Below are 67073 nucleotides of genomic sequence, written 5' to 3' on the forward strand. Positions count from 1 at the left end.
GAGCAGGCTGCTGACTCTTGTCTGTTGACTTTACCGACCATTACTTTTCCCCTGCTGGCAGCAAAATAATTGAATAGCTGTAAAATGCATCTTAGTAATTCAACTGTGAGTTTATTTGAAATATATTTTACAGGAAGTGGCAGTTTCCCAGCAAAGAATTGTTGATGAATAATTGAATTCATTCTTAAAAATGAATACAATAAGATACTCTCTTCTTAGACCAGCAATGCTTCAGTACACCTGACTTGTTGAACCTCATAAATGTTGTCACTTTTAACTTAAATCGACATTCCTACTGGTGCATAGTCCACGGTCTGGTTCACAGCGGCATTTATTATGGCCCTGATGTTCAATATCACATTTCTCATTTAAAACAATACACGTGTTTTTCCAGTTATATTAAATTCAGTCCATTTTAATTATACAAACTCTCCTTCCTTCTTTGTTTCTGAAGCCCTTTTATCTGATATGACTTGATTCAGAAACACTTGCAGTCAAATAATTCAACATAGTACACAACTGTAAAATTTGTCAACCAGCAGTAGAAATGCGAATTATTTATCTTGTACAAAATTTCACAAAGACTCTTGCCTGCCTGAGAATGGTAACCTCAACTGAAAATAGGAGCAAAAGTGATGTTAAGTCCATTCATGTCACTTTACTGTAAACATCCAGCATTTAGTGGGACACCACGGAAATAGAAAAGGCATATTTAGTGCCTGAAAATGAAAAAAAATTGTTGTAAACAGTTATGACTGTTTTCTTGAATCGTGTGGGAGTTTTCCTGGTACTGTACCAGTTATACATCAGTGAGCTACTGAATGATGGAAACAGCCAATCCTCTAATCACTTTCAACTCTCAATCTCCTATAATGACAATGAAAATGTTTTTATCGCTGTTAGTGTGGGTAAATTTATCATCTGAGACAGTCTTTACATTAGTTTTAAGGTTTCTCTTGTGCTTTTAATCCCTGTCATTCCAGCAAGACCAAAGGGCATGTCCCGAATCGGATCTACATGCACATAACAGCACCAGGAATATCCTTTTAAAAATGATGTATGTAGTATTAGTATGCCAATTAAGTTTGCCTTGATGTTATGCTCCCTCCACTTTTTCAGGATATTCCTTTGAAATAATTTGATAACTCAGGAATGAAGTGCTTAGATGCTAGTGGCTAAAGATTAAAGTCAATCTGACCTGATAAAACCCATTTCAACAATCACCAATTCTGTCAAATACATAATTTTTGTTAAGGGGAAAATCTTTTTTAGCTGGTATAATACTCTCCATATTAGTCCACTTTGTTAACATGCTAACGTTTAATTAGTAGTACTAAATACAAACTACAGCTAAGGATGATGAAAACTAGTTTTCTTGGGTATTTGGTCATAAAATATGGGACAAAGTGAAACCTAAAAATAAAGTATGAGAGGTCACCTATACCTCCTTATTATGAAAAATTCTGAGCTTATATACAGTACGTTTAATATGGTACAGGCCAGCATTTAAACTTTCTAAACAACTATACATACATGAAGGATAAATTGTAATTTATATTAAGGAAGCCTAGAAACTCGCTCGCTATACTGTCTGCCTGCAATAACACCTGCTTGCCTTCAGCACTCCGTTACTAAATGACAGTGATCCTATGGGTGCCCTAAAGGTGACACTTCTTTATCAGAAAGATATTCAAGCTTTTCCCGAGAATAAGCCTCGTTGCATGCGTCACTCGCAACACCACGCAATTCATAAGCCCAGAAGAGTTTCCCCTAAATCATTTTCAGAAACCTCACCAGAGAAAACAAGGTGACCACATCAGCTGCTGTGGAAATCCAGGGATCCCTCTGCTGTTATTTCTTCTCTCAAGGTCACATGTGACTCACTGCTATGACTGGCAAGACTTCCAACACTGGGCACATAATCTGCTGGAACCCTCATCCTTTTTTCAAGCCTGTCTGGATGTTTCCCTACTTGCTACTGCTTTTTTTTTCAACCTCTTTATAGACGCTTAGTGTGCTGCTACTAATCAGTCTCTCATTTCTCTTTTTGTTAACTGGCCCATACCCATCTCTGCTGCCCCCCTTTGTTTCCATATATTCTCTATGTATTTGCCCCACACTGATAATTTTAGTATCCCATTGAAGCTTTATCATTAGTTACTAAAATAAAGTCTTGTCCACTTTGATTTCCATCTGAGGGGCCTGGGCAATGAGAGGTATAAAATATCCTGAAACAAAAACTCTGAGGTGGACCGCAGGATGGTGGAAAGTAGAATATGAGAAGGTCAAGATCCTTAACAAGGCAATATGCTTTTTTTGTGTCTGTGCTGCAACAACATAGATTGAAGCAATGTGGCCAGCGTTAGCTGAAAACCTTTAGGATTGGGGTCACCTTATTCTGTTACCTCCCTGCACAATAAAGGTGTCCAAGTATATACAAGTAGTAATAGTACAAGTATATACAATTATAGTAATACAAGAAAAACATTTTTTTTATTCAATTTTACCATATCTTATCATTCCCAAAATGGGAAATTATTTTTGCAACATAAAGAAACTAAAAAGACATTAGTCTATAGTCATTGTGTATGAAAAAAAAAGAAGTAATTATGCAAAGTTATTGCTGTGGGCAGGAATGACCTCCTGTACTGTTTCTTTGTTTCACTGGAGCTGAAGAAGCCTCTGACAGAACATACTTTGCTGTTGATCCCTTTGTAATGGTCTGTTGGTGTCAGCAAGACTGTTACAATCTTTGCATTTCACATGAACTTCAACAAAACTATATTCCACCTCTATTTCATGTAATTCTTTAAATGTCCCAGTATTTAAAAAAGTTAAACACACATGCCCAAGACCAGGAATCAATCGATTATGTGTTGAGACAGTTGCACAATTTGCAATGAGAATACACTGGTGAGTAACAAGCTCAAAATCAGGCTGGTCTTTCAAAAATGGATGTTATGAAAATCACAGTCATCATAAAGTCGAGGTATATAATGTGTAAAAAACTTCTGTGCATACCATGTAAAGCAGCGAGCTTCTTTTCTGTTGATTTTGTTACCAGAGTAACAACCCCACCGCCTTGGCAAGAACATTGGAACAAAACAGCTACTAAAATCAAAAGTAAATGTGCACTGAAACTTTTAACTATGGTTACACCCAGGAACTGAACCAAGAATCCAAGTGTCAACCATAACAAGACAACAAACTCTTGTTTGGCTCTGCCAGGGCTGCCTTTTGTGACCAATTCTGTTTCTAACTTTTATGGGAAAGCATTCTGGAGGGTTTTTGGTTTGGTTGGCTTAGGATTGCATCTTTGCGTTTTACAGATGATGTGGTCCTGTTGGCCTCATCAAGCGGAGACCTCCAACAGGCACTAGAACAGTTTGCAATCAAGTTTGAAGCAGCCGGGATTAGAGGTAGTGCCCCTAAGTATTAGATCATGATCCTGAGTCAGAAAAAGATGGAATGCCATCTCCGATTTTAGTGTGAGTTGCTGCCTCAAGCAGAGGAGTGACAGGCAGTTTGGGCAGCGGCAACAGTTGTACCGGTCTTTGAGTTGAAGAGCATTGAGTCGAAAGGTGAAATGGTCAGTTTACAAGTCGATTTACATTACAACCCTCTTCTATGGTCTTGAGCTGCTGGTAGTGACCAAAAGAATGAGGTTACGAATACAAGTGGCTGAAATACGATTCCTCCAAAGGGTGGATGTGCTCATTCTTAGGGCTAAGATAAGGAGCCCTGTCATACAAAAGGGGCTCAGAGAAGATTTGTTTCTCCTCCCCATAAAAAGAAGCTAGTTGAGTTGGGTTTGGGCCTCTGTTCTGGATGCTTTCCAGACATGTCCCAGGGGAAGTGTTTCAGACATGTTCCACTAGGAGAAAGCCTTGAAGCAGATCCAGGATTTGTTGGAGAGGTTACATCTCTTGGGCTGGGAATGCCTCGGTGTCACTTCCGGAATTGCTGGAGGAGATGGCGGGAAAGGTCTGGGGATCTCTGTTTCGACTGTTCAACCTGCAAACTTGTTTTTTGGTTAAGTGGCAGAAAATGGATTGATGGATGTTATTATGTGGGCTTAAGGCATATGCTACAGAATTCTGACAATAAGCACTTTAAAGGCTTTAAAGATTTCAGCTTGTGTGGACTTCCTAAAATGCCTTTATAATGTTTAATTACTCATCACTATGGTAACCATACATGTACAAGATCGGTGTTCAAATACAATGGCCTAATATGTTGATTATATTTGGCACTTGTCTCTAAGGAAGAAACCTCACTGAAAATGGTTTATAAGAATGCAAATGGATAAAGATAACTGGTTAAGAAATATCATTATATATAAATTTAAATGATCAAACATCCTTGGATTGTAAAATGGAGGAAGAAATCTTCCACCATGTCTGCACTGAAAACACTTACAAGTAGCAGAATCAGTTAGTGCCCTGTAAAAGTGAACAAAAAAGACATGTTAGATTCAATTTAACAAAGAACAAAAATTAAATCAAAGGTTTCATCACATCAGCACTTGGAGATAGTACTCATTTTTGCTCAAGTTTGCTTTGGAGTCATCAACACAGTCATCGAAATGAGGGTTTTCTACTGTCTAATTTTTGCTGTCCATATCATGTCCTCTGTTAATTCCAGATTTGTTTTTATTTGCATGAGTCTGTAAAAGCCTTTGTTGCACAAGCTGAAAGAGAGCTCATTGTGCCTTTTATCTGTTCCCTGCCTCAGGTGGTCAACACAACAACAGTTATCAGTTCCCCTTTCTGTTCATACTTTTATGAGGTCTGTTATGAAAATGAATGGGACATAGTGGGATAAATGTACTGGTTAATCAACGTATTAACGCATGCGTATAGACAGCACTTTGTATTTGTACACCAAAGATACAATAGATCTCAACAGTAATAGGCAGTGAACATCAAAGATCTACTATCTGCTAGTAGTATAGAATATAATAGAACAGAATAGAATAGAATAGAATAGAATAGAATAGAAAATACTTTATTCATCCCCCGTGGGGGAAATTCATGCACACCAGATGCCCAACCGAACCAAAGGGCTAATCTCTACATCTGTACAGCTGAATTTAAATCAGGACTTATCTATCACTCGTCTTTCACTATATTACACTTTTCACGCAGGGGAAACATAGATACTAGGCCTGGGCGAGTTAACTCGTTATTATCGCGTTAACTTGTTAATTATTTAACACCGGCAAATATTTTATTGCGCATTAGCGCAGGTTTTATTATTCATTTTATTATTGTAAAAGTCTGTTGCTCACAGGCTTTTATTTTGGAGAAGTCTGTTGCTGTCTGCTGCGGAACCGGAAAAGAAAGTAATCGGCGGATCCACCAAACATGGAGAAGGGTATGGAACTTTTACTTGGCCACTTCATTTTAAAGTTCTTCCAGACGGCGGAGTTGACAGAACCAAAGTCATCTGTAAACACTGCCAAGTTGAATTGTCTTATCACCGTAGTAGTTCCAGTCTAAAATATCACTTACAGGCAAAACACGCAATTGATACCAGCAAGTCATTCAACAAAACAGACAGTGGAAAGAGGCATCTACATAAAAACTACAAAAAAATGCTGATGTTAAAAGTGTGTTTGCACACCAAATGTTATGGCACTTTCATTCATATGGCAGTACATTTAAAATAAAACTAAATGCTAAAAGCTATACACTACTTTTGAATTCATTTTTTGGATTTTGAGTACAAATGCGATTAATCATGATTAATCAGGGAAATCATGTGATTAATTAGATTAAAAAATTTTAATCGTTGCCCAGCCCTAATAAATACATACGAGATATTTACACAGAAAGACGCACTGGTATGCCTGTTTGCTTCATACCATACTAAATGTGCTCACTCATGGAATCAGAGAAGTATTCATCTTAAACATATTTTGACAGGCTATTCAAAGGGTAACACAGTTGTTGAAAAACAGATAACAACTTATGAACATACAGTAAGGCAAGTAAGAAAACTGAACCTTGTTATCACATATACCCTGCTCCTACACTACAGGCCTCACTACCACTTAACACGTCACAGAGCCCTGTCACGAATTTGTGTTAAAGTCTACGTGTGTAAGTGCGTGTTTGAGAGGTTAGACATCCAATTTTGGTTATACCATTGTTGTGGTGCATTCTGTCCTCTATGCTGAAAGATGTGTGCAGCGTGTCTATTTGTTTTAGTGTTTTGTTGTTATGATTGTGAGGGTGTGTGTGTGTGTGTGTGTGCATTCAGTCATACTGTGGTGAGCTTTGACCTCACCACTAACATTTCCTTTGCCTCAGAGACTTGTAGGTGGGTGAGTGTGTATATTTCTGTGATTACGTCGAGACTTTGTGCCTCTACGTCATTTATGTGACATTTTGTCATCCCTTTGTTGGAATGGACAGCTACAGAAAGGCAAATGGAAAACCTCATTTATTTTGGTGTCCTCTACGTCAGATGCCTTGTGTCCTTACCATAGTATTAAGATCACAGTGTGGGTGTGCCAATTATACATTTTGACTAAAATGTGGATGGTTTTCCTTTTGGTTGAAGCCTTTATTAGCATATTAAATGTGATACAGGGTAAATGCCTTAGTTGTTTGTTTTTTTTATTTTTTGTAATGCTTTCATTTAAAATGTTCACAAAGTGAATAGAAATAATAAAAATAAGATTTTGAAAAATGAGTGGTAGGATTGCATCTTTGCTTTTCCTACTACTTTAATGATATGCATCCCTGTATGTATAAACCAATATGTTTAGGTTTATTTTTTTCATTCAGAAAATAAATAAATGTGTTATATACATTATTTTATGGGTTTTGTCCAAGTAACATGAAAAATTTCCAGCAAAAGTTGCAAGATCTTTGAAATGATGGGGCTATCTGTTTTAAGCATTCAATTATTGATAGGCAACGAAAAATCAGTGTGTGTGAGATTGCTACAATGGCCACCACTAAACGCTGTTTCATACCTTTATATAGGTATATGCCTGTAGTTCTTACACCCTCAGACAGCCATTTTTCAACACAAACAGACGTGAAAGTCCCCCGAAAAGCTAACAACACATCGGCTCTGGAGATGATGCTACGTATGGTGAGCTTGAGCTAGCACATGCCAGAAGGTTTGGATGACAATCATTTTCATAACAAAGAGGACAAAGTGCCAAAAACCAGAAATAGCAAAGAAGCACAGATAAATAGCTCATACAACAGTTGTGCTGGACAGTTTTATATACATGTATCTTAACACTTAGTTTTACTCCATCACAAATCAGATCTTTGTCACTTTGACTTCTGTCTTTTCCACAACAGAGCAAAGCAAAAACCAAGAACAGCGCTAAAATAACTAAGAGTAGCCCACAGAACTGTACTGAATTCTACGTTTGATATCCTGTGCTCTTGTAAGAGAGAAGTATGAAGCACAAACTTGAGTGAGAACAAAGGAAGCTGTCATGGGAAGCATGGAATAATGTTATGTGTTATTACTTTGCAATTAACTGTTTTTTTTCACTGAATATAATTGCAAAGATTTTTGTGCCAAAAGACATTAGGCATAAAGACATTAGGCATTTGTGGTATATTTGCAAGATTATTCAAGAACTTCATCTAAGGCAATGAATAGCAGATAGAATTTGCTCAATTCTCATGAGCTGACCTGGAAATACACACATAAACAAAACAATTTTGAGGAAATCGTGATACTCTATTGTAGATTGATGTTAAGGTCTTTTAGCAAACTATGAATATATCCTCCATCAAGGTAAGAGATGAGGTAGAGTTGTGTGACTATTGATTTTTGTGATCAATCTCTCTCAGCAACAATATGCAAAACCTTCTATTCTGACTCATAAAAACTTGATGGAGAGTCATAAAATGGGTAAAGGAAGAAATCATTACATTTACGACCGCTCCAGATTACTTTCTTAAAACTGCAAGCGTGCCAGACAAGGCATATCTAGTCAAGGCAAGGAGCTTAATGTAGTTTAAATCGATTTTAAAAGAATGAAACTGCTTAGATATTTTATGGAGAAATACCTCCATATCAAGTTTCCCTCTAGACCAGAGAAACAAAAGTTGTATAGTTTATGTATACACATAACAGTAAGAGTAATACATTTCACAATGAAACGGAACAACAAATTGTAGGCTACCGTCATTTATCCAATCAAAGAAAAACAAAGAAAAATTTCTTTCAAGAAAAAAAGTATAGGAAGGGATTTTCAGGGCTCAATTTCAGGTCTTATTGCTGGTGTCTATTCCCAGAGGCAATAGTGCAATAGTGAAAAATATTTATGTATGCTGCTCTCTCTGCGTAGAATAATCATAAGGGGCTGACCACAATAAATTTGTTCGAAGATTTTTTACATAGCTTGACATACACTATTAGATCATTATTTCATCTAATTCTCATAGCCTCCGTACAGCTTGATCATTGACAAAAGTGACTATACAAGAAAAATGTTTTCTTTTTTTAATTTCATTTTGCAATGCACTTTTAAGCTGTGTGTAAATGTTATACATAAGTATTGTAGGTCTGAAACCTGTTAAACTATTTTATTTCCTGTGGGAAAAAAAGTTTTTAATCTACTGATTAAATAAAGGTTAAATTGGGGTTCCCTGCATCTCATTTGGTTGAGCACTCATCCCATGCTACAAAGGCTGAGATCTTACAACAGCCACCTTGGTTCATTGACAGCCTGGGTCTTTGGTTGTATCTCTGCTCTCCCCGTCTACTGACTGTCACAAGCTAATGAATGTCAGATGAGCAGAAGAGGTATATTGGTGGTTAGCATCGTCCCCCTACAGCATGAAGGTTCCCAGCTTAAATCTTGGCTGGGTACTTGTCGTGTGGAGTTCATGTTCTCCCTGTGCCCTGTTCAATCTTCTCTTGATGCTCCATTATAAAGAACTTTCAACCGTTCTTCAAACCTAAAACCTAAATTAATTCGTGATTGTCTCTGTGCTGGGCCTATGATGGAGCTGCAACCTTCCCAAGATGTAACCTGTCTCTAGCTCCATGACAGCTGTGATAGTGTCAAGTGACCCTGCGTCCTCAAACAGGATGAAGCAAGAACAGAAAATGGAGAACAAAGCATGAGCAACTAAAATGAATTTCACAAGTCAAGATCAGTTTTAAAGAAGGGGACTTTTACCTGAAATATTGTGCTTTAATATCACATTGTGAGGCTCAAATTTTAACAGAATTCCAGCTGTGATTCACAAGAAATACTTTAGCTATTGACTAAATAAATGAAAGTGGTGAAACTTGGTTGATTGCTCGATAAAATTTAAATATTTAATACATTTGTTAAATATTAAAAGAAAAAATCTGTTGAGACTGAGAGACATACTATTTATTCATCCCACTGATTTATTCCCACAGAGAGAAAATTCCCAAGTTATTTTTTGGATGTTTAAATAATCATAACCATGTTGACTGAATTATTTTTCTGTTGGTCCAAATAAACAGCTGTCAATCAATGAATTTACATGGTGTCAAAGCAGAACTCAAAATATTTATATTGGAACATTTTTCTTTTTTCACTCTGTTCAAAGCTCTTTTCTTCTGTTTTGACACACGTGATGGGTTACAGATGAATGATTCATCGTGGAATATGGAGTATGGAGCACACATCATATGCACATGACAAAAACTTTACTCTGTAGTTTTACTTCATCGTGATTTCAGCCGTAAATAAGACAGAAGCACACAGGTACCAAAAACACAGTTTTTTGCGAGTATTCAAAATGATCTTACAGTCTTATAGTTTTATTACTTTCTTCTCCGTGGGCAACAGGCAGTCTGATGAGGGAGACTCACGTTACTCTAGTTTGCACAGATTTTTTTCTCATGTGCAATAGACACTTATTCAGGCTGGCGTAAGGATTGCTTAAAAAGTCGCGCCTATTTCCCTGAATTCATGAATGAATCCGTGCTCGATGATCGTTGAATTCGGCGTTTGGGGAGAGTTTGATCTTTTGTTTCCTCAGATGTCGCCCACTTCATTCACTACTTTGCGTAATCGCTACGCAACTCTTGAGGATGCAACATCTTATTTTTAGGACTGAGACTGAGAGAGGGAAGAGAGGTGGGTGGGCACCTTTCTCTCTGCGCCATATAAGAGTGGATCTGTTATGGAGACCCCATCACACCGCAGTTCACTTTTACGCAGAAGAGATGAGCACACGGATAGCGAAATCCAACCCGGCCATGAAACTAATAGTGGTGAGTAAGCAGGTTTTCTGCAGCGCTTCTCTGCCAGCACGATCACACATGGCTTTTTACAGAAGGAATTACATTTAGTTGTTGATGATCAGATTGTTTATTTTAGACGGTTTCTTGCAAGAAACGTATTTTTGTTGCGCTGCAATGGGTGTCCAGCCTACACTGGAATCAGTTCTCGCCGTCGTCCGCATATATGGGACAATCAAACACAAAATAGTGAAAAGGAAAATAATCGCCTCACATTTGCTGTTCTCACTGATGCAGGTAGTTTTGGTGGTCCAGATTATTATGGGGACCAGTGATTTGTCCGTGCGTCGCAGTACGCACCCATCTTCTAAACTCAGTAATTACTTGTGCTTTAAGTAGAGTAATGAAGTTATTATTAGGCTCGCTCGTGTTTAACGGTAATAATAATGTGAGCGTTATCATAGTTTATATTCAGACCTTTTCACTTATTCAGTAGCCGTGCGTATGAGTTACACAGCTCTAAATATAATCTGTGTGGCAATTTTATCAGATTATTTCTGCATTTTGTTTCGAGCTTCTGTAAAATGATGCAGACATGACACATCCTATCCTATATAAAACATATCTTGCAAGAACAAGATCTCTAATCAATTATCACGTCTTTTCAAATACAAAATGGCTTTGTTTGTTTTGAGGTTTGTTTGCTTTTGGTTATGAATGGAAGTCGTGTTTCCCCCACCTGTTTGTTAACTGGTATGAATAGTTAGAACACCCTCAAGCAAGATCTACCATTGTCATCACTGCATGATAGTTTACTTTGGTTCACATTCAATTGCCTTCACTATAGCGTTATTTTACTCTCCCAGTTTGAGTGCCCTACAGATTGTGTTTACAGCAGACTGTCTGAGATGACACTAATTTGTTCTTTTGAAGTGAAAGCCTCCAGGATAAAAGCAGCTATTTTCTTTAGTATGTTTTGCATGGAGTGCTGCATTGGAACCTTTGCAGGTTTTGCATATGTTAATGTGCTGATATGTATCAGGGCAGAAACAAATAATTCTCTGTAACTGCAAAACTTTGCTATCTCTACTTGTCACCCATGTGTGTGTTTGTCTTTGGGTGTGAGAAAAAACAATGAAGACAGAGAACGTGTTTTGCATCATGCAAGCATGGTCATTTATTGAATCTGTTTGTATGATGTCTTGCTTCACTGTGTGCAAGGCACACGGTAGTGACACACAAATACGCATGTATGTGCGTTCATATGTACTTTCTGCCATGGCAATATGGTAATATCCTCATTGCAGATCAGTTCTTCTGACTCAGTGTGTCTCAAAGCAGGCAAATCTTTTGCTCTTACAGTTCCTGACATGTTGTCCTTCACTTAATCAAGCAGTCTTTCAGTCTTTTGAAAAGAAAGATAAACATCCTTTTAACCAACCAATGAGTCAGCTGTCCAAGCACTCAGTCAGTAGGTAATTTAATGTTGCAGTGACACACTGCAATTTTGTGTTCAAAACATTGCTTTGGTTAAAAAGTGCAGCATAAATGCACCTCCTGCACCTGTGTGCTCTCTCTGTTACTGCACATTTTCATTGCTCATGGTCTTCTTAAAAACACATTTAGTTTTTTGCTCTTGCCTTATGTCAGAGGAGTAGTTCATGTTGTCAGTCTGTCTATTTGGATGTGGACACATGATTTTATGTGTGCTATAAACAGCAAAATTGTGCAATAGTATCGTAATGCTTGCTGTAAGTGAGCCAGACGGCTATCCAGACAGTTAGCCGGCATTCATCTAATCTACTTTACTATCCATCCCATAATCCCACCTTAAATCCCTATGCAGAACTAAATGTAACACAACTCTTTTGTTATCTGTTATCTATTATCTGTGTTTTCTTATCTTTACAGCTCCTCTGCTCAACTCTGTTGTGGCCGTTGACAGCAACTTCCCTAAAATATAGCAGCAAGTTCACATGCAGGGTGCAGATGTTACTGGGCGCTCACTCAATCAAAAGGATTCACCTCTTATTTGTGTTTTGTTTTTTTTCCAAGACAAACAATGAAGAGAGGGTGAGGAAGTGAGTGGGACAGGGGTTAGGGAGAAATAAGTGGACGTGTGTATGAAAGTCCAGGATAAACATTTCTTTAAACGGACAAGTACTACTTTATACAGAAAGCAACAATCACTCGGGTAGGTTTTTTTCCACACAGCTAACTTCCCCTTTTCGATCAACAGTAGAGCTGATAGCAGAAGTCCGTACCTCTCTGTATGTGTGTGTGTGTGTTTGTGAACATATATGATTGTGGTACAATTGTAATGAACTAATTGTGTGTGTATGTAATTATGTGTAAGACGGAGTGATTACAAGACCCAAAGATTAAAAAGTGAGGATGCATAGCAATATAAATTAGGCATTAGTGTCAATCTCACACACAAGCCCTCATCTATGTTTTTATCTTACTATTATATGTCATATTGAAAACAGCAAGACTGATCCAATGTAAATTTCTCTGGTGACTATACCTGGCATTAGATGTGGTGGAGCACAAGCAGAGCATGATTTATTTGTCTTGGAATTTGAGCAGGCAACCCGTGAAGCCACCAAAAGTATGAGGAGTTTAGAGAAATACATCTACTGTTTTTTTTTTTTTTTTTTTTTTTATTTATCATTAATCATTTAGCAGAGAGGCAGCAGAAGTGCTTGCATTATGTATCTAAGTAAAAGTAACAGTGCTGTATCATAGAAACACTCAATCTCAAGTTAAATCCTTGCATTTGAAACCTAAAAAGTACTTTGTTAACACTTTGGAAGTTTAGTACAGTGGTTGTCCATCTGGAGGCTGGGTGGCTGTACAATCTCACTGTAAATCTATAGTGTCTATACTTGGACAGTAAAGAATAGTTCTTGAAGTTTTGCTTTAAGAATATGAATAAAATTTGCTGGAGTCTACTCCAGACTTTCATTATTTGGGTCAAATGTTTTGTTTGAAATGACTCATTACTCTGAATTTCTGGACTAAATGATGATACACTCATCCTGCTTTTACAGGCCAATAACAGGATTGCTATTAAGAAAGATTTTCATCATGGTTAATCTGTTGATTGCTTTTGGAGTTGATGAGGCTTATTCAAGTTGTTTGTCTGTTTTTCTAGCTAACACCACAAGTCATTGATATCTTAGAAACTAAATCAAACCCCAAAAAATGTCACAGTTTAATGTTTTGCATAGCTGGAGAAAATCCCAGTTCAGCTCATTGATCATATGATCTTAAACTTGATAAATCTCCACCTTTAAGATGAGGTCGTTTACCTTAACAACTCAATAATTCTCTTCAGTCTTTAAGAGCTTTAGCAACGAAATACGAGCACCCCTGCTTTGAGAAGCAGGAGCGAGTATGTTGTGATGTGGCATGGCTCTGTGACCAGAAGTCCCTCTGTGCTTCTATATGGATGACAAAAGACAGATTCCATATCCACATGAACTAACAGACACACACACATACACACACTAACTTATGAGCTGGAATCCCCCCTCAGACCACCTGCGCTCTACAGTTAACTGAATCCATGTGCCTGCTGGATGAGCTGGTGTAGTGTGATTTGGCCCCTTTGTGCCATGACTCCGATGACTTTTCTCCTCATATCATAGCTTTAAAACTGACCTAAGGCAAACCAAACATGGATTATCATCTTGCTTTGCATACTCCAATTTCAGGGCAACTTTCACTCCCAACTTTTCTCCTAGAGAAACAAGGTAGTGTAACTTTATTGTTTCACAGTGTCATTTTGGATTAATTTAAAAAAAAAGAGAGAAAACAAATGTAAACATATATGCCTGGGATTATACTCCAACTTTCTGCATTATCAAGGTGCCTTTGCCAGTTGCTTTTTAGTGTCATATACACAGAAAGAAAAAAAAAACTTACAATGAGAAGATGTTGAGCTCCCTGCATTCATATTCTTACACAGTTTTTCCCCATGTGTAAAACTGATTAACCCTGCACACACTTACTATCTACGTGTGCAATGTTTTTGTGACAAGCTCAAAGCATGTGTGATACTTTAAAGGCTTTTTCTGTCAGGTGTCTAGACTCTGTTACTATTCCACTAAAATGTGTTTTGCATTGCGTAGAGTATTATTCAGCAAAGAACTCTGTGATCTGATAAGTCACGGAAGAAACAAAGCTTTCATGAGTCTTTTAAGCTCAATCTAACCAACGGACAGATTTATACATTACGTGTGTTCCTGCTCAGCCTATATCAGTACAGTGATGGATAAACATACTGTGAACAACTGAAGCTTTGCTCACTAAACATCATCTCTCAGCCTGTAAACATCTGTCTGGATTTGCGTTGTTGTGGGCAGCGTGGTCCCTTTTCTAGATCCAGCATAACCATGTGTATCACCGTCACTTACAGAGTGAAACACACTAGTGCTGTTGCTTGTCAAATCCGAGAATAAAGCATCTATAAAAAAGAACATTTTCTCTTTTGAATAATTCATTGATATTGTCTTTTCCATTTGAAAATACAGAGCCTTTGCTCAGTTTAGTTCACATGGGATTTCCTGGCATATATTTACAGCAAACTGCCTTTAGACTATATAAATACTGCACAGTAATTACCTGAGGGAGGACAACTTAGAGAGCCTATTTTTATAACAAGCACTGTCACGTGCAGTTGTCACCACTTGCAATTATTGACATAACACCTGCCCAGCTTGCTCAAGAGGTTTTACAAACCTCTGTATCTTCATCCATCTCTCCCTCTCAGCTGGCTTTGCTCCATGTAGGATATGCCTCTCGCTAACCTTTGTTCTGAAGATGCTAACAGTATAATTATGGCTGTCATTTGCCCCAGCTGCTGTGTAATTTGGGTTTCCAGCCGTCGTCCATGATGCCGTCAGATGGCGGTTTCTAAATCAAAAGGAGGGTGAAAAGTTCAGTATCTTTTTTTTTGTTTTTGTTGTTGTGAATGGACCAATTAAAACACACCCCACGGGACATCTTCCAGACTCCTAAAAAGTTGACTTTTTTGTTGTTCTCAGTGGCATATAGCTACTATGTTGGTTGGTTTGGAAAGTGGAAACAGATACTGACAATCTGACAATAAACTTTCTACAGGTTTTGATATGCAATTGGAAACAGCATGTTTCTCAAAAAAAATTTCTCAAGCAAAAAAGCACAAATTGCAGTCCTTAAAAATAATCATTTCAGACTAGATATATGTGACACATCTGTCGGATTTTCTCAAATGTGGTCTCAAACGTGAAGCCAATTGCAGCCAGAATCTGTGTTATCTGTTATCTCACATGCTTGATGTGTGATAGCCTTGAATTTATTCACCTATTTTTTATTTATTTTTTTAATAATCTGCAACACTGGCCTCTAAGTGCAGGTTCCATAGAGTGTGAAATTGGTGTAAGATATGAGTAAATAACACAGGGAAATTGTGGAATGGACAAATGTGGCAGCATTGAATCATTTTGCCATCAGGCATATTTAAGAAGTTCAAATGGCTTATTTTCAGGTTTTATTATTTGTTTTATCATCAGAAACATATCCGAAAATGCATGTAGTTTTATTTTCGACCCTAAACACTGTGAAGAATTATTGCTTTTCATTCCTTTGTATTATATATTTCAGTTGAAGTCTGGTCAAATTACCATGTATTAATCCTGAGCCCTTTACTCAGTCTTACCGTCTCTGCATTAAGATTACACAGCCCGACCACTGAACTTCTCCTGGCTTGAACCTAATATTTAAGCCAAATCTAGTGTAACTAAATCCAGATTTGCCAAAAACCCAGGTGACCCTCTGTCAGTCTATCAGTATGCTCCACCCTTCTGATGTTTCTAAACTGATTGGATGTGGTCTCATGGCTTAATAAAGTATGTATACAGTTCTTAATTTGAAGAGTAAGGCTGTGATTGTGGGTTTGATTCCTGATGGGGCCACCCATACTACAAACAAACTAATGCAGTCATGGTACTCCTCAGTTGCAGATGAAAGCTTTCCCCCAAATGCTGTGTTCTGAGGTCGATAGGTTTTGCCGGGAAAACCACTGCGCTCGCCAGACTGTTTGAAACCTAGGTTTCTATTATGGTGTGTGAAACCCATTCATCTATTTTTACTGTCATTTTCAGTGACCACCATTTTAAGGGGAACTCGAAACAGATAATAAAAACAAACTGTTTTCACCACTCAAATACATGTACAGTACATGTATGGTAATGAATTAAGAGAGAACACTAACACAGAATAGCAGCTGAAAGCAGTTTGGAGCACAAGGAGCATGTTTGAAAACATATGGCAGATGGGGAAGACAGCTGCACTGCAAAATATCTTCTCCAAGAACACACATACATTTCTGGTTAAACCATTTCTTTGGCCAAATAGTTTGTAATACAAGAGTCAATAAAAGTGCACCTTGAAAATAACAAATTGGCTCTTCGAAGGGACTTTAGTTTCATGCTAGTTTCATGTTAGTTTCATGTTAGTTTCATGTTAGTTTGCATTGTAGATTGTTTTTGTGGTTGCAAGTACAAATACATACATGCAGTAAGGACATCAATAGTGTGTGGTAGGGTAAACTGTAGAACAGTGTGTTTTGTACTCTCGTGGCAAATGGGGAAAGCCCAGTAACCTCCAACAGTTCTCTTTATGTTCCGTAGCCGCAGAGCACGCAGACCAACACTGAGGAAGACAGTAATTGGACGTGAACCTCCACAAACATGCAGACACACACGCGCAACAAACACATTCCTACGCCTGCGCACTCTTCGGCTCACATGCACAGATGTTCTTTAGTTGTTTTTTGTGTGAACTCACTCAATTTGAAGATGCACACACGTAACAAAAAAAAAGGTTCGAACCACATACAAGCACAAACACACACGCAATGGACGCAGGGTCTATTGTTACTTAGTTGTCCAAGCAGCGAGGATGTGTCCTGGCCCTGGGACAGTCGACAGAGCCAATGCTGGAGGCCCTTTAGTATAAGAAGCCTGGTGTGTGACATCTGGTCCTCGTGTGGCCTTGTCCTGGTGCATGGCTACACGTGGAACACACTCACAAACTGAAATCGTATTTTTTAGACCTGACCAAAGCTCTTTACTACATGGTCTTGTTTATAAAGCAATAGCTAAAAAGGCCTTTCCCAGAGGTTCACGATCAGCCAGCCACATTATTGTGAATGAATAGGGACAGGTTTTTTTTTTTCAGTGGGTAAGGGGAGAAAGGGTGTGGAGTTGTTCTTGCTCTGGGGCAGTATTAAAGTGCAATACATCACCCTTGAATCACATCAGATGCTTTGCAGCTGCAGAACTTACAAAGCTGCTGACAAGGGTAGAAACTATGGGTAAATTCAGAGAACACAGGGCTGTGCAGTTAATCCCGTGTCAGACATTCATTGTTATTTAGTATGTACAGAATGTTTGCGTGGTTTATTGATCATGAACTCATTTAGATATTTTAGAGACTGTAGTTAGTTTACAGAAAGTTAAAAAAAAAGATGCTAGGGGGTAATAAATTAACTCTGACTAAATAGTCATGAGAGAATCTTGATCGCAGCATGTGGCAAAATAATCAACACAATTTGAAGCATTATAAAGGGACAATAGTGACTACTACAAACATGAAAAGATTGAAAATGTATTGTTTATGAAGAAGATTTCAGAATGCAGAAATCCCTGTCAATGCAACTTTTGCTGGAGGTTTTCTTTGAACTGCACACTTCAAATCCCATCAACAAGGAGTTTCATCTGAAATCCGCTGAACTTTCTTTCAACTCTTTCTTACTGGAAGCTTAAGGTTTGAAAGTGCTCCAAAATATGAAAAAAAAGTCATTTAAACTTCTTGCCAGTGGGAGCTCTGCACAAGGATTCATTGGGGCTTTTGACACTGCTGTTGAGTCACTGTCAAACTGACTTTCTTTCTCTTGCAGCTCTTCACAGCTTCTCTATCCTGGGCCTTTCAGCAACAAGCTGTGCCACCAAAGTACCAGTATCGAGACCCTGTGACATCTGACCTCCTATTATGTGACCAGTGCCCCCCTGGCACAGCTGTTAAACAACACTGCACCGCCGACACGCCCACTGTGTGCAGTCCCTGTCCTGTGAGGCACTTTGCTGAGAACTGGCACTGGGGGGACACGTGCCAGTATTGTACCTCGGTATGTATGGTGCCAAGTGGTTTGCACGCCATCCTAATATCAGGCGTGTAACACTTTCTTTCATGAGAAACACCAGGTTTTGGATGTGTCTGCTCAAAATTAACTGAACAGATTTTTTTCATCTTCGTGTTTTTACCCTCAAAGCTACTCATGTGATTTCTTTCTGAATTTTCCTCAGCTCATACTATTTGTTTACATTTTGACACATTTGTCATTTTTTAAGCCAGTCTCTGCATAACATGTATTGTTCCTAAAAATGGAAGTCTGTGTGTGCTCATCGTGGTAGAAAGATCCTCCCGGTTCTATTTTTTCCTCTTTGCCACTCCACAGAAATGATGTAATCACCTCTTCATCACACTATTGTTAACATGTCTGCCTCGGGATGCTTTTATAGTCTGTCACTTCTATCACTTTTCATTCAAGACAGCTTATTTGTTGCATGCACCATGTTTTGTTTATTACTGTAAATTACTGTGTGGTTGTGAATAATTTATGTGACTCTGTACAGGCAACATCATAACCTCACATATGGCGTGCTTTGTTTGATGTGTTTAGGTGTGCAAGGAAAGGCAGTTAGTGAGACAGCTTTGCAACAGCACCCATGACCAACTCTGTGAGTGTGCTCCAGGTTTCCACCTAGTGGTGGAGTTCTGTATTGCACACAGTTCCTGTCTATCTGGCTATGGAGTGACAGCTTTAGGTAAGAGATTCTTATTGGTATTTGTTGGTTGAATTAATCCAAGTAACAAATTGTATTCTTTTTCTATATTCCTACATATCCTGGCACAGTTACTGTCTTTATCCATTGAAGCATTAAATACCTAAAAATGTGATATTTTCCTTAAATAAAGGAATTGAGTCAGTACACAGGCAGACTGTAGAAAAAGCACTAGTTCACTTTGGTAAGTAAAAGACAAAAGACTAGTTTAGCATTATCTTTCAGATTGAAAAAATGTATGCAGTATGCATCAATTTTCAGTGTTTTTAAAGACCAAACATTTGGTGTTTACATTTAATGCTTTCTTCAATTTTGTCCTCTATTGCCCTTTTAAATCACTGGCATGTCATGAACAGTTGCACTGAGACAAACATCAGTTATATGTTCACAGTAGGATTTCGGATTTATTGCAGGAAGCCTTTTTGTCTTTCATCTTCTTTCTAAAAGTCAATGAGTCAGATCTGTTCCAGATGCCCATGTCTCCTTTCACAGAACCAACTTTCTTAAAGAAATTTTTTCTTAGAAACTCACAGAGATCTGTTGTGGCCAACTTCATCTGCAAGTGATTTACTCCAACTTCTATTCGGCCACATGCTGGCACAGAAATAATTGACACACATGAAAAAAGAGAGGCAAATTGGGGTTTATTTAAATTATTTCAATTTTGTAAATGTACAAGTTTTTAACCTATGAGAATTTGTGTGTAGTTTGCCATTTTGAGAATAAGACATTTTTTAACGTTCCTTTCATCAGTGATTTTCCATAACATTGTCACTTCACTTATAATAGTACACTATTTCAGCTACTTGGTTATGACGTTCCATGTCTGCCGTACCTGGCTCCATATTACACCGTGCTACTGTGTGCTGGACTTTCTCAGAGGCAACTAGCACAGTCTGCTCTTGCGGTCCTGTCTGGTGGCGCAATACTTATTTTTGTACTGCCATGATTAGTACCTCTATACTGTCTTTCAGACACTTCTCAATATCAGACACTTCTTCAATGGTAAGTGCCTGCAGGGGCTTATCCTTCCATGAGGTTCCTCCTCTTACTCTTCTTGCTCACTGGGTTTCAGAAGCCTGAGGGACTCACTTAGCAGTTCATCACTGGGGGCTATCTTCCTGATGTACTCCTGGATTGTTGTTGTCCCATCCAGGATAATGGCTCTGATGCTCAATAGCCCCTCCCTCCCTCAACCTTGGTGTGCACCATATATGTCAAAGTCAAGGCCCGCAGGCCAGATCCGGCCCGCAAATTAATTATCTATGGCCCCCTGGATGATATTTAATTACTATTAGAAACGGCCCGCAGGCCACAGCCGCCCGCTGGTGTTTTGCACGCACCAACACTACATTCCCCACAATGCAACGGTAGCCCGTGAAGTCACTGCAGCGCGCACAAGCGGCTTCATTATTCATCAGCAGTCAGAGCAGAGATCAACTTTAAGCTACCCCTCTCCTCAAAAATGGCTAAACGTAAGGTGGACGCTGAGAACAGGGGGTTTCAAACCAGGTGGGAGGCAGAGTACATGTTCACGGAGGTAAAAGGCAAACCTGTGTGTCTTCTGTGTGGAGAAAGTTTGGCTCTAATGAAAGAATATAATCTAAGAAGGCACTATCAAACGTCTCAGAAACACACAGACAAAGACAAGAATATGGACATGGAACAAAGGCTACAGAAGGTGGAAGAATTAAAACGAGGCCTTAAGTCCAGGCAGGCTATGTTCACATATGCCAAATCACAAAGCCAGGCTGCTGTCAAGGCTAGCTTATTATTATTATTAGCTTTTATTCATTTAATGTACAGGACATGCAATTTTTCTTTGAAGGAAGTTCATTTTTGTCTGTTTGCCTGTTGAAAATGGTTTCACTTGAAGTTACTGACAGAGCCATAACAAAATATTGCTTTATTCATTTAATCATTAAATAATATACAGTGTGTTAGGTCTTGGTTCAATAGGCTATGTGCAATCATTTCAATATGTTTTAATAAACATTGAACCAGTCTGGCCCTCGGCTTGTAACAAATTTGTTTTTTGGCCCTCGGTGTATTGGACTTTGACATCTCTGGTGTACACTCTCAGGGTGCTGGACTTGTGTTGAAACACACCATGCATTGTGAGCAGTTTTCTTGTCTTGATGTCAGTGGCTTCTATCTTCTCCTTTGGTCAGGTTATTATACCAGCAGAGTATCTGATGACGAGAAGGGCATATGTTTTGATTACTCCGACTTTGCTCGTTCCATTCAGTTAACTCTTCAGGATCTGCCTTACTCTTTGTAGGTACTTGGTTGTCTCTGACTTCTTTGCGGCCTCTTCGTGGTTGCCGGTGTGACCCCAACGTATTTTTAGCTGTCCTAAAAGTCTGCTATGGCTGCTGGTAGTTCAACCCCTTCAGTTGTGATCACCTTGCCTCTCTTTGATATCCACTTCGAAACATGTATCCATAGCCACTCTTTTTGATGATTTGGCTGAGAGGGTTCAGGCCCACACAGAGCAGCAATAGGGACAGAGCATATCCTTGGTAGATACTGCACTTGATTTTAACTTGTGCAATTGACTTGGAATTGGCCCCTAGGGTTGTCTTCCACAGTCCCACTGAGTTCTTGATAAAGGCTCTTAGAATCCTGTTGATGTTGTAGAGTTCCAAGCATTCAAGTATCTATGTGGGCAGCATTGAGTCGTAGGCTTTCTTGTAGTCAATCCAAAGTTGGGTTAATGCTAATACCTGCATACAGGCCCCTGCCCAGGTGAGGGTTTGGCCTGGGGGGGCAATAGGAGCTGTACAGGACTGTTTTGAGTACATAGAATGGGAAATGTTCAAAGCTGCTGCTACAGACAATCAGCACGCCTCTGTATCACAAATTACATCTCCAGGGCCAATGAGAAGCCATAGATGACGCAAGAGGTACGGGAAAGACTAAAAGTGGGGAACGCTGATCAAGTCGAATGATGAGTTTGTGCTTAGAACAGCTAGAGTCAACCTCAACCGTGCTATTAGGATAGCAAAGTGTGCACATGCTGGGAAGATTCCATTACCCCAGTAACATCAGGTGCATGTGGCAGACGATCCAGGCAATAAGGGATCACAAGGCTGCTCCTCCACTGTGTGGAACAAACACCAACACCCCTTCAACAAAAGCCAACCCCCTCCCTGGTGAAGCAGTGCTGAATCTCAATGTGTCTGAGGTCCGTTAGACACTGAGGAAAGTGAATTAACGCAAGGCAACAGGCCCCGATAACATTCCAGAATGAGTACTCAGGGAGTGTGCTGACCAGATGACCAGTGCTTACAGCCATCTTCAACACCTCGCTAGAGCAGGCTGTGGTTCCATCATGTTTTAGTCTGCCAACATCATTCTAGTGCCCAAAAAAATCCACCATCACATGCTTTAATGACTACTGTCTTGTTGCACTGACTACCATGATGATGAAGGGCTTCAAGAGGCTGGTGAAGGACCATGTCATCTCCACACTACCCCATATTCAACCCATATCCGTTTGCTTACTGGCCAAACCGGTCAACAGAGGGCGCCATCTACTCTGCTCTACACTTGAGCCTGGCACACATGGAGGACAAAAACACACATGTACAAATGCTGCTGGTTGATTTCAGTTCAACATTTAATCATAATTCCCCAGCAGCTGGTAAGCAAACTCAGCCCCCTGGGTATCAGCATCCTATGTGCAACTAGCTGCTGGACCTCCTCACCAACAGACCACAGTCAGTGAGGGTGGGAAACAGCATCTCCAGCTCCATCTCTCTCCGTTAGGTCCCTAGGAGGATGTGTTCTGAGTCCACTGCTGACACATGACTGCTGCGCTGCATCCGCCTCAGACCACATAATAAACTGTGCAGATGATACAACAGTGGTTGGTCTCATTCGGGACAACATTACCAGTTCTAGAGAGAGGAGGCGAAGTTACTGGGGGATTGGTGCTGGGAGATCAATGTGGTCCTAAATATTTGGAAGACCAGGGAAATTATCATTGACTTCTACTCATCCCCCAAATTTCTAAGGGTGCATATAACCGAAAGTCTGGACTGGTCACTACACACCTCATCACTGGTCAAACGGGCTTAGCAGCGGTTGCACTTCCTGTGCCGGATGAGGAGAGCACAGTTGTCTCCTCCCATCCTACCACGCTTTTTTGAGACACCATAGAGAACGTGCTAACCAGCTGAATCTCTACCTGGTTTGGCAGCTCCAGGGCCTCAGATAGGAAGTCACTGCAGAGGGTGGTGAGGACGGCAGAGAAAATTATTGGGACTTCTCTCCCATCCATCCAGCACTTCGCACACAAACACTGTCTCAGCAGAGCCCACAACATAATCAGACTCCACACAGCCCCAACATCAGTTTTTCCCCATGCTATCCTCTGGGATGAGCTTCTGCAGTACCAAAACAAGAACAGTAAGGTTCTGCAATAGTTTAATTCCCCAAGCCATCAGACTGTTGAACACACAATAATCATTATACCCCTTTATATATGGACATTCATTTTGGATTTATCATGTTAAGCTAGTCCAATGGCAAGTGAATGCATCGCAATTTCATTCCCAGTGTGCACTAACCAGTGTATGTTATGAATGACCATAATAATTTTTTTAAATGTAGAAAACTCTTATACAACTATATCTCTAAATTTGAGGCATAGATAGACCTGGTTGTTTAAAACCAAGTTCCTCAACGTGTTTCCATTCCTTAAAGGGGAACTCCGGGGCATTTGAAGCGCGTTTCCATTGCTAGAGGTTGTCAAATACTGATAGTAGGACACAGAGAGGTGCAAATCTGCGCTCCCTGTGTGGAGATCACGCTGTTTGCACAGCGTGTCATGCGAGGCTAATACGTGGTGGCTAAGGGGCAACTGCTAACCCTTCCACGTAAAACAACAACTTGCACACAGCAACAACATGCCCAATATTACTGGGCATGTATTGTTGTAATGTTTTAAATAGTTGAACGCAGTTTTTCTAGAGAAGATAATTGTTTTGTATATGGGATTATCGTCCATCAACTCTTTTGGGCTTTCACATGCGCGAGCCTACAACCAGCCGGTGAGTTACATGCTGTTTATAAAGTTGTTTTGTAACGTCCCCATGCCAGTAATGTGAGAACCATGCATATGGTTTTGATGGTAAGGCTTGTGACTTTATTGTCGGATGGTTTATAAAGTGGTGTGACGTTTCTGCTGTGTGCAAGTTGTTGTTTTACGTGGAAGTGTTAGCAGTTGCCCCTTAGCCACCACGTATTAGCCTCGCATGACACGCTGTGCGAACAGCGCGATCTCCACACAGGGAGCGCAGATTTGCACCTCTCTGTGTCCTACCATCAGTATTTGACAACCTCTAGCAATGGAAATGCGCTTCAAATGCCCCGGAGTTCCCCTTTAAGTCACTGAAGTTGATAAGCTTCAAGCTAAATTAAAGTGCAGTATCATGTGAGTAGCATTTTGCATTGTTTCTCCTAATTCCTTTTAAATGCTGTTCCTCATTATGTTAAACATAGTATGGGTTCCTGTCTGTAAGATTAATGTAGTAGATGTTTCATGTTAAAGATCACTCAATGCAGGGGGATTTTTTTTGGTCATTATTTTGCCAAGTCATCTTTGGGCGTAATTTGTTCTAAAATTAGTAACACAGGATAACGTGACATTTTCAATTGTTAAGTGCTTTGTGACTTGTTCCTTTCACGTATGTATGTTATGCTTATCTTATAACTTTACTAGTTAAAGAGGAACCAAACAACCTTTGTTTACCTCAATAAATGGCCACTTTTCCTCTGAATTTCTGAAGTTGAGCTTCCTCCTAGATTTCACAGAAGTTAGACTTATGATAGTTAATATCTTGTCTATCATAAAGATCTCTGTTTGGAAATATGAGATCCTGCTCAGCCTTTCAGAATGATCCTGTTAAGCCCTTCCAAAGCAAGTACTAATTTAGTGCATACCAAACTATATTCTTTATCAAAAGTAAAATGATATTGTGGTTGTAACAGACCACACTGAGTTGCAATATGTATTTTCTTATTAGCTGTCTGTCAAGTCAGGAATCAAAGGTTTTCCCTTAATTTTCATCATAATTTTTGAGTATCTGTAGTCACTACTGACTGACACGTCGTCATGATGGATGGATCTGTAAACCAATTAATTTAAAAGATTCTATGTTTTCCGTGTCACCAGTGACTGTTGGCAACATAGACAGAGACTGATGCTGAATTTCAATATTCAACTTTGTAAGCAGTATCTGGTATTTCTGTTTGAACCCCAGCACAGACTGGTACAGCACTTTTTATGAATTCCTCTTTTATCTGAGACTAGGATCCAACCACCACAAGGATGAAACAGCATTTTCCAATGACTATGGTTATCACATGACCCCTGTGGTCCTGATAGTACTCAGAAATGAGACAACATTTTCCACAAAGCCCTCTAATGGATCTACAGCTGGATTTGAGAGTGTGATGTTCATGCTGTGTGTGAGTGTGAAGTTCAATAGACATGAGACAGCAGCTCAGGGGATTCCCCCTTGCCCCCTTGAAGCTGAGGGACTTATTATGTAATTCCTCAAATTGTGGTTTAGACCGTCAAACCAAAGAATAATAGCTCAGTCTCCCAAAAACCCATGCTGTTCATGACTTCATTCCCTTCACTTTGATCTCCCAACTTGCATGTTTATTGGTCGCTCTTTCAATGGGAGGTTTTGAGTATTTATAGCTGAGTATCCCTTGTCATTGCTGTATTGATTAACTGCAAAGAAAAAAAAAAAAACAACAACCAATGAATGACAGAATCCCTGCAAATCATTTTGGACTTTTTACAAGCTACAAACCAAAATGACAAAAAAGCTTTGTAAAAAATGGTTTGGTCAAATTAAACCAATATATCTTTCAAAATAGAAGATATAAAAATGTATCAGATGTTGAATGTGAAACATTTTACTATTTCACAAAAATATATCAGCTTATCTTGAATTTGACAGCTCAAAAGGACTGGGATGGAGGCCACAGCAGGCTGGAACAGGTTGCAAGTAATTAGGGTTAACTGGCAACAGTTCAGTAACATGATTGGGTGTAAAAACAAGCACTTTAGGGAGGCTGAGTCTCTCAGAAGTTAAGATGAGCAGGGGTTCAGCAATCTTAAAAGAACTGTGTCCACAAATTGTGAAACAATGTCAGAATAGTGTTCCTTTCATGAAATTTGACTTCAAATATTTAATCGTCTGCAGTGCATGATGTCATAATACTAAGAACCTATAGACATATCACAAGCTAATGTGTCATGTTCACAAGGACATAAAACACAATTATATAATTGGAATTACTGCATGGGCTCAGGAACACTTCCAGCAGTCATTGTCTGTGAACACAGTCCACTGTGAGAAACAGGATGAAGCTCTACCTTGCAAAGAAGAAGCCATTCACGAACATAATCCAAAAATACTATTGTTTTCTCATTTCAAATGGACTGAGGCCAAGTGCAAAACTGTCCTGTGTTCATAAGGATCAAAATTTGACATTGTTTTTGGAAATTATTGATGCCTCAAATACAACAAATCTTCACAATTGAGGGGTTAAAAGAAGGGATTTTTTTAGCAATTTTTCATGAAAAATAACCATACGTCGTACATTTCTCAATTATTGTGGGCACACACATGAAATCAAATTTGCATTTGAGCTGCTCTTAATATTAGATTATTTTTTCTCACCTAAATGCATGTCTAGCCAATTTACCTTAGTTGGTAAAGATGGTCAAGAATATAGAAGAAAAGAAAAGCACAGATTGCACTGGAGTGCCAATCACTGGAAACATTTGAGAAAAATCAACAAAAAAAATATCATACACCCAGACTTATAGACAGTATATCTATTATATTATGTCTAATTTCCATGTTGAATTTATTAAAGAACTAACATGCTGATTTGACACATTAGAAATTCTGAGAAAAATTAAGTAATGTCAGCATCTCTCATGAGATGATCTGAGACATTCAAGTTTTTACTGTATGTGCTTTGTCATCATAGATGAAGGAAACGTTTGCTGTATGCATATCCGCTGGTGGTTTCATGTTTTTATGTTATCTGTTGAAAAAAAAGCACACACTGTGCCATGATAGCGGGAAACTGATCAGAAGGTTACATCTGATAGAAGTTTAGCGTCATCCCACGCACTTTCACTTCTATGCTTCAGTCATAAAAATAAAATGAGGATGTGATTACACAATAGTTCCACTACATGGGTTGTCATGCGTGCTTCTGTTAAAACCAGAGGCTGACAGGGTTTACTGTAATATTATCAGTTGTTATCTGTAATGAGGGGTGAAATAAATCATTTCTGTTTTTTGAATTGCCCCAAGATGTAAATATTACTTATAACATTTTTTTCATGAAAAAGAAAGCACACTGAATACTGATTTTCCTGTCAATCTAAAAAGTCATCAGATGAATCCTGGGGCTATAGTGTAAGTCACATGCTGTCATAGTAACAGTGCAGGATATAGTAAAACATATAGAAACTAAGTGGGCATAGTGAGTGAGTCAGAAGTAAGGAATGCATACAGTCATCTGTCCTGATGAGTTGTCATGTGTCACTGTGGTTGTAGTTCTCAGAATCACATCATCGTAATTCATAAAATTCATGAGTTGGGTCATGTTCACACACTGAAACCTGCTGAGGTATTTCAGATGAAACGTATCGATATCAAAAACCATCAGCTTTTCTCTTTAAAGGTAATAACTTACTCTGTCAGCTCTGTCAGTTTTAAATCATGACAAGGATCTTTTGTGGATGTCTTTCAGGCACGCCAGTGAGTGACACTGTGTGCGAGCGCTGTCCTGATGGTTATTTCTCCACCGACGGTTCCTCCACCGAGCCATGTCAGCCGCACAAAAACTGCTCAGATTTAGGTCTGAAGACATTGAGATGGGGCACAGCCACTTCAGACAGCCTCTGTGGCTCCCAGGACAAGAAGGCAACACTGGAGTGCTCTCAGCATCACACTTTGTGCCATACTGGTGAGAACACAGACAATCTGCTGGAATCATAAGGCTTTGGTTCTATGTAGTCTGGGATCAGGGTACAAATCATTTGTACTGTTTACATCCAGCACCACACACATACAGTACATTCAACAGTGCTTTGAGTAAACCACAATTGTCAACAACTTAAAATCACTCAGAACTGAATTATTTCAGACTTGTGGTCATTTTCATTCTTGAAGGCAGGGGATTTCCTTGGTCAGGTTCATCGTCCAGATTCCATTCTTTTCCAAATTCCTGCATATCTTAAAACCAACAAAAGAAAGAAAAGCCAGGGGTTGAATGGGATGTTTATGGAGCTGCTTTCAAAATGACCCATAATGGATCAATTACCCCTTTAACTGTCACATCCTCAAACACAATAATAGAGGAAACTGAGTCAAACACAAAGTTAGCTGGTTCGGCTTTGTTACTCACATTTTAACTATGAAAGATGCTGAAACATAATATGAGAGCGAAAGCCTCAAATATGACACTTAATTCTCAGAGCCTGAGAAACCACACATACAGATGTGCAGACCTTGGCACACTCAAGCACAATGAGTACCACACTTCCAATAAAATACACAAATCTGTTGACCCTGAGGGAGGGTGATGCTTTCCTCAAGCATTCATTCACAAATTGTCCTTCTGTGAAGTACACAACCACAAACTGTCTGCAGAAAACCCTGGATCAGTTTAGCAGTTTATTAACAAATATGTGAAACTGAGAGCATTGGGATTCCCAAAGCTGTTATGTAACTTGGATAAACCACGAGGATATCTATGTCAGTTATAAATCAAGCCACAGTTGCATCATCCACACATCAGAGAAAAAAGCCAAATGTCTTCTTCAAATTAAACTCTGCCACAAAAATGCATTTTTTAAAACCTTCTTATTGAACATTTAGGCATGTCTATCATTTTTTTGCAACTCAGTCAGTAAAATGGCAGAAAAAAGACTTTATGGCTGCATGACATTTGCAATTTCATGTAAAACATTTCACATAATTTGACTGCCCTGCTTATATAAACTTGGAATATCCTTTGTGACAGCAGGAACATCTAATGTTTCCCAATTCTCAAATTTTGCTGTAAAATACCCTGCTCTTTGAAGAAATACCTTTGCCTTATAAGGGAGGAACAGGAAACTTTTGCGGCATCAAAAAAAAAAAAAAACCTGAAAAAAAATCTGCTTTTTTTGTGCAGTTTAGCTTGGCTAGTCACATTAATGTCAAACATTAGTCACACATACACACACTCACACACACACACATACAAACTAATCCAAACATGTGCAAACTAACTAACATGAAAACACAGTTAAACACTTGTCTTTGTGTCAGCAGACTGAGGACTGTCAGTTAAACAAAGATATCTTGTTAAAGGCTCGCTAATACAATCTGCCACCACTTCCCACTGGTCTCACCACAGCAAGTTAGCCTGGATCTGCAGACGTACTTAGTACATTGAGTTTATTGTGGTTGCGGTCTATTGAGGAAAAAAAAAGAAAAAAAGCATTTATTCATAAATGGAAATTATCTTTTTCCTTTATGTATTAAGCTGTCTCAAAAATAGCAGCTAAAGCTTTTCTTCAAGCATTTTCTGTCTCCTTTCAGATGTGACTCTTTGTGAGGAGGCAGTCTTTCAGTCATTAGCCTCACTGCGACTGTCCTCGGTGTCCCTGGAACGACTGCTAGAGAGTCTTCCTGGTCAGAGGGTGGATCGTAAGAGCCTGGAGAGGCTGAAGAGGGCCTGCTCTCCACAGCAGCAAGTCCTGCAGTTGCTGCGACTGTGGAAAGAGCAAAACAAGGACCAGGGCAAGCTGTATGGCATCATACAAGGTATGGATTAGGGACATATATGGATGCTTTAATTTCAGCCCTACTTATCAAACAGAAGTTTCTCAGACCACCTGGGTAGCTACGCCTCTGAAAAGGCCCCACTCACCAGTGGTGTTCCTCAAGGTTCTTTGTTAGGCCTCGTGCTCTTATTTTTGTATCTGCTCCCACTTGCATCAGTTTTTAATAACATTTCCTTTCATTGCATTATTTGTTTTTATCGCTGTTGCATTTTCATTCTGTGAAGCACTTTGCTTATCCTCAGCTGTTTTTAAATGTGATATATGAATAAAGTAGTTGGCTTGACTTGATTCATTTAAGTTTGGCTTTTAGTTCCTTTTTGCCTATATGTATATTGATATTAGCATTGTGAATCTACAGGTGTGAACCACTGTGAGAGAAAGGTCTCCCGCTGCAACAACCTAAAAAACCTAACACTTGCCGACCTCATGAAGGTAACGAACAGCCTGCCGGGGATAAAAGTTCAGGACGAGGATGTTCAGGCCATTGTTTCAACCTGCCCGTCCAGGCAGTATATCTTGCAGATTCTACACCTCTGGAAAACGGCAAACTACAACCTGGATCTAGCAAAAGGTCTTTCTCAGAGTCTGAGGGTGCTGCGCAGTCAGGGAGCACCACGCTATCTGCTGAAAGGCCTCAAGAAGATCAACCGCATCATAGGAACCACCTTGGCACCTAAGATGTATGAGAAGATGTTTGACAGCATGCTGAAGGATGAGTCGTGTTTTAAAGCTCATAAGCCATTAAATGAATGAGGTATTGAGGAGTGTCAACAAGGATTTATGCAGTCTACAGAATAACCAAACACTAATGCATTGTCAATTAGAAAACCCCAAAATACATACACACAGTCGGACAGTTTATGAGACAAAATAGCAGACGGTGCAAATAATCATATAACAAATAGGCATTTTGTTCTTGTATACAGTTATGTCAAAAAGAAAGGATAGACTCTTTCATTTGTGTGATCTTATGTATTGGGGAATAATAACAAAAAAATCAATTGGTCTTTATTAGTGAAATACAACCTCAGATGAACAACAACAAATGGCATATTACATGGTGTCCTAATTCAACTAAAAGTAGACCAAAATCAGGTACACCCCTTCAGCCAGATGCTGCTAATCAATTACATCGCCTCTATAAAAGCAGTTTTTTTTGTTATTTTCTGATCCAATGCATTAAGGGGGATAGATCTTATAGAAGCAATAGTTGCTGCCCATCAATCTTGGAAGGGTTATCCATCATTCAAGAGTGAGATTATTTACAAGTAGAAAATACTGAAGACAATTACCAGTCCTGACAGGAGTGAATGTCTCAATAGATTTAAGTCTGCGTCAGTTCAGTTAGCATGTTAAAGATTAAAGTTCATGACAATAGAATTAGAAAAAGACTGAACAAATATGGCTTGTTTGGACATTTCTATATTTTTATTTAGCCCATATTTATGCAGGTTAGTCCCGATAATCTCTTTTTCAAGGAAGACCTGCAGAAAAACTCCTCTCCAAAAAGAACATGTCAGCACAGCTTAAGCTTATGGTGTTTCAGTGGCCCAGTCCAGACCTCAACCTTATTATAATGTTGTGTGGGCACTTATGAGAGCTTTGCAGAAACAAATCCCTACAAAACCTCAATGAACTGAATCTACATTTTAAAGAAGAGTCGACCAACGATGAATCACTTCAGAGACTGAGGATGTCATACAGAAAATTATTACTTCCAGTTAATTCTGCCACAGGTGGTTCTACAAACGACACTACTTCTGCATTTTTGCTGAGTTTTTGTTTATTAATAAAAACACAGTGAAACATTCCATTTGTTGTTGGTGATCTGAGGTTGTATTTACCTCATTTTAAGACCTTGTAAGAATCAGATGAGTTTCCTCATTATGGCCTGACACATAAAATCTGAAGTCTCTGAACAGAGAAATCTGAATGATTTCCTTTTTAGGTCACTGTAACTAGAACATAGAAGACAAATTGGAACGGTAAACCCCTCTTTGCCTCTGTGATTTAACCTCACTCTAAATTAGAACTTTTTTATTCAGTTACATAACAAATGATGCTAAAGGAATATCATTCCTTATGAGTCTACAATATCTTTGTGCCGTGATTTATCTGATAAGCCTGAAAAGAAAAAAAAAATGTCACACACATGGTGTCTTCACACATCTGTTTTCCTGGAAACCTTTTGACCGGAGTCTGTGAAAAATGGAATTCTATTTAATATGTAAATAGCACACTGTTTTATGGAAAATGGGCTGGCAGATTCTGTGTTTTTATTATTTGTGCTTTCTCGCTGTTTGAGAGCAAGGATTCGATTTCATAATGAAATACATTTATTTTCCTCGGCTGTCCTTTGTTGGGTTGTTTGTTCTGGACTGCTGATTAGTAAAGCTCGTTTGAATTTTTTTTTTTTCACAGTTATATGAATGTACAAAGGAGTGCAATTGTTTTTATTTAAAATGTAATTTTTACTTCCTGAACATGTAAAAGCTTGTGTTTATTACTTTTATCAGAAATACTGGATTCCAAATGCTGCAAGTTCATGAAGTGATATTTTTTATATTTTGTCTTATCACTTTTATACTATAAATGTATGATCTGTATTGTATATTTGCCTGACTGGTCCACTTTTTAAAGCTTATGTGACTAAGTTGTGAAGATGACAAATAATCGGACTAAATTCTGTTTGTGAAAATGCATTGTTTCAACATAAATAAGCAATGAACAGACAGTGGTTGACTTTTCACTTTTCTGCTGGCCTTTGAAAGAGCGAAAAAAGATTTTGTTTCATTCCACTGGAGATATATGATATATATGCCTGACTAAATCCTAATTTGTTTTTACAAAGGAGGAAATCGTCCTTATAGATCACTTATAGGTAGGCTACAAATAAGATTCTCAGAACCTGCCACGGCAAGTTTTTATATTAATGATATTTTTTTAATAGAACATACTCACAGCGTTGGGAGTTGTCTTAAGAAAACCTTTAAGTATGACTCCACCAACATTTCTACAACTGAAACTCCAAGAAACGTAAGTTACAGATGTAACTACGGATCTGTGAGACCGAGGGATGACCGTCACTACGGTCTTAAAAAGGAATGATCACCTTCGTTCTGCCTATCACCGAAACCATATGTCAAAAAAGTCACGCCCGTGACCTCCGGAAGCAGAACGACCTGCGTTAATAAATAGCAGGGATTGCTCCCGGTTCAGTCTCCTACCTTGAGCGCCTCAGGCTGTTCCGAGCGACAAAAGATAGTGACGGTCATCCCTCGGTCTCACAGATCCGTAGTTACATCTGTAACTTACGATCTGTTTCGACCTCACTCTGACCGTCACTACAGTCTTAAAAAGGGATGACAAATACCAAAATGGTCGCGAGGAACATAAAAGCTAATTATTAAAACCTCGCTCGGTCACGGACATGAGGGCGGCGTCGCCGACCGAAGCTGGGCGAGTTACATCCACCCTATAAAACCTAGTAAAAGTGCATGGCGTAGACCATGAGGCCGCTGCACAGATATCGTCTGCTGGTACTCCCCTGAGGGCAGCCCAGGACGTTGCCATACTTCTGGTAGAATGAGCTCTTATACCAGGAGGGGCTTGCATCCCCTGTGCCTTATAGGCATGGGAAATAACCTCTACTAGCCAATGGGACAGCCTTTGCTTTGAAAGAGGCAACCCCCTTTTTGCTGCCCCATAGCAGACAAAAAGTTGGGAGTGAGCTCTCCTCAGTGGCTGTGTAAGGGCCAGATAAGCCCTCAAGGATCTCACTGGGCACAATGTGAGTAACTTCTCCTGCTCTGCCTGTGAGGCAGAGGCAGGCTGAAACTGATCCACCTCCAGAACATGGTTGATGGACTGCCTGTTAATAACCTTTGGTAAAAAGGCTGGATTTGGCCACAGTGACACACCAGTGCCGCCTTCCCTCCATCTGAGGCAGTCGTCACTGACAGAGAGGGCACACAGCTCCCCGACTCGTCTTGCTGAGCAGAGAGCCAGAAGGAAAGCAGTCTTGAGTGACAAAGAGCGTGGATCGGAATCCGAAATGGGCTCGTACGGAGCTTCCGTGAGTGAAGTTAAAACCATCGGAAGGTCCCAGCCTGGTGCCCGTAGGGTACGAGCTGGACATAACCGGCGCGCCCCTTTCAAGAACTGGCCAACCAAAGGATGCCTTCCGAGAGGCCCGTTGTTCGCCCCCTGGTGGAAAGCGGAAATGGCTGAAGCATAGACTTTCACCGTACTAACCGCCTTGCCTTGATCCAGTTGGGACTGCAAGAAGCGTAACACATGAGGCACAGGGCAAGCTGTTGCCGGCTCAATATCCATACTACGGCACCAGTCAGAAAAGATTCCCCATCTGAGCGCATAACTGGCTCGAGTAGATGGGGCCCTGGCGTTGTTGAGTGTCTCCTGTACAGACTCACCTAAGCGATCAGCGACCGGCTCTGCAACGGCCAAACCCAAAGGCGCAGGGCGGCTGGGTTCGGATGCCAGACCTTCCCGTCTGCTTGTGACAGCAGATCTGCTCTGCTTGGCAACTGCCATGGCTGACCCTGCAGTAACTGGAGCAGGTCCGAGAACCAGGGTCTCGCTGGCCAACGTGGGGCAACCAGCAGGACTGTGTGTTGGCCCTCCTTGATCCTCTGTAGAACCTGAGGGATGAGAGGGAGTGGAGGAAAAGCGTACAGTAAGCCTACTGGCCACTCTTTCGATAGAGCATCCAGGCCCAAACTGCCCCCCTGCCCCCTGAGGGAGTACCATTCTGGGCAGTGGGTTGTTTCTGCTGATGCAAACAGGTCCACTTGCGCAACCCTGTACCGCATCCAGATCTGGTTGACCACGTCTGTGTGCAGTCTCCATTCTCCCGGGAGTGGACCAGTCCTGGAAAGAATGTCGGCCGCACTGTTCTCCACGCCCGGGATGTGCACAGCCCTCAGTGACGCCAGTCGTGGCCATGCCCATGTTAGGAGCTCCTCCGCCACTTGGAGGCATTTCTGGGACTTTGTCCCCCCCTGGTGGTTGACGTGATACACCGCAGAGGTGCTGTCCGATCTCACCAGAACATGGCTGTGCTGTAATGTTGGCAGGAACCGCTGTAGCGCAAGGTGAATGGCCTTCAGTTCGAGCACATTGATATGTTCCGACGTCCATGGAGGTTGCCAAATGCCCCACACTGAACGTCCTTCCCAGACAGCCCCCCAGCCCGTTAGGGATGCATCTGTCGAGATGACCTGTCTCCTGTGAGGATGACCCCCCAGGGGGACGCCACTGAGCAGGAACTCCCTGTTCCTCCAAGGACGCAGGGCTCGGATGCACGCCCGAGAAACACGCAGCCTGACCTGCCTGTCGTCTCTCGGGTGGAGTTGGAACGCATTGAACCAGCATTGGAAGGGACGTGACCTCAGCAGGCCAAGAGGAACCACTACGGCTGCCGCAGCCATCAAGCCCAGCAACCTTTGGACTCTGTGGGCGGTAACTAGTCCGCCGAGCCGAAAGCACTTCAGGGTTTCTAGTAAGCTGTCTGCTCTCCGGCCAGTGAGAGACGCTTTCATGTGGGTTGAATCTAGGAGGATACCCAGGAATTCTGCCTGTTGGCGGGGCCGTAAATTGGATTTCTTCCAATTTACCACGAAGCCCAGGAACTGGATGTGGGCCAGCAGTGTCTCCGTGTCGCGCACTACCTGCTCTTGAGAAAGGGCGCAAACGAGCCAATCGTCCAAGTACGGTAGTATCTTCAAACCCTGTGCCTGGAGGGGGGCCAGTGCAGCGGACACCACACGACTGAAAACTCTTGGGGCCAGGGAGAGGCCGAAGGGAAGGACCTGAAACTGAAACGCCCTGCCTTGAAAGGCGAAACGGAGGTATGGCCTGTGTTCTGGGCAGATTGGGACATGAAAATATGCGTCCTTCAGGTCCAGAGACGTAAACCACTCCCCCTGCTGGATTGATCGTATCACCACTGCGGTGTGAACCATTTTGAATGGCAGCACCTTGAGGTATTGATTTAGGGGCCTGAGGTCGAGGACAGGCCGATGACCGCCGTCCTTTTTGGGCACAATAAAATATTTGGAATAAAACCCAGCTCGCTGTGCGCTGGGTGGTACCTCTGAGAAAAGTAGTTAAAAGTAGTTCTCGAACCTCGTTGTCGAGCACGGATTTTAAAATTGGGTCTCTTACAGTTGTTATTCTGACCCCTGAAAAAGCTGGGGGCCGCCGTCGAAATTGTAGCCGGTACCCGTGGGCTACCATTGTCACGACCCAAGGGTCTGGCACAATCCCCTCCCAGGAGATCCGAGATAGCTGGGAAGGGCATCCGACAGGCAGCCCCTGACTGCTACGCCGGACCACCGCCCCCGCCTGCGTGTCTGCCCCTGTTTGTCTTTGATCCCCGCCTCCCCCTGAACTGGGGATGTGGGGCTGGCCCCTGGTTAACTGCCTGAAAACGCTGGCCCCGAGCGATACTATCCTGAGGAGGCCGGCCGGGCTGCCGTTGCCTGAACCTACCCACTGATGCTCGGTAGACGCCGGAAGCTGCTCTAACGCCTACGCGTTGGACAGCCTCCCTTGATGCCGCAGCACGTTCGGCACGGTCCAGCACCTCCTGGGATCCTGGATGAAAAACACGCCCAGGTGCCACAGGGAGGTTAATCAGCTCTGTTTTAATAGCCTCTGGCAGAGGGGTTTGCGCAAGCCACACCTGACGACGGCACAACACTGCCGAGGCCATCGAGTCTCCTACATCCCGTGTGAGCTGGGAGTGAGCAGATAGAGCAGCCTCCACCAGGGCCATGGCATCTCCGTCTGCCGGGTCTAGCGTCTTACGCAGAGCCGCCAGCGTCATAGCAAGGGCATTGCCCATACGGGCTGCTCGTGCCGAAGCGTTAAAAGACCTAGTGACCAGGCGGTCTGTCTTTGCACACTCCTTACGAGGGCAACGTGGATTAGGGGATGCCCGCGCAGGCCCAAGTGATGTCCAAGAGGCAACTGACGCCTCCACTGGTGGCATGTCTCCCAGCCCTGTTTCAGCAGGGTATACAGCCATTGCCAACTGACGGCAGCCTGGGTTAAACTGGGGCCGCTGCAAGGTCTTACCCCAAGCGGTCCTCAGCATTTTGGTGTAGTCCTCCCCCACGGGAATAGAAGGTGGGGGGCTAGCGTGAGATACACCCTCCCAAACACCCCCATAAGGAGCTGGGTCTGGTGTGGGGGGCTGAAGGCCTAGAATTTTTGAGGCACACAATACCCTTGACAGCAGATGGCTTACAGGTATCTCCTCCACGACTGTGGACTCACCTCTAGAGCCAGTGCGTAGTTCACCACCATGGCTGCCTCCACCTGTTGCGTCAGTGGTCTGTGACGCGTGGAGGGATAGCACGTCTGTAGCGGCCCAGTCCTCCTCCTCACCATGGCTCTCAGGCCTGCGTAAGGGGGGACCCTCCTGGCCCGGCGGTAGGGATGGTGGGCCTTGATGGCCTTCTAGCCTGTCCATCCTCCTTGATAGCCCCTGGAGAGCTGAGAGGATTTGGGCTAACCCCGCACTACCGCCCTCTGCTGCCTCAGCCGGAGCAGGGCGCTTCGCAGCTCTGGAGGCCTCTTCCTGGTCAGACCTATGGGGGGACTCATGCTGCCGTTCTCTTGAGCATTTGCGCGTACGCTTATACCCATGTTTACGGGCCGACCGATGGGGTGAGCGTCGCCTTTCCGCCCTGCCTTCATGCGCGTGATCAGCCACCTGGTTGGCACGGCGAAGTCGTTCCCCCCTAAGCAGGTCAATTGCTGCACTGCAGGGGTTGTCCACGTCCTCCAACACGTGGGCGGCCCCAAGGCAAGTAGGGCACTCCCTGTGCCCGTCTGCGGTGCTCATCCCAACCATGCAGACTCTGCAGTGGTGCGAGGCCATTATGGCGAGTTGCAGGAAAAAAGTTTAACTGGTGGCCGGCAACAGCACGCGAACGCACCTAACCGGCACACACTTAACCCAACGGCTGCGAACAGCGGCTATAGGGTGCTGTTTGATTAACCACTCAATTAAATAATTAATTATTTTATTTCACTACTGAAAACAGTAAGCAACAATCAGTCAGCACCAATCCCGTACTTACCTGAACAACACTCATTTATTTACAACAATAATCCTTACTTTATCTGGCTACTTACCTGAAAAATTCCAGTGGCCAAAGTAACACACAGAACAAACAAATATACAGGTGCAGAACTGAGTGTTTTTTTTTTTTTTTTTTTTTTAAACAACAAAAAATGCCCATACAACAGTGCACGCCTGCACCTACTGGCTTACACAAACTCACCAGTTAACAACAGCGGTAGAGTAATGTTAAACTTAAATAACACACTACACTTAGAAACAATATGCTACCAGCAATAATATGCAAGTGTAGCGCTAGGGTGGCCCGTAACGTATGCAAAGGTGTTAAGAAGGCTCACTCAGTGGTAACCAACAGCAACAAAAAATTAACTTTATAGTCTTCCTCTGGCAGCCTGCACCAGTGCGCGAACGCACCTAGCAGGCGCACACTAACCCCACGGCTGTGAACAGCGGTATAGGGCACGCAACGTACAACAACAATAAATAACAAAACAAGTGAAGCGCTACGGTGATCTGCAACAGAGCGCGAACGCAATTAAAGCAGATTCAAGGCAACGTGATATTAGCTTAACTGCACAGTCCAATTCACAGGGACACAAGGCACCTGTTACCCTCGGGTAGTGAATTATGTGACTGTGTAGCGCATGCAAAAAATATCTGCTTCTTACCTGGTCCGGTTTTGAGGCGATCAAGGTGAGAGACTGAACCGGGAGCAATCCCTGCTATTTATTAACGCAGGTCGTTCTGCTTCCGGAGGTCACGGGCGTGACTTTTTTGACATATGGTTTCGGTGATAGGCAGAACGAAGGGGATCATTCCTTTTTAAGACTGTAGTGACGGTCAGAGTGAGGTCGAAACAGATCCTCACATAAGCTGCACTGTCATGTTGTTTTGGAACATGTACTTTCCCATGGAGGAGTGTGAGTATGCAGTAATACGACTGAAATTTGATCTAATAGTGACTCAACAAATATACATCACTCATTAGGTGATTCATAACAAGCAAAGAGAATGCAGAATGCAATTATTTGCAAATCTCTGAAGCTAATGTTTTATGTTTTATATAAAATGTTAAAATAGGATTAGATGAGATAAACTTTATTGATCCCACAGTTGGGAAAGTTCACTTTTACAGCAGCTCAACGAGACAGAGGTATAAGGGCAGTTTCGATTTTTAAGTTATATATACAATATAATTGTACAAAAACAAAAGATACAATACAAAAATGATTAAAAAGATGACATTTCAACATGAAATTTGAAGAGATTATTGCATGTATGTATGGTTACAGTGCAGTATTATACAGTCTGATTGACGATGGCATGAAGGACCTGCGGAAACGCTCCTTGCACTTTGGGTGTAACAGTCTGTTGCTGAAGGCACAGCTTAAGGCACTCACAGTCTGATGCAGAGGGTGGGAGGTGTTGTTCATGATAGCGGATAGTTTGGCCAGAGCCCTCCTCTCCCCCACCACCTCAATAGAGTCCTGGGGACAGCCACAGACTGAGCTGGCTCTTTTTATCAGTCTGTTGAGTCTGTTCTTATCCCGCTCGGAACAGTCCCCTCCCCAGCAAGCCACTGCATTGGAGAACACAGATGCCACCACAGTGAGTGAGTTAAACGTGAGTCCTTTTTACTTTTTCATGAAAAATGTTAGCCATGTTAGAATTTAATGCAGCAGCATGTCAAAAAAGTAGGGAAGGGTAAAAAATTATAGAGGACTGGAAAAGTAAGTTACACTAAAAAGAAGCATCTGGAGAAACACGTTGCAATTAATGAGGTTTATTTGCAACAGGTCAGTAATATGATTTGGTGTAAAAAGAACACCTTAGAAAGGCAGAGTCTCTCACATGTAATGTAATGGACGGTGGTTCAGCAATCAGCAAAAACCGCACTGAAAATTTGTCAAGCAATTTCAGAATAATCTTTCTCAGTGTAAATATATATTAACATCCATCATCTACAATACATAATATCATCAAAAGATTCAGAGAATCTGGAGACACGTTCATTTGAAATGGATATGGCTGGAAACCAGCATTGGATGTTCAGGAACAATCATTGTCTGTGAACATAGTTCACTATGCCAACCATACATGCAGGTTAAAGCTCTATCTTGGACAGAAGAGTGTACCAAATTCAAGATGAGCTGAAATTTTTCATTTAAAGATAAACTCTTAATTTCACCATTTCTAATGTTTGTTTTCTATGTTCTATTCTGAGTAATCTGTTGGTTTATAAGATTTGCAAATCGTTGCGTTCTGCCTTATGCACATTTTACACAGTGTACCAACTTGTTTAGAATTGGTTTTAAAAGAGTAGTATGAAAGAAATTGTTCAGTCAAGTAAATACAAGTAAAACAGCAGACAAGTTGTATGAGACTGCAGGCAACTTTAAATCAGAATTTAAAAAGAGGAAGAGTAAAAACAAGAAGTGCAACAAAAATAACAGTGTTAAACTCAAGTTGGGGGACACTGACCAGTCCATGGATATTTTAGACACCTTCCCGTCTTGTATTTCGCAAACTCTAATATACAGTATGGTGAGCCCAGACATTGAGACGCTTCTAGACAGTAGATAGAACTTTAATTTTGACTCTGGATTTAACTGGATGCCAGTGCAAGGAAAGAAGAACTGGAGTGACAATCTCAACTCTGCCTTCTTGTTTGTATTCTAACAAAAGCAGCATTGTAAATGGAAGGTAAATTATTTGCAGATGTTTCATGAATAATCCACGTAATCAAGAAATAACCATGAAATTAAAGCACTTTTAAAAAGCTTTTGAAATAATCTTGTTTGGATCCAAAATTTGTTATCACAGTAAAACTTTTAAAATGCTAAAATGTTGACAATGTCCTTGTGGCAATGATCCTTCCAATTTACTAAATCTAAATTCTTCTTCTGGGCGTTTGATTGATCTGTCTTCGACTGAAGGTGAACACTGAACAACAGCCTTCTTTCTTCACTGCCAGAAATAACCATTTTAATCTGATTTCTTCATTTGAATTATGTAAGTTTAGTGACAGTTGTTAATTAAAGATGCACCACATCTGTAGGACCAGAAGTATTTGTCTGGTAGACCACCGTGAGTGTCAGGTTGAGGGTGTGGAAGGGTGGACACGGATGCGGACTTCAAAAATAAGGAAGATTTATTAATTCAAAAACAGAAAAGTCAAAACAAAGCGCGGCTGAGCCGGATTACCAAAACTAAACTGTGACAAAATAAAAACTTGACTATGAAAACCAAAAGACTTAGCTTGACATGACATGGAATAAATACTTAGTTTTTCTGGCCGCATGGAACATGGATGGAACCAACAACAACAATCTGGCCAAACTGAAAGGGGAGGCAGGAAACTAAATAGGGAGTGAGAGTGATTGGGGAGTGAGTGCAGCTGAGGGAAAAAACACAGGTGAAGTGAGTGAACTAATAAACAGAGTGCAGGGAAACTAAAGCATGACAAAAAAACCTAAACCTGGACTGAAAAACAAACATAACCTAAACATGAAAACTAAAAACAAGAGTCTCTGGGCGTGACAGTGAGAGGGCCTACCTTAAGGTAAAGTATTTTTTTTCTCATTTTCTTTATGCTTATAACCAACCAAGTTCTACAGATGTTTAGTTATTTAGACCTAACCCGCAGAAAACATTTGAAAACAAATGTGAAGGCTTTTTGGAGAAATTGAAAAAGGGAAGCATGCACAGCTTGAATAGGAGGGTTCCGAGAACTGAACCTTGTGGCGCTCCACCGGCAGCGCTTTCTGATTCATGATTCCGAGAACAAATCCCTGCCTTAAACTTCAGGGGAGCCTGACCCAGTAGAACCAATGCATCTAGAGATGACACAAGAACTCTTTAAACTCCCCAATTTGATGGACTAAAATCTACATGAGGGAACTTTATATGCTATGGTATGATGAATGCAAATTGAAAGCTGTCAATGACAGCATTTATCAGCAAGAAATGAATGATTTCAATAAAACTTAATTATCAGTCATCTAATTGTAAAGGCAAGATTTGAACTTGAAACATCAATGTTTCTCTTTTTAGAAGAGGCCTTTAACAATAACTGACACAATTTCCAAGAAATACAAATGAGAAATTTGATATCAGTTGCACTGAATTTAATTATGCTGATGTAATTTTTATGTCACCGTAGAGCTTGTAATATTTTCAGTATCTTTCCATGTCACGCACATACTTTTGGCTGCAGTAAAAAATACATTTAGTTTCTTCTCGCAGTTTTCTAGTTAGAAAATATCACTGATTATAAAATAAAGGGAGGAACCAGTGTGTTTTTCTGCAAAGTAAATGTTTAAGATTGAAGCATAAAGTTGAATGAATTACAAATAATTTTTCATCAATACACCGTATCAGGGTATAATTGTGGTCTGTGAAAACAGGAAGTGATCAGAGACGTGCAGCTATTCATTTGAGTCACAAACACCTTTTTAAATTAATGTATCTGCTAAATCAGCAAATAGTCATCGTGCGCACACCATATAGTGACTCACTGACGCATTGCTCAAGGGAAAAAAGGGTGACTCGCCAAAAAATTGCATACGTTTTTAAAATATCGCAAATGTATGACACAATGACATATCTGCATGTGTCTGTTCATGTCATTGAAGTGACATTTCTTGTATGACATTGTATGACAAAGAAAGGAGTTTTTCAAGTTCAGATTCCTCTGAAATTTCCTTGTAACATTTTGCAATTTGACCTAACTACTCAGTTTTAAGGTTTTCCAAGGATTTAATTTTTAAAGCTTTTTTCTAGTCACAGTAAAATGATTGTAGAATGTGCAGCGAGTAACTTGATGTTAAATAATCATAATAAAGTGTTGGTGGAAAAATTCCTAATATCCTAAAAGTAAACCATCTATTTCAAACTGTGTAAAGTTACATAATTTGTCTTACCAAATAAGATGCACAAGTGAAATGTAAATCAAATCAGGAGATGATATATTCTGCTGTTTAGATTTGGTCCCATTTTCTTCAGTTGACAGCAGAGAGAGCAGGATTGGAATTATCAGGAGAGCTGTGGTCACACAGTTTCATATCAGGCACCAAACATGTCACAAACATTAAAGTGTCAAGTTTAATCAATTCTGAATTCAACTCAGGTTAATTTGTCCAACGATTGAGAACAATGAATAAATAACAGAAACAACCAGCCACAACCAGTGTAACTATACTGGATCAAGATGATCAGTTTGATCTCAGTTTGATTGATTACTTCCAAAAGCGTCCCTTTATCTACTGTAAATGAAAGCTGGTTGACCTTTCTTGCAGGGCGTTTAAACTGATTAGGCAAAAAAAAAATTACGTCAGAGACAGAGTTCCCCATCGCTATAAAATGAACCTGATCCATCTGTCAAACCTTCATTTGCAGAACTGAAAACATCATGAGCGTGGTGAGTATTTTGCATAAAACTCTGTGTGAGCTTAAGATAAAAGACTTCCAGCAAAACTGTTGTATATTAGACGATTTATACTCTAGAGACTTTTTGGTGTTTCTGGACACTGAGCCATAACTACAGGCGTTAAATGTCAGTTTAGGTCAAAGGTAAGTCATTTTTACTTTAAGGGGTTATTGGTTGTGTAGAAGACAGCAACACATATCATATTACATCCCTGTGGTTGCAGAGTAAGAATGGAACAGACCTGAGTTGACTTTTGAAGAAACTTCAACCACTTTTGTGTTTGTTACTGTTAAAAGTGGCAACATTGATAAAGTAAATCAAATTAGTTTATTGATGGTGATACATTAACTGGGTCATTTCAAATTAAATGTAAACTCATAAAAACTTCCAATGAATGTGCAGCTGAGTATATTTCAAAATCACGACTTTGCTGTAATTACCTAATACTGTGCATATTCAGATTTACATAAAATGTCATAGTTATATTGCAGTTATATAGCTGAATACTTTTTTGGTTGGAGTAAGTTCTGTACCCATTGTTATGAGTAGAAGACTCAGTGCTCACGGGCTGCAGGGTGATAAGGTAGTTAACTTTGTTGTCTCACAGCAAGAAAGTTACCAGCTCGAATCACAGATGGCACCTGAGTGTAGTTTGCCTGTTCTCATGTGTGCAGGCGCGCGTTCTCTCCGGGTACTCCCGTTTACCTACATATTCTGAGATCATGCAGACCAGGCTTACTTAATAGGTGATACGAACTTTATTCTACGAGTGACGCATGGTTGTTTGTCTCTGTGTTGGCCCTGTGATGGACTGTAGTCCAGGGTGCACCTGGACACGATAAAGCGCGTATGGAAAATGAATCAATTTCTGTTCATGTTCTCATTGTCCTCTCCGCAGCTCTCCCTGGCCGTGTTGTTCCTGCTCCCTGTAGCCCTCTTCGGTGCTACGGCTTCAGATCCCGCTCCCACGTATGAGCGCCACGACCCAACTACCGGTAAAACTCTCATATGTGAGAAATGTGAGCCGGGAACTCACATGGAAGCTCACTGCACCGCAACTACCCCCACAAAGTGCATGCCCTGCAGAAGTGGGCACTACACTGAGCTGTGGAACTACCTGCCGAGGTGTCTGTACTGCAACAACATCTGCACTCAAAACCTGGAGGTGGAGACGGAGTGCTCGCCGTTAAGCAACAGGGTGTGTCGGTGCAAAGAGGGCTACTGGATGAAAGACTTTTGCATCAGACACTCAAAGTGCGGCCCCGGACATGGTGTTCAAATCAAAGGTACAGCAGCTGAGACAAATACAACAAAGGCTGGGGATGTAGACTATTAAGTACGTTAATATTATAAACCTGAAAATCTGTACAGAACATATATTAAATATTATAATTGCCAGATTGGTAATATGAATCATACACTTACTTATTGCAGCTTTGCATATTTTTTTGCACAAAGGAAGAAGTGCATGAAATACACGTGAACTCACCATAATGCTCTGGCAGTGGTAGTTTTACAGAGCAATGACCCAGAATGTCTGTTGTTTTTTTCCTAGGTACGCGGCAAAGGGACACTGTTTGTGAAGAGTGCCCCGAGGGCTCTTTTTCGAACTCATCTTCTGCGATAGATTCGTGCGTGAAACATCGGGAGTGCGCAATCGGGGAGCTGGTGCTCCTCCCTGCGTCACCCTTGGGCGACACCGTGTGTGGATCCAGCGAAGGTGTGCACTTTGCACTGTGAATTCACTTGAGCAGCACTAATGTATAACATTCATGACATTTGAGTATTTAGTGCGACAAAAACTGCCAAGTTTACAATGAATCAGCCTTTACCTTTAAACACGAGTCCCTTTCCTTCTCAGATGAGGCGCTCAGGGCCATCCTCTCTCAATTCATGAGCACTCAAAGGAATCGGGTCAGACAACTGAGGAGAGTTTTCGGCAGGTGAGCAGACACTTTTACTTGTAACTATTGTGTCTCCTCCGTCTGTCACATATTTTCGTCTACTCTGCTTTCATTATACCTTGACGAAAGTTAAACCGTCCTTTCCCTACAACAGGATAATACGCAAGTCCGAAAAGGCGAGTTGCACTGAGCGCACAACTCTTCCCAAAGAGGAAGGCCTTCTCCTGGATCAGATCACAGCATGGCTGTCCCAGGCTCCAGTGGAGCAGCTGAGACAACTGCCAAAACAGCTGAGGGATTCCAAACTCACCTCCATGGCAGACAAACTGGACGAGAGACTTAGTGAAATTAGACACCACAGTAGAAACTCTCGCTCAAATGTAACTGCAGCCAAAGTCGAGCCGAAGCCCACGTTACAATGAGACACACCTCTTTCCTGTGGAACATGAGCATCTCTTCTCCTCATTTGTCTGTTTATTGCAGTATTGTAACAAATGCTGATTACAAATGTTTTTTTTTATTTTATTTTTTGTAGTCAATATAAAACTGTGTCATAGGGGTAACATTAGCATTATTACTTTGGTCTCCATCACAACCAAACTGACCATATTCATTTATGTAGTGTGCTAAAAGAAAATTGTCATGAAAGAGATGTTGAAATATATTGTAGGGCTTTTTTCTTTATGTTTTTTTTTTTATTTTTTACTTTTTTGTGTGTTGAGCTTTAGATTTATAACTGACATTTCAAAAGTGGATGAATAGATCCAATTAGATCTAGAACTGTGCAAATGAATTGAACATCACGCTGAGATCTTTGGTTCGACGGCACTGTGTTTTACATAAACGTAAGCTTTGAAATATTCTTTTATTGTAAGAATTCTGTAAATTTTTTTGGTATCAAGCTGAAACAATTTACTTGCAACATGCAACAACAAAATAAAGCTGATGGTGTTCCAACCAACCAACCTGAGCACAGTAACAGTATGCAGCTTCAACAAATTACCACATGATGGCGCCTCCTCTGTCTGTGAGCACTGCACCAATAAAAACTAAGTATTTACATATGACATGCAGTTTTGAGAACAATGAATAAATAACAGAAACAACCAGTCACAATCAGTGTAACTATACTGGATCAAGATGATCAGTTTGATTGATTACTTCTAAAAGCGTCCCTTTATCTACTGTAAATGGAAGCTGGTTGACCTTTCTTGCAGGGTGTTTAAACTGATTAGGCAAAAAAACAAAAAATACTACGTCAGAGACAGAGTTCCCCATCGCTATAAAATGAACCTGATCCATCTGTCAAACCTTCATTTGCAGAACTGAAAACATCATGAGCGTGGTGAGCATTTTGCATAAAACTCTGTGTGAGCTTAAGATAAAAGACTTCCAGCAAAACTGTTGTATATTAGATGATTTATACTTTAGAGACTCTTTGGTGTTTCTGGACACTGAGCCATAACTATAGGAATGTGCAGTGGTTGTTTGTCTCTGTGTTGGCCCTGTGATGGACTGCAGTCCAGGGTGCACCTGGACACGATAAAGCGCGTATGGAAAATGAATCAATTTCTGTTCATGTTCTCATTGTCTTCTCCGCAGCTCTCCCTGGCCGTGTTACTAGAAGGTATAACTGAAAGATATTTATCTATCTGACCTCTCTCAACCTTTATATATGAGAGCTCATTGACGGATTACTCCCTTTTCGAGTGACACCGAGTAATTTTTTGTCCAGTAGTCTGGTGCACTAAAATTAAATGTTGTTTGTCCGGTTAGGATCTAAATCAGGGAACATGGAGAAAAATAGGTTTTTTGGAACAACTCCAACTAAATCCATCTAGATATTGAAGCAACTCTCAAAGTTCACATGATGATTTACCAGAAAGAGCTCGAGATCTCTTTATGTGCCAAAGCCAGGAGAGGAGGCTGCAGAGCACACAGATACACATTCAGACGTACTCTTTAACTAACATGCACAGATGACATATAGTTGTTTGAACTGAGTCATCCTGGAGGATGCCCCCACTGCATGGTAAAGAAGCTTCAAGCCTCCTACAAGCAAACACACATGCATGCTTTTACAGTCTTTTGTTTAATTTTTCAACTCATACATTCAGGACAGCTTAGACAGTGTTAGCATGGCAATCACATGTTTAGTCATGAATAAACAGGTCGTGGAACAGCACTCATGACCAGCTCCCTGAGCGTGCTCCAGGTTTTCACCTCACAGTTAGGTTGTGTATTGCACACATTGACAGATTTAGGTAATTATAGATTAACTATATTGACAAACTGCATTCCTTTTAGATAAGACACAGCTGTTTTGTTGGTCGAGATATAAGCTTGATTTGAATTAGTGGACCAATGACTACTCACTTGATGATGAAGATATTGCTGAGACTAGGTGCTGGCAGGTATAAATGTTAATATTGTCCCCTGATACTATGACCGCAGCTAAGTTTTTATAATGGAGGGTACCAGGTTTTAAGGTTTTTCCTCAGCTCATACCATTTGTTTACATTCTGGCACAACATTTGTCATTTTCTAAGCTAACATTTGCACATCATCCACTGTTACTAAAATTCAAAGTCTCAGTGCATCAGTTGTGGAAGAGAGATCCTTCCAAACAGTGCAACAGCACTCAAGACCAGCTGTGTGAGCGTGCTCCAGGTTTCCACCGAGTGGTGGAGATTTGCATTGAGTTTTGTATTTATGTGACAGCTTGTAGTCACCAGCAAAATTATTTAACCCCTATTGCATGGGTAAGGCGGCCGACATGTGCAAACGGCAAAACAAATCCAACAGTAAAACGCTGCAAGAGAAAAATGCGGCAATCACAAAAACGACCGGAGCACACGCACTGCAAACACACACGGTGACCCACCACCAGTGCACCTCCTGATGCTCAGTCAAGCACTAGTGCAGGTAAACTGAAAATTGTGTTCTTGTACTCAGTACATCTCAGCACTACTCAGTACATTAAATGTTATAAATGCCCTGCAAAGAAGATTAATAAGGAGAATAGTAAGGGTAATAATAAAGTAATTAATCAAGAGTAATTAATGTGCAATTCCTGTATTTTTGACCTTTCATGAAGCTCAGATATAGAGTCCTTTATGAAATGTAGGGCAATAAAAGAGAGGGAGAGAAAGTCATTCTTTTCAAAGAACAGAGCAGGGAAGGAACAGAAAGAGAAAATAGTGAAGGTATGCCCACACACGGTGACCAATGCAGTCTCATAAACTGTAAATGACAGATTCTATCAATTCAATTTATTTTATTAATTTCATTATCTTATCTTTCATCAGATTAATGTTGGCGTAGTGAAGATGCACGGGGGCTCTCTTAAGCCTGTGAGAGGGAAGTCTCTTTCCATTTATATTCAGCCTCACTGGTCATCTGAACAACTGCTGGCTGCTGCTGTAAAAAAAAAAAGCAGAGAGATTTCAACCAGGATATGGAAGATTGTGCCCATTTTTTTGTTGTATCCTGATGCTAAGAAAGTTACAAACATCCCAGGAACAGACATCCCTTTCACAGTGCAGTACAAAGAGGAGATTGGAAAGTCCTACCAAAGAATAACATTTACATTTGCACTGTTGGGGACTTTGCAAACAGCTGTGCTTCTAACACATCTTCACTCTTGTTTTAAGCTCAACTTTGTTATTTGTTAGATTTAAATATCACATTTTTACACCTACATCTGATACTCTGTACAAGATAAATTCCAGTCATGATTCTTTAAACTTCCTGGTTTAACTTGTGTGTAATCAGTTTAAATATCAGAAAGCCCATTAGGCCCACTTTAGGCTTGTATTTCCAATACATTCTTTTTCTTACTACAGCGTGGGTTTATTGTGCCACAATGCAAAGTTTGAAAGCAAATGGGGATACCATATGATTCTACTACTTTCTACTACATGGCAAATGTGCCATGTAGTAGAAAATAAACTGTTCGAAACCTGTGGGCAACTCAACGTTTCCATTTTGTGTTTCAATTTGACTAAATGTCCCCCTTGCAGGCTTAATATCCCTCTCGGCAGAGGAGCTCATCATGAAGGAAATTGAGAAAGACACAGCTACCATGCATACAAAGCTGAAATATAAAGCTGTTTTCAGCTTATTACTCTTTACAGATAATTCATACCAGTGTTGTGACCGCTGAAGACTATAATGACTATAATGAATTTGATAACTTTTAATTCTGTTTTTCCTTTTTTTGTTTCCCTCTTTTAGTTTTAAATGCTCAGAGTGCAACCCCCTACAGATGGACTACCTCCCTTATATTAACTCTTTGGCCAAGGAGGTGGGAGTCAAACCAAACATACTGTGGCTCTTTCTGAATGATCCCAAGCTGGCACTCCAGGCCTTTTTAGGTCCCTGCACTCCGTACCAGTACCGCCTGAGTGGACCAGGCCAGTGGGATGGAGCCCATCAAGCTATTCTCACTCAGTGGCAGCGTGTGATTCAGCCTTTCAGGACTAAAGTGGTACCAGAACCAGAGACAAGAACCCCATCCAGGCTGATCATAATGACCTTTTCAGGGGCTGCCCTGCTGTGTCTCCTCTATTATCTATTATCTCCTCTTGCAAGGAAAAATATACGTTGCGATGTTGATGAGAATCTGTGGCCAGACAGACAGCAACATCTGGATGGCCAGGAGGTCATGAGGGAGGGGCGGGAGAGGGTGAGGGTGAGCGGGAGGTGGACGACAGCGACCAGTAAAATGTTGTTATAGGGTTTTCTGTAAGCTGCAGATTTATTTACAGTACTGTAGGTCACATAATTTTGTTTTTTGTTTGTGTTTATATTACAGTATATGTGTGCTATGTATATTTTTCTTTTCCTTCTGCAATACTATACTGTATGGAAGTTACGTACTTCACAGTATTTGTGTGAATAAAAATGGTTGGTATGAGTGTATTGTGTGTGCTTTGAGGCTACTCTTACTGTGAAACTTTTTTCCTTCAGTTTTATACACTATTGTATTCTCTTAGGTAGTCCTATGCCATAGTGACAAAACATCTAAACATTTTGACTTGTAGTGCTCACACAATGCCAAAAGGACAATGTATTTTGGGGGCACTGACTATTTGAATGAGAAAGAAACTTCATTTTGAGACATGGCTGAACTGTTTAGGGGGAGATATGAGCTTTTGCTGGTGAACCATGGTGTTTTGCTGAACCATTCAGTTTAGTTTTGCAAAAAGTACTTAAAGAGTGTTGAAAACGTCCGATCTGTTTCAAGAAATGAGCCTAGGCAACTGAGAAAGATCTTTGCAATTTGGGTGGCACTGACTCTTTTCATGGGAAAGAAATCAGGTCTGAAGCATGGGTGAACAGTTTTGGGAGAGATATGAGCTTTTGCAGGTTAGCTATGGTGTTGTGCTGAACTATAAGAGTGTTATGCCAAATGATCTTAGAGTTTTGAGAATGTAATTTCTGTTTCAAGAAATGAGCCAAACCAATAGAGACTGTAATATAAGGTGTTAAGCACTATAGGCCATAGGACAAACTTGTATGACCTTTTGTTTTTCTTTATAAAATGAGGTTTTATGATGGAAGATGTCACGCCCATGGGACTATGTTTTTAGTTTTAGGTTACATTTTGGTTTTTAGTCTGTCATGTGTTTTGCCATTGTTTTTCCCCTCACTTCCCTCACTCAGTTAATTAGTTCATTCCCCTCACCAATCACTCCCAGCCCTCTATTTAGTCTCCTGTCTCCCCTGTCTAATTGTTTGATCTTTTCGTTTCGTGCCTTACATGTCTCACCTGTCTTGTTACCCATGTTCCACGTCACCTGCCAAGTTAAGTATTTATTTATCCATGCCATATTAAGTCCTTTGTTTTGTTTTCAAAGTATTTATCCACAGTTAAGTTTTTGAATCCGGCTCAGCCGCGCTTTTTGTTATGTTTTTGCTTAAATATACCAAACTTTCTTTTTGAAGTCCGCATCCGTGTCCTCCCTTCCCCACACTAACCTGACAGAAGAGAGTAGTCATTAATATTTTAACAACACTGTCATATTTAGTTAAGATTATTAATGCTGGAATTTTACCAAAGCTTACATTTGTCATCATTACTTAGTGTAGATAGATAGATGGATCAGAGCATGGGCTTTCTGTGAGAGATGGAACAGAAATTACTACAATGGAAAGATGTAAAGTAGTTGTTCTTCTCTCTTCGGTGTCAGAGGTCACCAGTACTTGACACACCGTTGGAGCACAGCTTTTACTTCTGACTCGTGTCTCAATCATCCAGTTTCCTCCTATGAACGGCTGCGTAGAAGTCATCTAGGAAATTTGGAACGTACGTCCTCTTCGGTGTCAGAGGTCACCAGTACTTGACACACCGTTGGAACACAGCTTTTACTGCTGACTCGTGTCTCAATCATCCAGGATCCTCCTATGAACGGCTGTGTAAAAGCCATCTAGGAAATTTGGAACGTACGTCCTCTTCGGTGTCAGAGGTCACCAGTACTTGACACACCGTTGGAGCACAGCTTTTACTGCTGACTCGTGTCTCAATAATCAAGGGTCCTCCTATGAACAACTGCGTAGAAGTCATCTAGGAAATCTGGAACGTACGTCTTCTTCGGTGTCAGAGGTCACCAGTACTTGACACACCGTTGGAGCACAGCTTTTACTGCTGACTCGTGTCTCAATCATCCAGGATCCTCCTATGAACGGCTGCGTAAAAGTCATCTAGGAAATCTGGAACGTACGTCCTCTTAGGTGTCAGAGGTCACCAGTACTTGACACACCGTTGGAGCACAGCTTTTACTGCTGACTCGTGTCTCAATCATCCAGGATCCTCCTCTGAATGGCTGTGTAGAAGTCATCTAGGAAATCGGGAACGTACGTCCTCTTCGGTGTCAGAGGTCACCAGTACTTGACACACCGTTGGAGCACAGCTTTTACTGCTGACTCGTGTCTCAATCATCCAGGAATCTCCTCTGAACGGCTGCGTAAAAGTCATCTAGGAAATCTGGAACGTACGTCTTCTTCGGTGTCAGAGGTCACCAGTACTTGACACACCGTTGGAGTTCAGCTTTTACTGCTGACTCGTGTCTCAATCATCCGGGATCCTCCTATGAACGGCTGCGTAGAAGTCATCTAGGAAATCTGGAACGTACGTCTTCTTCGGTGTCAGAGGTCATAAGTACTTGACACACCGTTGGAGTTCAGCTTTTACTGCTGACTCGTGTCTCAATCATCCAGGGTCCTCCTCTGAACGGCTGTGTAGAAGTCATCTAGGAAATCGGGAACATACGTCCTCTTTTGTGTCAGAGGTCACCAGTACTTGACACACCGTTGGAGCACAGCTTTTACTGCTGACTCGTGTCTCAATCATCCAGGATCCTCCTATGAACGGCTGCGTAGAAGTAATCTAGGAAATCTGGAACGTACGTCCTCTTCGGTGTCAGAGGTCACCAGTACTTGACACACCGTTGGAGCACAGCTTTTACTGCTGACTCGTGTCTCAATCATCCAGGATCCTCCTATGAACGGCTGCGTAGAAGTCATCTAGGAAATCTGGAACGTACGTCCTCTTCGGTGTCAGAGGTCACCAGTACTTGAAACACCGTTGGAGCACAGCTTTTACTGCTGACTCGTGTCTCAATCATCCAGGATCCTCCTATGAACGGCTGCGTAAAAGTCATCTAGGAAATTTGGAACGTACGTCTTCTTCGGTGTCAGAGGTCACCAGTACTTGACACACCGTTGGAGTTCAGCTTATACTGCTGACTCATGTCTCAATAATCAAGGGTCCTCCTATGAACGGCTGCGTAAAAGTCATCTAGGAAATTTGGAACGTACGTCCTCTTCGGTGTCAGAGGTCACCAGTACTTGACACACCGTTGGAGCACAGCTTTTACTGCTGACTCGTGTCTCAATCATCCAGGATCCTCCTATGAACGGCTGTGTAAAAGCCATCTAGGAAATTTGGAACGTACGTCCTCTTCGGTGTCAGAGGTCACCAGTACTTGACACACCGTTGGAGCACAGCTTTTACTGCTGACTCGTGTCTGTGACATCACAGTAACAATGGAATGAAGCCTTTGATGAAATCGTCCTTCTCTCTTCGGTGTCAGAGGTCACCAGTACTTGACACACCGTTGGAGCACAGCTTTTACTGCTGACTCGTGTCTCAATCATCCAGGATCCTCCTATGAACGGCTGCCTAGAAGTCATCTAGGAAATCTGGAACGTACGTCCTCTTCGGTGTCAAAGGTCACCAGTACTTGACACACCGTTGGAGCACAGCTTTTACTGCTGACTCGTGTCTCAATCATCCAGTGTCCTCCTATGAACGGCTGCGTTGAAGTCATCTAGGAAATCTGGAACGTACGTCTTCTTCGGTGTCAGAGGTCATAAGTACTTGACACACCGTTGGAGTTCAGCTTTTACTGCTGACTCGTGTCTCAATCATCCAGGGTCCTCCTCTGAACGGCTGTGTAGAAGTCATCTAGGAAATCGGGAACATACGTCCTCTTTTGTGTCAGAGGTCACCAGTACTTGACACACCGTTGGAGCACAGCTTTTACTGCTGACTCGTGTCTCAATCATCCAGGATCCTCCTATGAACGGCTGCGTAGAAGTAATCTAGGAAATCTGGAACGTACGTCCTCTTCGGTGTCAGAGGTCACCAGTACTTGACACACCGTTGGAGCACAGCTTTTACTGCTGACTCGTGTCTCAATCATCCAGGATCCTCCTATGAACGGCTGCGTAGAAGTCATCTAGGAAATCTGGAACGTACGTCCTCTTCGGTGTCAGAGGTCACCAGTACTTGAAACACGGTTGGAGCACAGCTTTTACTGCTGACTCGTGTCTCAATCATCCAGGATCCTCCTATGAACGGCTGCGTAAAAGTCATCTAGGAAATTTGGAACGTACGTCTTCTTCGGTGTCAGAGGTCACCAGTACTTGACACACCGTTGGAGCACAGCTTTTACTGCTGACTCGTGTCTCAATCATCCAGGATCCTCCTATGAACGGCTGTGTAAAAGCCATCTAGGAAATTTGGAACGTACGTCCTCTTCGGTGTCAGACGTCACCAGTACTTGACACACCGTTGGAGCACAGCTTTTACTGCTGACTCGTGTCTCAATAATCAAGGGTCCTCCTATGAACAACTGCGTAGAAGTCATCTAGGAAATCTGGAACGTACGTCTTCTTCGGTGTCAGAGGTCACCAGTACTTGACACACCGTTGGAGCACAGCTTTTACTGCTGACTCGTGTCTCAATCATCCAGGATCCTCCTATGAACGGCTGCGTAGAAGTCATCTAGGAAATCTGGAACGTACGTCCTCTTCGGTGTCAGAGGTCACCAGTACTTGACACACCGTTGGAGCACAGCTTTTACTGCTGACTCATGTCTCAATCATCCAGGGTCCTCCTATGAACGGCTGTGTAGAAGTCATCTAGGAAATCTGGAACGTACGTCCTCTTCGGTGTCAAAGGTCACCAGTACTTGACACACTGTTAGAGTTCATCTTTTACTGCTGACTCGTGTCTCAATAATCAAGGGTCCTCCTCTGAACGGCTGTGTAGAAGTCATCTAGGAAATCGGGAAAGTACGTCCTCCTTGGTGTCAGAGGTCACCAGTACTTGACACACCGTTGGAGCACAGCTTTTACTGCTGACTCGTGTCTCAATCATCCAGGATCCTCCTATGAACGGCTGCGTAAAAGTCATCTAGGAAATCTGGAACGTACGTCCTCTTCGGTGTCAGAGGTCACCAGTACTTGACACACCGTTGGAGCACAGCTTTTACTGCTGACTCGTGTCTCAATCATCCAGGATCCTCCTATGAACGGCTGTGTAAAAGCCATCTAGGAAATTTGGAACGTACGTCCTCTTCGGTGTCAGACGTCACCAGTACTTGACACACCGTTGGAGCACAGCTTTTACTGCTGACTCGTGTCTCAATAATCAAGGGTCCTCCTATGAACAACTGCGTAGAAGTCATCTAGGAAATCTGGAACGTACGTCTTCTTCGGTGTCAGAGGTCACCAGTACTTGACACACCGTTGGAGCACAGCTTTTACTGCTGACTCGTGTCTCAATCATCCAGGATCCTCCTATGAACGGCTGCGTAGAAGTCATCTAGGAAATCTGGAACGTACGTCCTCTTCGGTGTCAGAGGTCACCAGTACTTGACACACCGTTGGAGCACAGCTTTTACTGCTGACTCATGTCTCAATCATCCAGGGTCCTCCTATGAACGGCTGTGTAGAAGTCATCTAGGAAATCTGGAACGTACGTCCTCTTCGGTGTCAAAGGTCACCAGTACTTGACACACTGTTAGAGTTCATCTTTTACTGCTGACTCGTGTCTCAATAATCAAGGGTCCTCCTCTGAACGGCTGTGTAGAAGTCATCTAGGAAATCGGGAAAGTACGTCCTCCTTGGTGTCAGAGGTCACCAGTACTTGACACACCGTTGGAGCACAGCTTTTACTGCTGACTCGTGTCTCAATCATCCAGGATCCTCCTATGAACGGCTGCGTAAAAGTCATCTAGGAAATCTGGAACGTACGTCCTCTTCGGTGTCAGAGGTCACCAGTACTTGACACACCGTTGGAGCACAGCTTTTACTGCTGACTCGTGTCTCAATCATCCAGGATCCTCCTCTGAATGGCTGTGTAGAAGTCATCTAGGAAATCGGGAACGTACGTCCTCTTCGGTGTCAGAGGTCACCAGTACTTGACACACCGTTGGAGCACAGCTTTTACTGCTGACTCGTGTCTCAATCATCCAGGATCCTCCTATGAACGGCTGAGTAGAAGTCATCTAGGAAATCTGGAACGTACGTCTTCTTCGGTGTCAGAGGTCACCAGTACTTGACACACCGTTGGAGCACAGCTTTTACTGCTGACTCGTGTCTAAATCATCCAGTATCCTCCTATGAACGGCTGCGTAGAAGTCATCTAGGAAATCTGGAACGTACGTCCTCTTCGGTGTCAGAGGTCACCAGTACTTGACACACCGTTGGAGCACAGCTTTTACTGCTGACTCGTGTCTCAATCATCCAGGATCCTCCTATGAACGGCTGCGTAAAAGTCATCTAGGAAATTTGGAACGTACGTCTTCTTCGGTGTCAGAGGTCACCAGTACTTGACACACCGTTGGAGTTCAGCTTTTACTGCTGACTCGTGTCTCAATAATCAAGGGTCCTCCTCTGAACGGCTGTGTAGAAGTCATCTAGGAAATCAGGAACATACGTCCTGTTCGGTGTCAGAGGTCACCAGTACTTGACACACCGTTGGAGCACAGCTTTTACTGCTGACTCGTGTCTAAATCATCCAGTATCCTCCTATGAACGGCTGCGTAGAAGTCATCTAGGAAATCTGGAACGTGCGTCCTCTTCGGTGTCAAAGGTCACCAGTACTTGACACACCGTTAGAGTTCAGCTTTTACTGCTGACTCGTGTCTCAATAATCAAGGGTCCTCCTCTGAACGGCTGTGTAGAAGTCATCTAGGAAATCGGGAAAGTACGTCCTCCTTGGTGTCAGAGGTCACCAGTACTTGACACACCGTTGGAGCACAGCTTTTACTGCTGACTCGTGTCTCAATCATCCAGGATCCTCCTATGAACGGCTGCGTAAAAGTCATCTAGGAAATCTGGAACGTACGTCCTCTTCGGTGTCAGAGGTCACCAGTACTTGACACACCGTTGGAGTTCAGCTTTTACTGCTGACTCGTGTCTCAATAATCAAGGGTCCTCCTCTGAACGGCTGTGTAGAAGTCATCTAGGAAATCGGGAAAGTACGTCCTCCTTGGTGTCAGAGGTCACCAGTACTTGACACACCGTTGGAGCACAGCTTTTACTGCTGACTCGTGTCTCAATCATCCAGGATCCTCCTCTGAATGGCTGTGTAGAAGTCATCTAGGAAATCGGGAACGTACGTCCTCTTCGGTGTCAGAGGTCACCAGTACTTGACACACCGTTGGAGCACAGCTTTTACTGCTGACTCGTGTCTCAATCATCCAGGATCCTCCTATGAACGGCTGCGTAGAAGTCATCTAGGAAATCTGGAACGTACGTCTTCTTCGGTGTCAGAGGTCACCAGTACTTGACACACCGTTGGAGCACAGCTTTTACTGCTGACTCGTGTCTAAATCATCCAGTATCCTCCTATGAACGGCTGCGTAGAAGTCATCTAGGAAATCTGGAACGTACGTCCTCTTCGGTGTCAAAGGTCACCAGTACTTGACACACCGTTGGAGCACAGCTTTTACTGCTGACTCGTGTCTCAATCATCCAGGATCCTCCTATGAACGGCTGCGTAAAAGTCATCTAGGAAATTTGGAACGTACGTCTTCTTCGGTGTCAGAGGTCACCAGTACTTGACACACCGTTGGAGTTCAGCTTTTACTGCTGACTCGTGTCTCAATAATCAAGGGTCCTCCTCTGAACGGCTGTGTAGAAGTCATCTAGGAAATCGGGAAAGTACGTCCTCCTTGGTGTCAGAGGTCACCAGTACTTGACACACCGTTGGAGCACAGCTTTTACTGCTGACTCGTGTCTCAATCATCCAGGATCCTCCTATGAACGGCTGCGTAAAAGTCATCTAGGAAATTTGGAACGTACGTCTTCTTCGGTGTCAGAGGTCACCAGTACTTGACACACCGTTGGAGCACAGCTTTTACTGCTGACTCATGTCTCAATAATCAAGGGTCCTCCTATGAACGGCTGCCTAGAAGTCATCTAGGAAATCTGGAACGTACGTCCTCATCGGTGTCAGAGGTCACCAGTACTTGACACACCGTTGGAGCACAGCTTTTACTGCTGACTCGTGTCTGTGACATCATAGTAACAATGGAAAGAAGCCTTTGATGAAATCGTCCTTCTCTCTTCGGTGTCAGAGGTCACCAGTACTTGACACACCGTTGGAGCACAGCTTTTACTGCTGACTCGTGTCTCAATCATCCAGGATCCTCCTATGAACGGCTGCGTAAAAGTCATCTAGGAAATTTGGAACGTACGTCTTCTTCGGTGTCAGAGGTCACCAGTACTTGACACACCGTTGGAGCACAGCTTTTACTGCTGACTCATGTCTCAATAATCAAGGGTCCTCCTATGAACAGCTGCGTAGAAGTCATCTAGGAAATCTTGAATGTACGTCCTCTTCGGTGTCAGAAGTCACCAGTACTTGACACACCGTTGGAGCACAGCTTTTACTGCTGACTCGTGTCTCAATCATCCAGGGTCCTCCTATGAACGGCTGCGTAGAAGTCATCTAGGAAATTTGGAACGTACGTCCTCTTCGGTGTCAGAGGTCACCAGTACTTGACACACCGTTGGAGCACAGCTTTTACTGCTGACTTGTGTCTGTGACTTCATAGTAACAATGGCATGAAGCCTTTGATGAAATCGTCCTTCTCTCTTTGGTGTCAGAGGTCACCAGTACTTGACACACCGTTGGAGCACAGCTTTTACTGCTGACATGTGTCTCAATCATCCACGATCCTCCTATGAACGGCTGCCTCGAAGTCATCTAGGAAATCTGGAACGTACGTCCTCATCGGTGTCAGAGGTCACCAGTACTTGACACACCGTTGGAGCACAGCTTTTACTGCTGACTCGTGTCTGTGACATCATAGTAACAATGGAAAGAAGCCTTTGATGAAATCGTCCTTCTCTCTTCGGTGTCAGAGGTCACCAGTACTTGACACACCGTTGGAGTACAGCTTTTACTGCTGACTCGTGTCACAATCATCCAGGATCCTCCTATGAACGGCTGCGTAGAAGTCATCTATGAAATTTGGAACGTACGTCCTCTTCGGTGTAAGAGTTCCCTAGTACTTTACACACCGTTGGAGCACAGCTTTTACTGCTGACTCGTGTCTGTGACGTCATAGAAAAAATGGAATGAAGCCTTTGATGAAATCGTCCTTCTCTCTTCGGTGTCAGAGGTCACCAGTACTTGACAAACCGTTGGAGCACAGTTTTTACTGCTGATTCGTGTCTGTGACATCATAGTAACAATGGAATGAAGCCTTTGATGAAATCGTCCTGCTCTCTTCGGTGTCAGAGGTCACCAGTACTTGACACACCGTTGGAGCACAGCTTTTACTGCTGACTCGTGTCTGTGACTTCATAGTAACAATGGCATGAAGCCTTTGATGAAATCGTCCTTCTCTCGTTGGTGTCAGAGGTCACCAGTACTTGACACACCGTTGGAGCACAGCTTTTACTGCTGACATGTGTCTCAATCATCCACGATCCTCCTTTGAACGGCTGCCTAGAAGTCATCTAGGAAATCTGGAACGTACGTCCTCATCGGTGTCAGAGGTCACCAGTACTTGACACACCGTTGGAGCACAGCTTTTACTGCTGACTCGTGTCTGTGACATCATAGTAACAATGGAAAGAAGCCTTTGATGAAATCGTCCTTCTCTCTTCGGTGTCAGAGGTCACCAGTACTTGACACACCGTTGGAGTACAGCTTTTACTGCTGACTCGTGTCTCAATCATCCAGGATCCTCCTATGAACGGCTGCGTAGAAGTCATCTATGAAATTTGGAACGTACGTCCTCTTCGGTGTAAGAGTTCCCTAGTACTTTACACACCGTTGGAGCACAGCTTTTACTGCTGACTCGTGTCTGTGACGTCATAGAAAAAATGGAATGAAGCCTTTGATGAAATCGTCCTTCTCTCTTCGGTGTCAGAGGTCACCAGTACTTGACACACCGTTGGAGCACAGCTTTTACTGCTGATTCGTGTCTGTGACATCATAGTAACAATGGAATGAAGCCTTTGATGAAATCGTCCTGCTCTCTTCGGTGTCAGAGGTCACCAGTACTTGACACACCGTTGGAGCACAGCTTTTACTGCTGACTCGTGTTTGTGACGTCATAGTAACAATGGAATGAAGCCTTTGATGAAATCGTCCTTCTCTCTTTGGTGTCAGAGGTCACCAGTACTTGACACACCGTTGGAGCACAGCTTTTACTGCTGACTCGTGTCTCAATCATCCAGGATCTTCCTATGAACGGCTGCGTAAAAGTCATCTAGGAAATTTGGAACGTACGTCTTCTTCGGTGTCAGAGGTCACCAGTACTTGACACACCGTTGGAGCACAGCTTTTACTGCTGACTCGTGTCTCAATCATCCAGGATCCTCCTATGAACGGCTGTGTAAAAGCCATTTAGGAAATTTGGAACGTACGTCCTCTTCGGTGTCAGAGGTCACCAGTACTTGACACATCGTTGGAGCACAGCTTTTACTGCTGACTCGTGTCTGTGACATCATAGTAACAATGGAATGAAGCCTTTGATGAAATCGTCCTTCTCTCTTCGGTGTCAGAGGTCACCATTACTTGACACACCGTTGGAGCACAGCTTTTACTGCTGACTCATGTCTCAATCATCCAGGATCCTCCTATGAACGGCTGCCTAGAAGTCATCTAGGAAATCTGGAACGTACGTCCAGATACTTGACACACCGTTGGAGCACAGCTTTTACTGCTGATTCGTGTCTGTGACATCATAGTAACAATGGAATGAAGCCTTTGATGAAATCGTCCTTCTCTCATCGGTGTCAGAGGTCACCAGTACTTGACACACCGTTGGAGCACAGCTTTTACTGCTGACATGTGTCTCAATCATCCACGATCCTCCTATGAACGGCTGCCTAGAAGTCATCTAGGAAATCTGGAACGTACGTCCTCATCGGTGTCAGAGGTCACCAGTACTTGACACACCGTTGGAGCACAGCTTTTACTGCTGACTCGTGTCTGTGACATCATAGTAACAATGGAAAGAAGCCTTTGATGAAATCGTCCTTCTCTCTTCGGTGTCAGAGGTCACCAGTACTTGACACACCGTTGGAGTACAGCTTTTACTGCTGACTCGTGTCACAATCATCCAGGATCCTCCTATGAACGGCTGCGTAGAAGTCATCTATGAAATTTGGAACGTACGTCCTCTTCGGTGTAAGAGTTCCCTAGTACTTTACACACCGTTGGAGCACAGCTTTTACTGCTGACTCGTGTCTGTGACGTCATAGAAAAAATGGAATGAAGCCTTTGATGAAATCGTCCTTCTCTCTTCGGTGTCAGAGGTCACCAGTACTTGACAAACCGTTGGAGCACAGCTTTTACTGCTGATTCGTGTCTGTGACATCATAGTAACAATGGAATGAAGCCTTTGATGAAATCGTCCTGCTCTCTTCGGTGTCAGAGGTCACCAGTACTTGACACACCGTTGGAGCACAGCTTTTACTGCTGACTCGTGTCTGTGACTTCATAGTAACAATGGCATGAAGCCTTTGATGAAATCGTCCTTCTCTCGTTGGTGTCAGAGGTCACCAGTACTTGACACACCGTTGGAGCACAGCTTTTACTGCTGACTCGTGTCTCAATCATCCAGGATCTTCCTATGAACGGCTGCGTAAAAGTCATCTAGGAAATTTGGAACGTACGTCTTCTTCGGTGTCAGAGGTCACCAGTACTTGACACACCGTTGGAGCACAGCTTTTACTGCTGACTCGTGTCTCAATCATCCAGGATCCTCCTATGAACGGCTGTGTAAAAGCCATTTAGGAAATTTGTAACGTACGTCCTCTTCGGTGTCAGAGGTCACCAGTACTTGACACATCGTTGGAGCACAGCTTTTACTGCTGACTCGTGTCTGTGACATCATAGTAACAATGGAATGAAGCCTTTGATGAAATCGTCCTTCTCTCTTCGGTGTCAGAGGTCACCATTACTTGACACACCGTTGGAGCACAGCTTTTACTGCTGACTCGTGTCTCAATCATCCAGGATCCTCCTATGAACGGCTGTGTAAAAGCCATCTAGGAAATTTGGAACGTACGTCCTCTTCGGTGTCAGAGGTCACCAGTACTTGACACACCGTTGGAGCACAGCTTTTACTGCTGACTCGTGTCTCAATAATCAAGGGTCCTCCTATGAACAACTGCGTAGAAGTCATCTAGGAAATCTGGAACGTACGTCTTCTTCGGTGTCAGAGGTCACCAGTACTTGACACACCGTTGGAGCACAGCTTTTACTGCTGACTCGTGTCTCAATCATCCAGGGTCCTCCTCTGAACGGCTGTGTAGAAGTCATCTAGGAAATCAGGAACATACGTCCTGTTCGGTGTCAGAGGTCACCAGTACTTGACACACCGTTGGAGCACAGCTTTTACTGCTGACTCGTGTCTCAATCATCCAGTATCCTCCTATGAACGGCTGCGTAAAAGTCATCTAGGAAATTTGGAACGTACGTCTTCTTCGGTGTCAGAGGTCACCAGTACTTGACACACCGTTGGAGTTCAGCTTTTACTGCTGACTCGTGTCTCAATCATCCAGGATCCTCCTATGAACGGCTGCGTAAAAGTCATCTAGGAAATCTGGAACGTACGTCCTCTTAGGTGTCAGAGGTCACCAGTACTTGACACACCGTTGGAGCACAGCTTTTACTGCTGACTCGTGTCTCAATCATCCAGGATCCTCCTCTGAATGGCTGTGTAGAAGTCATCTAGGAAGTCGGGAACGTACGTCCTCTTCGGTGTCAGAGGTCACCAGTACTTGACACACCGTTGGAGCACAGCTTTTACTGCTGACTCGTGTCTCAATCATCCAGGAATCTCCTCTGAACGGCTGCGTAAAAGTCATCTAGGAAATCTGGAACGTACGTCTTCTTCGGTGTCAGAGGTCACCAGTACTTGACACACCGTTGGAGTTCAGCTTTTACTGCTGACTCGTGTCTCAATCATCCGGGATCCTCCTATGAACGGCTGCGTAGAAGTCATCTAGGAAATCTGGAACGTACGTCTTCTTCGGTGTCAGAGGTCATAAGTACTTGACACACCGTTGGAGTTCAGCTTTTACTGCTGACTCGTGTCTCAATCATCCAGGGTCCTCCTCTGAACGGCTGTGTAGAAGTCATCTAGGAAATCGGGAACATACGTCCTCTTTTGTGTCAGAGGTCACCAGTACTTGACACACCGTTGGAGCACAGCTTTTACTGCTGACTCGTGTCTCAATCATCCAGGATCCTCCTATGAACGGCTGCGTAGAAGTCATCTAGGAAATCTGGAACGTACGTCCTCTTCGGTGTCAGAGGTCACCAGTACTTGAAACACCGTTGGAGCACAGCTTTTACTGCTGACTCGTGTCTCAATCATCCAGGATCCTCCTATGAACGGCTGCGTAAAAGTCATCTAGGAAATTTGGAACGTACGTCTTCTTCGGTGTCAGAGGTCACCAGTACTTGACACACCGTTGGAGTTCAGCTTATACTGCTGACTCATGTCTCAATAATCAAGGGTCCTCCTATGAACGGCTGCGTAAAAGTCATCTAGGAAATTTGGAACGTACGTCCTCTTCGGTGTCAGAGGTCACCAGTACTTGACACACCGTTGGAGCACAGCTTTTACTGCTGACTCGTGTCTCAATCATCCAGGATCCTCCTATGAACGGCTGTGTAAAAGCCATCTAGGAAATTTGGAACGTACGTCCTCTTCGGTGTCAGAGGTCACCAGTACTTGACACACCGTTGGAGCACAGCTTTTACTGCTGACTCGTGTCTGTGACATCACAGTAACAATGGAATGAAGCCTTTGATGAAATCGTCCTTCTCTCTTCGGTGTCAGAGGTCACCAGTACTTGACACACCGTTGGAGCACAGCTTTTACTGCTGACTCGTGTCTCAATCATCCAGGATCCTCCTATGAACGGCTGCCTAGAAGTCATCTAGGAAATCTGGAACGTACGTCCTCTTCGGTGTCAAAGGTCACCAGTACTTGACACACCGTTGGAGCACAGCTTTTACTGCTGACTCGTGTCTCAATCATCCAGTGTCCTCCTATGAACGGCTGCGTTGAAGTCATCTAGGAAATCTGGAACGTACGTCTTCTTCGGTGTCAGAGGTCATAAGTACTTGACACACCGTTGGAGTTCAGCTTTTACTGCTGACTCGTGTCTCAATCATCCAGGGTCCTCCTCTGAACGGCTGTGTAGAAGTCATCTAGGAAATCGGGAACATACGTCCTCTTTTGTGTCAGAGGTCACCAGTACTTGACACACCGTTGGAGCACAGCTTTTACTGCTGACTCGTGTCTCAATCATCCAGGATCCTCCTATGAACGGCTGCGTAGAAGTAATCTAGGAAATCTGGAACGTACGTCCTCTTCGGTGTCAGAGGTCACCAGTACTTGACACACCGTTGGAGCACAGCTTTTACTGCTGACTCGTGTCTCAATCATCCAGGATCCTCCTATGAACGGCTGCGTAGAAGTCATCTAGGAAATCTGGAACGTACGTCCTCTTCGGTGTCAGAGGTCACCAGTACTTGAAACACCGTTGGAGCACAGCTTTTACTGCTGACTCGTGTCTCAATCATCCAGGATCCTCCTATGAACGGCTGCGTAAAAGTCATCTAGGAAATTTGGAACGTACGTCTTCTTCGGTGTCAGAGGTCACCAGTACTTGACACACCGTTGGAGCACAGCTTTTACTGCTGACTCGTGTCTCAATCATCCAGGATCCTCCTATGAACGGCTGTGTAAAAGCCATCTAGGAAATTTGGAACGTACGTCCTCTTCGGTGTCAGACGTCACCAGTACTTGACACACCGTTGGAGCACAGCTTTTACTGCTGACTCGTGTCTCAATAATCAAGGGTCCTCCTATGAACAACTGCGTAGAAGTCATCTAGGAAATCTGGAACGTACGTCTTCTTCGGTGTCAGAGGTCACCAGTACTTGACACACCGTTGGAGCACAGCTTTTACTGCTGACTCGTGTCTCAATCATCCAGGATCCTCCTATGAACGGCTGCGTAGAAGTCATCTAGGAAATCTGGAACGTACGTCCTCTTCGGTGTCAGAGGTCACCAGTACTTGACACACCGTTGGAGCACAGCTTTTACTGCTGACTCATGTCTCAATCATCCAGGGTCCTCCTATGAACGGCTGTGTAGAAGTCATCTAGGAAATCTGGAACGTACGTCCTCTTCGGTGTCAAAGGTCACCAGTACTTGACACACTGTTAGAGTTCATCTTTTACTGCTGACTCGTGTCTCAATAATCAAGGGTCCTCCTCTGAACGGCTGTGTAGAAGTCATCTAGGAAATCGGGAAAGTACGTCCTCCTTGGTGTCAGAGGTCACCAGTACTTGACACACCGTTGGAGCACAGCTTTTACTGCTGACTCGTGTCTCAATCATCCAGGATCCTCCTATGAACGGCTGCGTAAAAGTCATCTAGGAAATCTGGAACGTACGTCCTCTTCGGTGTCAGAGGTCACCAGTACTTGACACACCGTTGGAGCACAGCTTTTACTGCTGACTCGTGTCTCAATCATCCAGGATCCTCCTCTGAATGGCTGTGTAGAAGTCATCTAGGAAATCTGGAACGTACGTCCTCTTCGGTGTCAGAGGTCACCAGTACTTGAAACACCGTTGGAGCACAGCTTTTACTGCTGACTCGTGTCTCAATCATCCAGGATCCTCCTATGAACGGCTGCGTAAAAGTCATCTAGGAAATTTGGAACGTACGTCTTCTTCGGTGTCAGAGGTCACCAGTACTTGACACACCGTTGGAGCACAGCTTTTACTGCTGACTCGTGTCTCAATCATCCAGGATCCTCCTATGAACGGCTGTGTAAAAGCCATCTAGGAAATTTGGAACGTACGTCCTCTTCGGTGTCAGACGTCACCAGTACTTGACACACCGTTGGAGCACAGCTTTTACTGCTGACTCGTGTCTCAATAATCAAGGGTCCTCCTATGAACAACTGCGTAGAAGTCATCTAGGAAATCTGGAACGTACGTCTTCTTCGGTGTCAGAGGTCACCAGTACTTGACACACCGTTGGAGCACAGCTTTTACTGCTGACTCGTGTCTCAATCATCCAGGATCCTCCTATGAACGGCTGCGTAGAAGTCATCTAGGAAATCTGGAACGTACGTCCTCTTCGGTGTCAGAGGTCACCAGTACTTGACACACCGTTGGAGCACAGCTTTTACTGCTGACTCATGTCTCAATCATCCAGGGTCCTCCTATGAACGGCTGTGTAGAAGTCATCTAGGAAATCTGGAACGTACGTCCTCTTCGGTGTCAAAGGTCACCAGTACTTGACACACTGTTAGAGTTCATCTTTTACTGCTGACTCGTGTCTCAATAATCAAGGGTCCTCCTCTGAACGGCTGTGTAGAAGTCATCTAGGAAATCGGGAAAGTACGTCCTCCTTGGTGTCAGAGGTCACCAGTACTTGACACACCGTTGGAGCACAGCTTTTACTGCTGACTCGTGTCTCAATCATCCAGGATCCTCCTATGAACGGCTGCGTAAAAGTCATCTAGGAAATCTGGAACGTACGTCCTCTTCGGTGTCAGAGGTCACCAGTACTTGACACACCGTTGGAGCACAGCTTTTACTGCTGACTCGTGTCTCAATCATCCAGGATCCTCCTCTGAATGGCTGTGTAGAAGTCATCTAGGAAATCGGGAACGTACGTCCTCTTCGGTGTCAGAGGTCACCAGTACTTGACACACCGTTGGAGCACAGCTTTTACTGCTGACTCGTGTCTCAATCATCCAGGATCCTCCTATGAACGGCTGAGTAGAAGTCATCTAGGAAATCTGGAACGTACGTCTTCTTCGGTGTCAGAGGTCACCAGTACTTGACACACCG

At 42.4% G+C, this 67073-nt stretch overlaps 2 protein-coding genes across 3 annotated transcripts; both read left to right on the forward strand.

The window, feature by feature from the left end:
- Positions 1 to 10053: 10053 nt before the first annotated feature.
- Positions 10054 to 32707, forward strand: LOC142380712 (tumor necrosis factor receptor superfamily member 11B-like). The gene is made up of 6 exons (XM_075466611.1): positions 10054 to 10239; positions 18155 to 18382; positions 18938 to 19082; positions 27897 to 28112; positions 29735 to 29959; positions 30338 to 32707. The coding sequence occupies exons 1-6, from the start codon at positions 10057 to 10059 to the stop codon at positions 30730 to 30732; spliced, it is 1392 nt and encodes a 463-aa protein (XP_075322726.1). The 5' UTR covers positions 10054 to 10056; the 3' UTR covers positions 30733 to 32707.
- A 6699-nt stretch (positions 32708 to 39406) lies between these two features.
- On the forward strand, positions 39407 to 46526 carry LOC142380713 (uncharacterized). Of its 2 annotated transcripts, none has more exons than XM_075466612.1 (5): positions 39407 to 39715; positions 44419 to 44806; positions 45076 to 45240; positions 45382 to 45463; positions 45579 to 46526. In XM_075466612.1, exons 1-5 carry the CDS (start codon positions 39524 to 39526, stop codon positions 45844 to 45846), a joined length of 1095 nt encoding a protein of 364 aa, XP_075322727.1. In that variant the 5' UTR covers positions 39407 to 39523; the 3' UTR covers positions 45847 to 46526. The 2 variants fall into 2 exon arrangements, with proteins under 2 accessions (XP_075322727.1, XP_075322728.1); XM_075466613.1 differs by lacking the exon at positions 39407 to 39715 and adding an exon at positions 43483 to 43511.
- The last annotated feature ends 20547 nt before the right edge of the window (positions 46527 to 67073 follow it).

This window comes from Odontesthes bonariensis, chromosome 5 (assembly GCF_027942865.1).
Source record: "Odontesthes bonariensis isolate fOdoBon6 chromosome 5, fOdoBon6.hap1, whole genome shotgun sequence".
NCBI lineage: Eukaryota > Metazoa > Chordata > Actinopteri > Atheriniformes > Atherinopsidae > Odontesthes > Odontesthes bonariensis.

Excerpts from the sequence above, each read along its gene's own strand:
- LOC142380712 (XM_075466611.1), top strand. The coding sequence starts at position 10,057 with ATGCAACATCTTATTTTTAGGACTGAGACTGAGAGAGGGAAGAGAGGT. Across the intron at positions 18,383-18,937 it reads CGTGCCAGTATTGTACCTCG|GTGTGCAAGGAAAGGCAGTT; the intron begins GTATGTATGGTG and ends TGATGTGTTTAG. Across the intron at positions 29,960-30,337 it reads GCTGTATGGCATCATACAAG|GTGTGAACCACTGTGAGAGA; the intron begins GTATGGATTAGG and ends GTGAATCTACAG.
- LOC142380713 (XM_075466612.1), top strand. The coding sequence starts at position 39,524 with ATGATAGCGGATAGTTTGGCCAGAGCCCTCCTCTCCCCCACCACCTCA. Across the intron at positions 39,716-44,418 it reads CCACAGTGAGTGAGTTAAAC|CTCTCCCTGGCCGTGTTGTT; the intron begins GTGAGTCCTTTT and ends TCCTCTCCGCAG. Across the intron at positions 45,464-45,578 it reads CTGAGGAGAGTTTTCGGCAG|GATAATACGCAAGTCCGAAA; the intron begins GTGAGCAGACAC and ends TCCCTACAACAG.